Source organism: Parus major, chromosome 7 (assembly GCF_001522545.3).
Source record: "Parus major isolate Abel chromosome 7, Parus_major1.1, whole genome shotgun sequence".
NCBI classification, from domain to species: Eukaryota; Metazoa; Chordata; class Aves; order Passeriformes; family Paridae; genus Parus; species Parus major.
In genome coordinates, this window is record NC_031776.1 from 16,740,168 (window position 1) to 16,812,256 (window position 72,089).

The 72,089-nt window shown below is 39.3% G+C and overlaps 1 protein-coding gene across 3 annotated transcripts; it reads left to right on the plus strand.

The window, feature by feature from the left end:
* Positions 1-20,558: 20,558 nt before the first annotated feature.
* Positions 20,559-54,110, plus strand: SP3 (Sp3 transcription factor). 3 transcript variants are annotated; one of them, XM_033515959.1, is made up of 8 exons: positions 20,560-20,819; positions 21,154-21,278; positions 21,414-21,530; positions 31,733-31,823; positions 31,929-33,098; positions 44,107-44,299; positions 49,960-50,156; positions 52,343-54,110. In XM_033515959.1, exons 1-8 carry the CDS (start codon positions 20,813-20,815, stop codon positions 52,657-52,659), a joined length of 2,217 nt encoding a protein of 738 aa, XP_033371850.1. In that variant the 5' UTR covers positions 20,560-20,812; the 3' UTR covers positions 52,660-54,110. The 3 variants fall into 3 exon arrangements, with proteins under 3 accessions (XP_033371849.1, XP_033371850.1, XP_033371851.1); XM_033515958.1 differs by having other exon boundaries at positions 20,559-20,819; positions 31,733-33,098; XM_033515960.1 differs by lacking the exons at positions 20,560-20,819; positions 21,154-21,278; positions 21,414-21,530 and adding an exon at positions 29,253-29,288 and having other exon boundaries at positions 31,733-33,098.
* Positions 54,111-72,089: the final 17,979 nt, after the last annotated feature.

The window sequence follows — 72,089 nt, forward strand, 5'->3', positions numbered from 1 at the left end:
TTGGGTGGGACCCGAGGGGACAGAGGGGAGTTCGTCCCAGCACCAGCGAGGGTGAAGATGCAGTACCTGGTGTCGGAAACAGCCCAGGCTCTCAGGCAGGGGACGGGGATTTATACGCTGAAACTTGCAACATACAAAACCACAAAAGCAGCTGATGCCAACCAGCATGTGGACATTTGCTTAATTGAGAAATAAGCACATAGTTGTGGGTCAGTGACTATACAGCTGATTGGCTGAGGCTATTTTATTTTGGAATAATTTACAGTTGTTAAATGGATTTGGAAAAGCCTTAATAGTGGTTATTAAACTATTGACTTAGCCTGACGTGTTCAGTGTAGTAATCCGTGTTTGTGTTTGTGGCTGTGACGCGGCTGCTGGAGCTGGGAAAGGTGCTGGAGCGCTGGCGGCCCAGGCAGGGAGCTGCAGGGGCGGGCGGGCAGGGCTCCTCCTGCGCGGACATCAGCAAAGCTCTTCGGATTTTATCTGGGTCAGAAGCTTCCCCATAGTTACAAATTCATTATGTGCATCTCCATCATCACCTATTGAAACTAATTTAATGTCAAAAAACCCTCCTGTACAAAGAGTGACTTTTTTGCACCTGTGCAGAATCAGACTCGTTTTAAACTGTTTGTGCAATGAATAACTTCAAGTGCAGCACTTGTCGAGTTTGCCCTTCTGGCCAGCAGTTCAAACTGTTCACGTTCATTTATACCACGGTGCAGGATACATTTGCTAAGGACTACAGAGCACGTATTTTACGATGCGTGGAAGAAATCCCTTCCAAATGAACTAAATATCTCTCCTACTCATCACGTCTCCTGTCCACGGGTGATTTACAGAGCAATTCTTATTTTCTTTTTATTGTTTTCTTTTGTATGATGGTTTAAAAGGCAGTGGACAGATACTTAAAAGACAGATCCCCTTTTTTTGCTCTGTTTAACCCCTAAAATGTGCACAGTGCTAAATGCTGGTTTTGCCTGAAACAGGGTTCTATGGACTGGCAGCTGTGTGTTAGTGTGGAGGCTTTGCTAGAAGGAATGGAGCTCTTGAGTATTTTACAAAAAGATTTTTTTTTTTCCTCCAAATTGTCAGTTGATGACCAAACTCCACTAGACGTCAGCCAGGAATAAGGAATGCTAAGCAGTCAGATTTAAAACAAAGGGGAAAAAAAAAAAGTTTCCCCTCTGGATTTTGGCTCCCCTGTCTCAAACAATATTATTGTTTCATTAGTTGCCCAGTTAGTCAGAATCCCTTCTGGGAGAGACAGGCCCTACATTTCAAAAGGAAAACAAACAAATAAACCATCCTGTAAAACCTCTCATCCCTGTTAGTTTTCAAAGAAAAATATAATTCAAGACTCTTTTAAAATATTATACAAGGGTGGAGGAGGTCAGAGGCTCTGAGGGTACCTTTGGAGGTCACATCAGAGGGCTGCTGTCTGCAGCTGATGACTGCAATGCTTTTATTTACTCCCCATCCTCTTTTTAAATCTCCACTTTGGAAACATACCTTTGGTGTGACTAACTCACTAGACTGAAAGGGGATTTTGAGGCTGCAGGGGAGCAGACAAGCCCCACCTATTCAGCAGTAATTACAGAAAAGGTGTTAGGCCCGTTACAAGGAGTCCTGGAGAAGTGTGACCATCTCTCCAGTTTGGGCAAACCCTGACCTGCAGTGGGAAATTCCCTGCTGAGGCTCTTTGCTGCCCGGGACTCCTACACCAGCCCGCTTGCCTGGCACACTTGTTGATGTGCCAGAAACCGCGTTATTGCTCTTCCAACCATTTCACAGGCCTAAGGTCAGATGAAAAGGCTCCACTTCTGGCAGCATTCCCAAGTTTTTTATGTGCTTTGCAATGCAAACCAAGGTAACAGCAGTGACAAAACTCCACACGCCCCAGTCTGGCCATTGCACTCAAGCAGCTGCATCTAAATATTTCCTGGTGGTCCAGGAGTTCACTTGCAATGCTCAGCCAGGGGAGAGCTGTTTTGTTTTACTAATTATTATAATTTTTTAACTTACTAATTATTTTTAAATATATCTGGACATATTTTCTTCCTCTTCCCTTATAAATAGTGGTCACTAATATTTCTACTTTAGAAAGACCATGTTCTCATTTCAATTATTCTACAATTGTTCTCTAGTCTTAGCGTTGAGATGTATCCTGTAATAAATATATAATGCATGAGTATACTCAATTCATGCAGTATTTCAAATGAGAGTTGCTACTTTTCCCACATACTTAGTTTATCCAATACTAAAGAGCAACATGAGGATTTTCTATCATGGAATGAAAAGCACACAAAAATTTGGGGGCTCCATGTATTTCAGAACTGTGTGTGTCACTGTATTTATTTTTTTTATTTTCACTCCCAATACTCTGTAAAGTATCCCGTATGAGGGCACTAACCTAGATAGTTTACGTAAGACTGTAGGAATTCAATTCCAGAAATGAACCTTTGTATCTCTAGGAACAGCTGGAGAGGCTCAGGTCTACTCATCCTGCTCAGAATGGACACGAGGAATTTGGATTAGATGCAGATGGAGTGGGGATTTCGTTAATGACAGAAAGAGAGGCAAACATGTTGAGGCATAACTGCCTGAACACAATCACAAAATATCTGTGTACGTATTTCTGACTTTAAACGATGAACACCATAAATATGCTATCATGCAAGAGGCAAAGCATATGTAAATGTAACAATATCCCATTACCTCTCCAGCAAAGAAGAATTTTCATCACTCATTCATCTCCCATTGAATCAGCACAAAGATTCACTGCTGGCTGTTAATTATCCTCTACAAAGACCTGGCTATTGTGTTCAATTTTAGTAAAGGCACAGTTGTTATTGTAGTGTACATAGAGAGAATGGTACCTCAGGGAGCAGGGAGGACAGAAATATGCTTGAGGAGAATTTTAACTAGGAGAGTTCTGTTGCACTGAAGGGATTCATAGAGTAGGATTTTGATATGTGCTTCAGGAAATTAAGCTTTTTCAAGACAAAAAACCTTGCTGTGACTCTCTGAATATGTGATACCACTCAGTATTTGAAAGACATCAGCCACTTAAAAATAGCTTGCTGTTACTTAAAAGAATTTCTAAGACTACTTCGACTGAAGGGTAGACAGGAGGAACTGGTCTGTTCTTCTCTGAAGTCTGTGACCCTCCAGTCACATCAAAAAAGGTGTATGCAAGAGTTCACAAGGGCCATTCATCTCCCCGTGGTTTTTGAGGGGCACTTGGAGGCCACCAGCAAAAGGCAGCAAACTGCTTCCTCCACACCAGCATGGTGGAGGAACTGGGACCTTACACAGGAGCTTTCTTGGCAGGACCCAGTGTCACAGCAGGAGAGCACCAGCTGGAACTGTGCTTGGGCTGGGTGCAATGCTGGGGTCACAAGGATTTGTTGGAATTCAGGAAAAGAAGAGCTGGGAACAACAGCGAGTTATGCCAGGGAGCCATGTGTTTTGTGCACTCAACTGTTGCAAACACTGCAGTTGCTTGGCACTTTAGAGGGTTCAGGAAAGATCCGCTGAAGGTGTTATTTTAGAGGGTGAGTTCTTTCCCATATGCCTTCCACTATCTGAATGTCAGGCAGGAGGAGGCAAAGCCTTGAGACACTTGGGCTGCTGAAGTCACTGCTGTTGGTATGGAGCAGGTAGGTGGCTCTAGGCTCATGTGGGAGGACTAGCCTTGCTCAGAGGCAGCACAGCAGCTGCCATGAAGTCAGCCTTGTTCCCTGTTTCTCATTTCTACTCGATGCTTCTCTCCTCCTTGGCTATGCAGGGATAAGTACAGAGCTCACAGAGCGGCTGTTTGTTCCAAGCGCGCAAGTTGAAAGGACAGGACAAAGCATGTAACTTTGGGTGGAAATACTGAGAAAAATAAGAAAACAAAATAAACAAAGCTGAAGGAAGATAATTAAAGCTTCTATGAATACCAAGAATAGCTAGGGATGAAGGGAACACAAAGAAGATACTAGGTCAGGAAAGTGAAGCAAGAACTTTGGGGTGGGCTCTAAGAAACCACAAGATGTGACAGAATGATCACTGTTGGTCACTGAGACACCGGCCATGGCACAGCCCTGTTGAGGTGCCTGTCCCTGCCACGCCACTTAGATATGACTCTGGTAGTCCTGCTGCTTGACTAGATTCCAGCAGAATGGGACAATTTCTTTTGCAGTCCCTCATGGTTAATCCAGTATAGCAGCTAAGAAATCAGCACCAAAAGGCACACTTCACTTGGGAGATACTTGGATCCTTGCCTTGCGTTGCAAAGGAAAGACCTGTGTAGGCCGTCCCCAGAATCCCACACTTGGGCATATTCTAACAATGAAATAGATTGATTATAACTTCTGCCCATCTGTCAGCACTGTGTTCAGCATCAAATCCTGCCCAGCATGGAGCTGCTACCTTTCTTTGTACCACCATAATGGGAAGACTACTATTGGTTCATGGTCAAGAACTGCCCACTCAGAGTAGCCAGAAACAGTTTATTGATCAAGTGTGGTACGTTGTTTCCTTGGCTTCCTTCAAGTGCTTTGAGAGCCAGGTGGAAAATACACACTGCCATATGGCTAACAAGAGCTGTGGAGTGTCTCTCCTATGATGAGACCTGATATTTAAACCTGATGTTTGCTACTCAGATGATATCTGTGAACAAGCAGGATTCCAATGCATTTCTTCTATTCACAGCTTGGGAAGTGTTGTAAGACCATTTTTGTCTGTATGTCTTCTCGTTACCAGAATTATTTTTTGCATACCCCTGGGTTAGAAGGGAAGACTGTAAATATTTTGGGGCTTCTAATAGTGTTACTACAAACTTTGTAGTATTTTAATAGCTGCTTGTAAAGTTCCTGTTTAATTAGGAGATGCTTGTATCACATCTGTATAATTTTCAATGTTTAATATTAAAACATCTTGAGAGGATTTAAAAGATTTTTTTCCTATTGCTTTTTAGTGATGAGTCAGAAAATAGTTTTGATGCCCCTTCTGCCTCTGATTTTCTTGGCCCCCAGCTGTTGTCCTGCAGCTGGAACAGATGCACACTGTACCTCCCATGTCTCACTGGCAGCACGAGGGGAAAACAGCCCTCAGCAAAATTCTGTGGGAGACACGCTGTGTTCCATGTGTAAAGCTGGTGGAACAAAGATATAAACTAGGGGTATGTGGGGTTTTCTTTTAGTTCCTGCAGGGGGGTAGGCTTGCCTTAACTAGATTTAGATTCTAGGAATGCAAAGTCAGTGTTGGAAGAAGGCTGGGTCTTCTGGTTCCCTTAGTGTTTGGGCTGGTTTTATCGCACTTATAATAAAAGGATACCAAAATTAATGTGCAAAATGTTGGAAGAGAAACAAATCAGCTGGCCAGCATCTAAGGGATGTATTTGTACTCATGCCCTAGAAGGTCAAGTGTGATCAAGTTCAGGTGCTCAGGTGGAGCAACAGAGCAGGTAGATTTCTTGTGCTCTGACCTGATTTACTTTCCCTCCTCCCCTCCGTGTTTTTCCCTTCATTCATCCAAGCAGCCTGACCACCCACTGCTGCAGTGTTTCAGTGCTATTTTGTATCAGGTATTATTAGTAGCTATTTTGCACAAAACCCAAAGCATGGGCTTTTCTAGTATACAAATTGCATTTTCTTATTATGACTATTCTAATCTATCTCTAAAAGTGCTAATTCCAGTAAATGGCTTTCATATTCTTATGGCTCATTTCATACCATAGTTAAACACAATAAAGGAAGGGGACATTTGCTTGTGTAGCCTTCAGTTTTGGCCTGAATATTGTCTTACACAGGGTTACTCTTTGTGCACAAGGTAAAGAAACACCAAGGCAAATGTTGACTGAAAACTGTTGGAGATGAGCTGGGATCTCTGAATGTTCAAGAAAATATGTATCAAAATCCAGAATACTTTATTAGAGTGGTATTTGTGATCTTGCTTTTCACACTCTGTGTTGCAGCAGCAGAGGGAATTCCCTCAAGGTCATTGTTTCCTGGGGGATGCTGTACCTTAATGGCATTCAGGGCAGCACTGTTGTGAAGGAGCAAATGAGCTCAGCTTGGACCACCAGCTTTGAGGGGTTTGGACCCCCTTAGCAAGGCCTGGATCAGCCCAAAACACCTGTCAAGGACACACCTGAAGAGAGAGGAGTCTAAGCTGTGCTGGGCCACAATGTTGGTGACTGCAACTTTGGGTTGGTTTGTGCTACATAAGAGAGCTCATCTGGGACTTCAGCAAGGAAACAAATGTCTGTCAGTTGCACAGGTGAGGGATGGAGTGAGTAATCTCACAAGACAGGTGAGAAAATCACAGAGATGAGATCAGCCACCAGGGAAGTAGACCAGAGGTTGGGTAAAAAATGAAAAAGAAACAAAGGGTGGGGGGAAGAGTTATTCTATCTTCTTTAGAATCATAGAATTATTTAGGCTGAAAAAGTTCTTTAAGATCATCAAGTCCAGCCATTGACCCAGCACTGCCAAGTATACCACCAAACCATGTCCTCAAGCATCACATCTCTCTGGGCAGCCTATTTCAATGCTTGATAACCCTTTCAGTGAAGAGATTTTCCTAATATCCAATTTAAACCTCCCCTGGCACAACTTGAGACTGTTTCCTCCATTTTTCTGGAAACATTCCAGCACCTCAATGTCTTGTAGTGAGGGGCCCAAGACTGAACACAGATTCTGAGATGTAGCCTCACCAGTGCAAAGTACAGATCACTACCCTGGTCCTGCTGGGCACCGTTTTTGGGACTAAAACAACTACCAATTGTAAGCACTGAATCTGAAACATTTTCTATGTGTGAAGGCATCTAGAATGTTCTTTAGAGCAAAAACTGACCCTAAAATGAGTCTGTTTCCTGGGATGGAAAAAGGAAGCATATTCAGCATGAAATGGGTTAAAAAGTAGCAGGAGGGGCTTCATCCTTCTCCTACTCATCCTTTATCTTTTCCTAGGTAAACAACATTTCTTGATTAAAGGATAGGTTAGGTAAACCACGCAAATCGGTTTTTAAAATATCATGATTACACTTCAAATGTAAAAACACACATGTTGCACTGGGCTCTTTCTGGGCTCCTCCATGAGTGAGTGTGTGTGCCTAAGGGAGGTGCTGCTGCCTTACCCACAGCTTTGCAGGGTTGGCACTGCAGGAGCAGCCAGAGAGCAATGGGGCAGAACAAGGGAGCACTGGGTGCCTGGGACTGGAGCCCTGGTGGGAGAGGAGCTGGCAATTTTCTATTTGGCAGAGACCAAATGTTGAGACAAACAATTCTTGTAATGGCCAGGTAAAATGGCAACAGGAGCAGCAACTGTGAAACAGCCAGTGCCTCTGGGCAAGAGAATGTTACACCCTTGATTTGGTTACTTTTAATATCTTCCTGTTATTAACAACATCCTGCTGGATGTCCCTTCCCAGATGCAGGCAGGCTGCTGGAGCGAGGCATGCCTGCGTGATCTGTCCCACAGCCGGCAGAGTGGGAATGCCTCAGCACCCCTGGGTGCATCTCAAATGCCAACCAGGGCAAGTGAAGCGAAGGTCTGTATGGCCACCAGGTCAGCCTGTGGGGGCATTTTGATTTAATCACATCTCATATATGACCAGGGGTATCACTGTATTTTTCAGCTTCACTTTTTCCAACCCTGTTAGATAGCTCATGTGGGGAAAGTAGTATCTCTCAAAGAATACATTCTATATTTGGTAGTGAATGATTTGAGGCATGAATGTATCTGAAGGAGAAAGGCTTTTCAAGCAGCATGCTGCTGGCTCAAAGGATCCCGCAAAAAATCTGCTGGGCCCTGCCTCTGAGTCGTGCTGCCCTCTCACCAGCCTGAGCCTCAAGGAATCAATTTGGGGACTGCTTGAGACTCTGCATGATATTCTTCAATGGTCTCTTTCTACTATGAAAGAAAAATACAGGGAAATGTCAGGGGGAATTAACAACTTAGATGGGCGGGTGGCAAGGCTTGAAAACCATACAGAGATGATTGAGAGAGGAGCACTGTCCAACGAGGAAACAGCTACTAATATTGCACAGGTGATGGGCTTGGAAAAATTAGTTTTGGGGTTTTATTAAGTAGAGCACAACCTTAAATAAAAAGCTGGAAAACAAGATCTAATTTGTCTTCAGCCAGTATACTGGCAGTAGAACTAATTGACAAAATATTGGGAATGGTCTCTATTAACATCCATGCTAGAAATCTCAAGTTGGCTCTAACACCCTGGGGCTGTAAAGAGACACTTCTTACACACAAGGCCATGCAAAATGGTCCACAGCAGAGGGCATGGGCCAGGCAGCAGCAGGATATGTGGGGGCTTTGCAGGATTTCAGACTCAGGCTCTGAGGCACTCAAATGATGATGCTGCTAAATTCAGAGCCTCTCTCACCATTAATGCCTCAAGTTGTTTTCCTTCTGCATAACTGCAGGTGCATGGTACAGGCACAGCCTGGGCTGGTTGAACGTGGGAGCTGCATCTGCAGCTGGTCCACTGCTTCCAGGAAGGCCAACCAGTGCTGTGTGGCAGCACTTTGAAAAATGTGAAGGTATGTGGAAAATCTACAAGAGGAAGGAAAAATGTTTTCCAAAGAACAGAATGGAACACTAGTTAAATTAGATTCTTAGTCAGAAGAGAGGATAAGGAAGGATATTGATCCATTCTTCTTCTTTGAGATAGAAAGATGGTGAAATGCAGGATGGACTGGGATTAAAAAATGGGAATATTTCTCAGTTCTGCCATGAGACATGTAACCTCTAGCAAGGCTCTTGATGCTCTTGCACATCTCACTCATGTCTCTGAAGCAGGGATAATCTCTTCCACGATCTAAAAAGATTTTATGAGAACATCCTCAATGGTTTGAGTCCTCAAGTAGGGAGGTAGAGAGGTATCAGAGGGAGTTCTCTGATTTCCTCCTATTATGGGCACTGCTGAGTTAGAGAAGAAACAAGACAGGATTTCAAACAGTTTTGGAGTTGAACAGTGCTGGAATCCAACAAAGAGTAAATGTTTTTTGTTGAGAGATAAGGATATTTTGTTTCTCACTATGTAAACATAAAAATATTGGTCTTTGTAGATTAGCTGCAGCAATGAAAATACTTTGCATAGTCACTAGTTGGGAGTTCTTGGACTTGGTTAATACATCCTAAGTGGTCTGGTACAGGCTAGAATGGGGAGTTGAATTAAACACAAGATACTGGGCAGGGTGAAGCTTTTTCACTTAGGATAAAGCTAGTTCTGCTCTCTGTGAAGCCTCTGCTTATAACCCTCATACTGATGAGCACACAGCAAATGTGGACAAACCAGTGAGGAAATGGGAGAAAGGACCATCAGCTCACTGTCATGTTGGTTGCCACTGACTTGTGATGAGAGAGTTACTGCCTCTCTGCCCCCATGGGAAACCCTTAACGTACTTTAATTCCTATTGTTTTCTATTTGACAGAAGTTATATCTAATTCACAGTTTAAGGAAGTCAAAATTTGAGGTCCTTTATTCTGATGTTGACCAGCAAGTTTCTTCTCCCCATAGAAATCCTGGGGGCAGATTACAAAGCTTCACAGATAATTTGAAAACCCCTAAAATTGTTGTGGGTTTTTGGTTATGTTTTGTTTTCCTGTGGCCTTTAGAAATTTGCTTCCCAGCCTGCCTCTCCATTGCCTGAAAATCATGAGAATAAGGAAATGCTTGCTGACTTCCAAATGTGAATTACAACAGAACTGTAAGGGTCTGGGTCCCAGAATCCTCCGAAATCAAGTGTGTGTTTAGCTTTGAGTTTCTGCAGGGTCTTACTGCTCTGGGGCCTTGAGTCTTTAGGGAACAATAAATAAGAAAAAGGCAGCTCTCTTCCTCTGGACTATAAATAACTTGCAGATTTAATTGACTTGTTTTATTATTGATGTTTATGCTGAATTGTCCTACTACTGTATAACTCATCCAGGAAACAAAATGACTCCAATGACTAACCTGAGTGTCACATAAAAATATCAGTGAGAAGTGCTAACTTTCTAAGGTTTTATAATACTGTTCCCTTAGACTGTTAAAATTGGAGTCAACCTGTTAAATATTTGCTTATTTAACAAACATACTGTTTTAACTTCCTCCCTATATCCTTAAGTAATGAATGACAGAGTACAAAAAGAAGGCTATTCACCCAGTTTATTTCAGATTAGGAAAAACATGGACTGGCAGGTATAACACACTGAATAGATTGGGTATTTATATTCCCATAAAATTGCAAAATGTAGCTAATTTAGATTACTTTAAGAGTTTAGAGAAGTTAAGAGTGTAGAAGATTTTATTGCTCCAAGCTGTGGAGATTCTTATTGCCTTGCTAGGTCATTATTATTCTCTTAGCAACAAAAGATTTTTAAAAAATTCATAGAAAATCTCAGGGTAAGATCACAAACATGTAGCAGCGAGAATAACAATGCTACACACATACTTTTGTCACCTGGTGACAAGAATGAGCACCTCTGTTTTCCTGGAGTTAACCTTCTTGGGAAGAAGAGGAGAATAGCAGGATTTGGCTGTTGAATCCTTTCATTATCTTTCCTTCTTGTGGGGTATGAAGGTCAGTGAATCAGAGCACTGCTAGATATGGCCACAGGCATCCAAGGCGGCCTAGGTGCATTGATTGCTTCAGCACCTACAAGCAAGACTGCTGAGCTTGAAAGACAAGTTTCCATGTTACACAATATGAAAAATAAAAAGTTCCTGGAATATATTTTTAGAGAAGTGTGCTGAGCAAAGGAGGGTATACTGAGGTATACAGTGCAGAAGAGAGGGATAGATGAAAGCTGAGTTACTGACTAGAACAGGGTATACTGAGGTATACAGTGCAGAAGAGAGGGATAGATGAAAGCTGAGTTACTGACTAGAACATAGAGTCAGGCAGTCATCCATAAGAGATTGTAAATGCTGGAATGCCAGAGTTTGTCTCTGGATGTGTTGCTGACAGGTGATGAACACACAACCCTGGGGTGAAGTAAACAAACCTTGTCAAACACTCCCAACTATGAAGAGGGAGAAATGTGTGAGACAAGCACTGTAGCAGTAAGTGGTTTCTGGAAGATTGCGTGTCCATTGATACATGGTGCAGCACTGGGCTTAGACTCCTCTCACTATCAGTTTCCTTTAGCATCCAGTGAGGCACCAGAAGGTGTGACATGGGCAGAGCTGGGGGCCCTGCATTCCACTGACTGAGTGAGCAGTGCCAAGAACCCTGACTTCCTTCAGCAGTGTCTTCTGCATGGATACCACACCTGTATTGCAGAAAAACCAGGAACATTTAGAGGCCCAAGATGTGTGCCCCTTACTAAACTTTTAAGAATAGTTAGACCCATGGACATCAGTGATGTGACAGATCAGAAAGTGGGATGAGAGGCTTTTTAACAGCCCTGGTTCCTGCTACCTTAAGATCAAACTCCAGGCTGCCAGGTCATGAAGTTTATCTCTAGTCTACCATGAACTGGAAGATGAGGTTTTCTCTTTGTATAGTGTTCTGCGTATGTAGATTCTTGTGAGGGTATCCCATGGGGTCTTTAACAACAAAATCTGGTCCTTCCTTTCATGCTGGGTTTTCAGCTCATTAGGTTTGAGAAATCTGCATGAAAAAAAATATTTTTTCCCTCCAAAGTCAGAAGGCAAAAAATGGAGTATGTCATCATCAAAGCTGGATAGCAGTGGATTAGAAATCCAGCACAGGACAGTAGTCCTGTGAGCTGCAGATCTGATGGGGTTTGATTTCCCTTGGGCAGATCTTGTTTGGATTCTCCCAGGTCTATATAGCTGGAAGCCCTGACTGAAGCTTTTCCTGTGGGTGGGTGTTAATAACATCTTTCATCTTTGTAGCTTTCTTGGTGTTTAATAAAGGTTTAACTCGAACTTCAGTGGGCCTCCTTTTACTTAGCAGCTTGTTCTTATGAAGCATACAGGAATGCAGCATTTTCAGCCTTTTCTTGCTCTGTCAGATGTGGTTAAAACTGGCTACTGTTTGTTCTTGTTCCTTCTCTCTTGCACAACATGCAAGTAAGTACATGCACATCTGTGTGCACACATGCGCACGCACACACAGACTTATTATACATATGAAGAGATAATGATCTCAACCCCATTTTAATTTCTGTAGGAATCCAGGCTAGGAAAAAAAAAAAGTATTGCAATGCTATTTCTTTGGGAGAGGAAAAGGAGAAAAAACTTGTATATTTTTTCTATGCAGGAGACAGATTATTCAATTACCACTTTGCTTAAACATAGTATGTGTTGCTGAAAACCTGGCACTACTATTAAAAAGTAGAAGATGTAGTGGGCTCTGTGTCCTAGAACTGCATCGTTGTGCTTGTGTACGGCACGCACGTTTTGCCTCCAGTGCCAGAGTGGTCCTGCTGAGACTGGAGGAATGCATGGGGAACAGAGCCTTGTCACAACATCCCATCTCCATTATGTCTTTTGGACCTCTGCCACAGAAAAGAAGGAATTTTATCCTTCATTTGTAAGTAATTAAGATGATAGTGGAGTTTGAATTTTCTAACTTTGTGAAAACAAATAGCAATGATCCACTTCAATAACTCAGATACTAATTGACACAAGAGAGAGAAACAATACATTAAAAATTAATTAACTTTTGTTAATTAATTTTTAGGAATAGGAAGAACACCTGCAGCACGTGCGGATGTTTGCAAGTGTCATTAGACTGGGAAGGTTGTGCAATAATCTGGAAATTGAAATAGGTCAAAAGGACCAGGAATGATCTGCAGCATTGTTTGAGAAGTAAAATATGTGATTGCTACTGAGCTGAAATAAAGGTGATGACGATGTGCATTTTTTAAGGATGTTTATCGAAGCCAGAGGTTAATTAGCAGTTAAAAAGCATCCACTGGTGTTTTATGTGAGCACCATGAGTGTGTTAATTATCATTTTCAGCCTCAAATATGCCTCTTCCAGACTTAAACTGAAACAGATTGATGATTCTTTTACTGAGGCATTTCTTAGATAAATTTTAATTAGTAACTTTCCCCCCTCCCCCCAAACAGTTTTTTTCTATGACCAGAACTGGAATTTTATCTCACTCGGCTTTCTCTTCCTTGGTATTTGTGATGCAGTTCGAGTATTACCTGTGGTAAGCAGGAAGTTAAGAGATAAGGGGAATGCATCTATTACCACATCTTGTCCAAATTACACATTTGGACTTCAGAGAAATGTAGACACAGAAAAATGTGAAATAAACTCTAGAACTTTCCACCTCCTTTTTCAGTTAGTGAGTAGAACAGCACAAACCTGATTTGTTCTGTTCCTCTTAATGTTTTTGTCTACTCTAATAAAATGATGTTTCTAGGAAAGTCCAGACTTTCCTATATGCCACTGTGAACATGCCAGAAGTCTCTTCAAAAACTGGGGCTCATCACAGGGAGAGTGGACCAGGCACCTTGTAAGCACTTAAACCCCCACACTGAGATGACATGGGCTGTGTGTAATCCCCTGGCACCAATTAAAACAAAATGCTGAGAACCTCTGTGAGGTCAGGTTGTTCTTTGCATCAGACACCTCTCAGGGAAGGTTCTCATGTCACACAGGCTCCTGCCCAGCCCTCTTCTGTAGGTTGCTACCTACAACTCCTTTTTCAAGGATCCTGTCAGGGATTTCTTTTTTTCCCCCTAAGAAAGAGAAAAGTTCACCTGCAGATATGTAAGAATTCAGAACTTATGTACAGGTTTCCAAATGACCTTACAGGGACATTCATTTAATCTCTCACTGTTCAGCCCACATTATGACCTTCTGGCTGCTGGAACTGAGACTTGCCAGAGAGAGCATGGGATATGGTTTGGACCACAGCCCCAGACTTCCCTCTCCTAGAGGGAGCCATGGAGTCTTGCTTGCTTTTGTTTTGGGAATGGGAATTCAGAGATTCATAAAAGTCACTTCATCCCTCCAGAAGTACTTCCTTTTGGAATTTTTAACTCCTGCTATTAAGTTTTCAATTTTTCAGCCAACATATGTGCACACATCTAATTTGCTAGTCTCTTTCATTTCACTGGCCTACTTTTATATCAGTACTATTAAAAATAAAATGCCAAATTGTGAGGAAGAATTACACTAGACAAGAAATACACTTTTTTTTTTTTTCCATTCAGGTGACTCTATGTATCTATTTAATTACTTCTATTCTCATTTTATGATGGGTTAAGGAAGATCCTCAGATGCTGTATTACTGATGCTGCAAGTTAGAGTTATGTGGCCTCTTCCTCTGAACAATTTTTCTGACCTTACCTAATGGAGCTACGTTTTTTTCCCCCGATTATTTCTATCTGTTGTGATGACCTTGAAGGGCAGGCATTAAGCATAAACAAACAGGATAATGATGGGGCCCAAAGACAGTAAGTAACTTTTAAGAAGCTTGAAAAAAAGACACCTATTTCTCATTTAGGAGAGGTGAAATTAAAGAACAATTAACCTGCTAAACAGCAAGTTTTCAGCTATGTACTGATCTACTTTTTCCTGTTGCCTCTTCCTAAATGGGAGGGAGATTAGATGACTTTGTTTCATCTTCAGAAAGAAATTTTGTTCATGAAAAATATTCTTAGATGGACTGTGCTGCCAGTTGAATAAAAACCACACATATTTTACAAGGAAGATTTAACTAATATACTCTTTATTTATTTCTTTACACAACTAAAACCAGGACAATGAAAGTAATGAGAAAAAAAAAAAATCATTGGGTAATTATACCCAACTTCGTTCCCTATTGTAGTGACATACTTTAACAGAAGAAAGTTTTCTCTAACATTATTAAGAATAGAACATGTTTACCAGTCAAATTCTAGATCTCTCTAGTGAATTTGCAAAATATACAAGAATGCATCAGCTGGGGAGTTACAGCTGTAAGAAACAAAGAAGAATTTCTGATTAAAAAGGAACATGACTTATTTTGTCCCAATTGTTAAAAAAATTGCATAAATACAATGACTAGGTTAAACGCAATGTTCCAGAGATCTGTCCTCACATATTGGTGCATGTAGAGCTTGGACAGACTTTCTGTTGACCCCATTTCTTGCAGATCAGTCATCTGTGCTGGTGAAGAGTCACAGCCTTTAGATTTGTGCACTGGGTTCTTAGGCTACTTATTCACAGTTTCTTCCTCTTACCAGGCAGTGGCTTTCAGACCTCCAGTGAAGTGCACGAAGAGCCTGGAGCTGGCATGTTCCTGCCATGGGTGCCCATAAGTTTGCTAGGCCTGCCTTTATCCCAACAACAGCTTCTATGGATGTGAGCAGACCAGTGGAACTAAATGTCTCCCCTGCCAACAGCTGGATCCAGGTACCACAGATTTCTCTCTGAACCTTCTTTAATGGAGTTGTTTCAAGCAGAGACCAGTAGTTTTAGAATTGCTTCCCCATTTAAAACAGAAAAAATGCTCTCCTAAAATCCAATTTTGCTAAATATTCTTTCATATGATTACACTTGGATACCATCACACTCATGCAGCAGACTATACAAATGCTTATACATATAAAATATATGCTTATACAAATAAAGCATATTTCACATGCTCTCAGCTACCACTTGTGTGCCTCTAAAGGCTTGAAATCCTTGGCTACTGACAAGACACTTCACACAGAACATAGCCAAAAGCAAGTTCCTGTTTGTCCAGCAAGTTTGACACCCTGAATTAATGTACTTGCAGCTGTTGAAGGGAGTCTTGCCTCTCTTCATCTGCTCCCACCCATGGAGCTCTGTTGTTCCCTGTGTCTAGTTTGACTCAATGTAGCTTTGCAAGCGTATTTTTGTAGGATTTATTTTCTTATGGTGATGTCCATGAGCTGTTAGGTTTGCTTAGGTTCTGAGTAGACCACACCCACTGCTAAAGCCCGCTTCCCTCCAGCAAAATTTGTGTTCTTGTGGCCAGAAAAACATGCAGGTGCCTTCTGGAGGATGATGACACAATGCCAGCCAAGACTCTTCTCTAACCACTGCTGATTTTATACCAGGCAAGAGTTCATTTCTCTATTTGATGAACTCAAGGTATTCAACTATCTCAACTACTATGTGCTGACTCACGAGACCTCACAGGTCAACTTCCTGTCAGTCCTGCCTGTGGCACTGTGTCAAGATGACCCAATATTCTTAAGCAAATGGACCCATATGGGATGTAGAAATTAAAGACTGCTGTATCCAGGACTGCTAGCTATCCTCTTGTTCTTGTCTGCTAAGACTTAAACAAATTGCAAAAGCAGGCTGAAATCTAGAATGAAGTTGAATTCTATGATGTTTAAGAGATCTGATTCAAAACCTTGTCATTATCTTGGGTTTTATAGTACCATGTAAATGTTTGGCAGTTAGAAAACACACGTTTCCAGATTCTACTGAAATTTTAAACAGATTATTAGAAGAGAAGAAGGTATCTCAAATTTGAAAAGACACCGCTCCTGAATGGTTAGGTTTTTTGGTGTTCTAGTTATTTTCTGAGGTATGAGATTTACAGATAATCCTGCTTATTGTACCTCCAGTAAAGGACACGTTTTAAGGTAGACTGTTGAACGGAATCCCTATTGATTCTTCACAGGCATTTCAGACCCAGACTTTCAAACTGAAGTGGCCTGAGCCTGAGTTTTCCTGGTGTTACATTCTGTCATGGCAGAATGCATTCCTGTCCATCTTGTCTAGTTGCATTCTAGGCTTCAGAATGGCAAAACCACCACTTGACAGAGAAATGGAGTACACCACAGCTGTGAAAACTGAACTGGACCACATAACAACAAGCCTTCAATAATATATTCCTTTAAAGAAATGCAGGGTTACCCATATCAGGGACCACTAAAGACAGAAGTAACATGTCATAGCTCAGAAATTTCAAAGGACTATAGAGACAGAAAAGCTATTTCCAAGTAGAGCAGATACTGTGCTGGATGTTGTGTTAAGACAGTGTACTTCCTTCTGAATTTGTACTGAAGTGACACTGAGCTCCAAGACTAAAACCAATGAGATATGAGATCTAAGTTACAGTGGGCAAATGCAGCGTTGAGCTGACAACTGAAATACAGGGTAGGTATGAAATTTTAGTGTTCTTTCCAAGTTGCATCTTGTTTCATCTGTCAAAACCTTCTCTCAAGTTTCATCAGAATGTAGTAGACATTGCTTCCTCTTCCATATTACTTTGCTACTTACCCCAAAGGCTGCATCTCAGTTTTGAAACTGCTGCATTTTGGTATGTGGTAGAGGTATTCTTATTATTTTTAGAGCAGTACTACTTTCTCTGTATCTACACAACTCAAATTACAGCACACTGTTTTCAGCAAACTGATGGAGAATTCATCCCAGGACCTGCAGTTAACCAGGAACTGCCTAGAAGCAGGAGACAAGGCTCTTTAAGAATAAACTGATCATGGTTAGTTTATTCAGATTACATATGGATGTGGTACATCTGGTGGGCAAGCTCAAAAAAGAGAAAACAATGGCTCCTCTAGCTGGGCATGGAGCTCAGTCTCTGGGGATATTGCCACAGTGGTCACTCCACAGGAAAACCAGCACCTACAGGAACTCAGATGTCCAGTTCTGATACAGTATCTCCCTCATATAACCACAATTTTTCTAATGAGTGTCTTAATGCTAATATGTTGACAAGCAAAAAAAATTACAATAATGTATTTCTCATTTTCTTTTTAATTTTTTTTTCTTCTCATGTGTTCTTAATCTCTGCTGGGAAGTGGTAAACAGATACATGTGATTTCTATTACCAATCACTTTCTATTTAACAATCCTGAGACTCTTTACACCTCTTTTTCATATGAACATATCTTTTTTTGCAACTTTCTTGTAATTTATCTTGATTTTTGTCTACTTTTTGACTAGTCTATTAATATTCTGACTGAGTTCTTTATCTAAATGTAATATAATATATCAGTGTTCCCCCCAATTTTAGATACTTGACTAGAAAAAGATGGTCCTCTGCTAGTGTTAAGCTTGATTCCATCTGAGTTTTATTGCACTGAAAAACTCTTTATATATAAAACTCAATCCCATTATTGGTATTTCGAATCTTTGTGTCTTAGAGCACTGCAGTTATGTCCCAAGGCTGCAATCAGATCCATGTAGGTAAAGTACTCTATTGACAACATCCCTCTTAAGTCAGACAGCTCTCAACATGCACCCACCCATCTGTAAAAGAATAGCTTTCATATTTAGATAAAGACAACATGATCTTCCTAAAGCAAAATGTTATTGACAATATCTGGCAATACCCTGCTAAACAGCAAGGGCCAGTTTTTCAATGTAATTTTCCTGGTCACAGCATCTTAACAGGAATTATTTCTCTTATGCATCAGTCTTTTTAAATGAACAACTCAGTTACTGAAAGTCTAAAGTAATCAGTAATAGTTCTTGTTCCAGGATGACAGACTCTCACAAGTTTCATTGGCAATTTCTGATATTGCCAAACAAACTCCCAGTTCTATACTAGCTGTAGAAGTCTTTTTTTAAAATGCTGCAATACTGAGGTAATTTTGCATTTTCATTTTTTTTCCTGAAATGTCCTTATGTATGTATGTATATTGATGCATTTTTCAAGGCCGTGTATAATAGGTTTCACTGGGTAAAAACTATTTCTGACACTGTTCCAAAAAAACTAACTTCTGTTCCTACATACAACTTGTGATTAAAATAAAAAATACAAATTGCAAAAAAAACCTTCTTTATGTCTGTGTTATCTACCGTACCAACAACAGATTCTAAAATAGAATTAATTACAAGAGACTATGTAAACCAATACAGACATTTAACAAACAGAAGAAGCTTTTGGTTGGGGTTTTTTTTTAAACTACCTTGGAAAAAATGAATTGTGACAAAAAGATTTACAACTTACTACTAAGACTCCTGAAGGTACTCTCAGCATACTGGCAAAAGTAAATTGGTTAGAAATAACACTCAACATCAGAAGTAAAAACAATCTTCCAATGACAGTGAAACTGCAACCTTTGTCCATCATAACTTCCTGATATTAAATTCCCATTTTCTGAGTGCATTTTTTCCTATTCTGTAATAGTTTCTAAGTTAAGCATGAGCAGTTACTGCAAGGTCATAGTGCTCGAACTGCTTAAAAAGCACGGCTTATTCTCTTCTCAGAAAGCCTGTTGAAAATCCTAACCATACTTCTGGGTTTCCTAGTTACTGATTTTGCCATGGGTTTACCTCAGGAGCCTGGGACTCCACATACACAGCCCAACTGAGACTGTGCTCACAGTATCTCCTAGTTAATCCTCAGCTCTAATTACACTAAAGATTGTAACTGGAAAGTAGGTTTGAAGTTTTTTTGCCTCATTCAAATTACTGTGGAACACCACACTAAGGGTAACCACAAAAAAGTCATTCTTCGGGAGAATTTGCAAGCTAAGGATCAAAATCAGTGCCTCAACCTACACTGTCCTATGACCCTGCACATGCACTCAGATGTGACGGAAGGCCAAGCCCAAATTGTTCCCCTTTGCAGGAACCCATCACAAGCTAAGTGGTGTTACAGAGAAACAGGCCCCACTAATAATCATTCCTGTATCATCATATACTTATGTAACGTTTTATACATATTTCCTGCCTTAGTTTAACAATCCGAGAGCTCCCAGTTTCCTTTGTGTTGCGTAACACGACAGACCAGCAAACTGACGTTGAGGGGAATCTTACTAATTCTCCTCAACACGATGAAAATTAAGCCTGCTAGCACAAACGCTCGATCAGTGCCAAGGCCCGGGTGCCCAGCTCAGGTCAGGTACTCCCGCTAGGAGGACGTGTCGCGCTAAAACCTAACTCGCGGCCTTATCCTGGACGAGTTTTGTTCTGCCTCAGAGACAGTGGAGGTTTTAGGTTCCGCCGCCCGGGTCAGGCAGGTGCGAGCCCGCCACGGCGCTTATGCAACGGCGGCACGGCGGGGTCGGCCCGCTGAAGCGTGCGCTGCTCCCGGGCTGCGGCCGGCGCTGACCCGGGCGCCCGGTGCCGCAGGGGGGCGGCTGGCGGCAGCCTCCGGGCAGCGCCCGCCCGGGCCGACCGGCTCCCCTGGGGACCGCGCGCCGACATCTTAGCGCCGGAGGGACAAAGCGCGGCGGCGCTGTCTGTCGGCCGGGCGTTGCTCGGCCGCCGCCCGGGACCCGCGGCTGTCGCCAGCAGTGAGTGACAGCTCCGGCAGGGAGACTTCGAAAGATCGCAGCCCTGGCCCGGCGCCCCCCGGGCACAACAGCAGCGGGGGCGCGGGGGTGGGGGCTGGAGGGATAGCGCCACCGCCGCGCAGCTGTGCCTGTGCGCTGACCCCTGCGGGCGGGCGGGTCCCGCGGTGTCAGGCGAGCGCGGCGGCGGGTCCCGGGCCGGCGCGGCCCCCGGGCTCCCGGCGGGTCCCGCTCATTGTTCCCCGCACTAGCCCTGGCAAACAGGAAGCCGCCCCGGCATGGGGCGCCCCCCCCGCCCCCGGCGGGTGACTGGCAGCCCGGGCGGCCCGTGCGAGCGGCGGCGGCGGCGCGGCGCAGCCAATGAGAGCGCGCGCGCGCGGGCGTGGGCGGGAGTTCCGGGCTGGCAGGCGGGCGGGCGGGCGGCGGTGTCGGCCGGGCCCCCTCTCCCGCGGCAAGCCCCACCTTTCGGCTTTCCCGCACCGTCAATCAAAATAGGAAAAAAAACCCGGAGTAGGCTCGGGCCGCCGCCGCCGCTTCAGCCCGCCGTGAGCACAATAAGCATGTCCCCGGCGGCAGCCGCCTAGCCCTAGCCAGCAGGGCCTGTGTGCGAGCCAGCCAGCCTGCCTGCCTGCCTCCCGCCCAGCCAGCCAGCCAGCCGGCCGCTCGCACTCACACCATGACCGGTACGTACGCACCGACCGAGCCGCCCCGGGGGCTCCCCGCTCCTGCTCCGGCCCTGCGCGTCCCCGCTCCGGCCCCGGAGCGTCCGTGTGCGAGCGAGGCGAGAGCGGCACTGAGAGCAGCAGCAGGAGGAGCAGGGGGAGGAGGGAGAAGAGGGGCAGGGGCAGCAGCACGGGGAGGAGGAGGAGGAGGAGGAGGAGGGCTCCGTGCGGGAGGGCGGGGGGAGCGCTGGGGTTAGGGGGGGGGAGAGGGAGGGAGGAAGGGAGGGAGGGAGAGGGAGGGGGGTGATCGCTCCCGTCAGTGACTCTCCCCTCCCCCTCCCCGCTGTGCCCGCAGCTCCCGAGAAGCCCGTGAAACAAGAGGAAATGGCTGCCTTAGACGTGGACAGCAGCAGCCACAGCGAGTATCTCCAGCACGGCAACGGCGCCGCCTCGGCCTCCGCCGGGGCGGCCCCCCCCCGGGTGACACGTTGTGAGCGGGTGCGGAGCCGGTGCCGCCGCCGCCGCTTCCTGTGTGCGCGTCTGCGAGGAGCCCGGTCGCTGTCCCGCACTAACCGCCACCCCCCTTCTCTCCCTGAACCCGCCCATTGTGGGTAGGACGCGCAGCCGTCACCGCTCGCTCTGCTGGCGGCCACCTGCAGCAAGATCGGCCCGCCGTCGCCGGAGGAGGATGAGGCCGCCGCCGCCGCCGCTGCCTCTCACTCTGCCGGAGCGGTGAGTGCCCGCCCCGCCGCTCTCGCACGGCCTGCCGGGGGGAGAGACAGCACAGCCAGCCCGCCCGCCCGGGGGGAGGGACGGGACACACGGCACTGCCCGCCCGGGGGGAGGGACGATAGCAGGGCCGACCTGCCAGGAGAGGGGTCCCCGGGCTCCCCTGCCTCTCCAGGAGGAGCCGGGCTCCCGGGAGGAGGAGGGAGCCAAGCTCCCCCCTCCCCCGCCATTGGGAGCGGCGCCTTCATTTACTTTCAAAAACGGGGGGAGGCGGGAAGCCTCCCTCCCCCGACCCTGGCACCGGAACGGCTCGCTCGGAACCCGGAGAGGCTGGGAGGCATCTCACCTCCACCTGAGCGCGCCCCCGGTATCCTCGGCAGGCTGTCAGCCTGGAACCGCGCGGCCAGGCAGGAACACAAAATGAAGGCTGGCTGTAGGGAAGGATGTAGTGAAGTAAAATGGCTGTTTAGAAGCGAGCGCGGTGGTGGAGTGCTGCTTCCTGTATCGCGCTGTTTTTCTAGGGAGAGTTATCATGCGGTTCCTCGTAGCCTTTTCTGTGCTTATCTCTCATGCGCCGTCGCCTCTGAAGGGAGCCTTGATGACCTCGGGACCTGGTGTGATGAGATGGATCTTGCAGACTAGAAACGTATTCTTGCTGAAGCTGTTTTAACAATCCCCATAACAAAAGCCTAATGAAAACTCATATTCCTTAATTGGGCTGGCTAAATCTCGTGTTGACATATGCTCATAAAATTCAAAGAGATTATGCATTTCTAAATAACTGGTACCTAAAAATATTGGTGAATTAAAACAAGAGTTCCAAAATATCTTCTAAAATGACATGATGCAATTTTTTGGCCTTAGCCTTTGGAAAACTGCACATATTCCTCTAATTATTTTTTTTTTTAAAGGAACATCTTTAAAATTAGCAAAAAAAAGTCTTTTTCTTTTTATTCTTTTAAAATAAGTTCTTTTTTAAACTTGCTGTACAACAGCCTTGTATGGTGTTAGAATTTTGCAAGTAGGAGAAAAATTGAAAAGCACTGTACTGTTAGATGGAGTGGCATTGGCAAGCTTTTAGGGAATGTCAAACTACTAGTGGTAGAAGTTTCTAAATACTTGCTAAACTTTAAAATACTTTTCATCTGTAGATTACAGTTTACATAAAGGGAAGCTGAAGCAAAATAGCCATCTGAGGTCATACAGTAGGTTGTAGACTAATGACAGAGCTCGAAAATATATTAAGATTCCGACCCCTTTCAAGCATCCTTTCTGCCAAACCTATTTATTTGCTCAAGCAGTGTGCTTTAAAAAATCTTTCTAGATGTAAAGTGCCTGGTACCTTTAAGATTTGTTTTATAATACTGGATGCATACAGTGCTGAAGGACATAAACATACTGAAAAATATATGACGTTTAAATGATTGCTTGATTTCCTATATCCACCTTTAAGGTTGTTCTTGTTGTACAGCTGGAATTGTGCATCTTGGGGATGGATTGATTGATTAGGATAAGCAGTAGGTCTGACAGGATACTGGAATGCTGGTGCAGGACAAATGGTTCCCGGCAGCTCAAAATGGGCAAAGCAGTTTTGATGTGGTACTTCTTTACTCCTATTAAATTAATATGTTGCTTTGTTAATGTATAAGAGGTTTTTCAGGGGAAAGCAGATGTAATTCAAGAGAAGCAAAATGTTAGTTAAAAACTAAGTGAACATAAGCTCACTCACTACTTTCCTTACATGCAGATAGGCCCTTCCTACATATCTTCCATGAGTTAGGTTATAGCATTCTGGTAATTTTTACACTCCTACAACATAACTCTTGAATGATTCAGAATATTTTGGGTGGAAACTAAATATAAATTGAAGGAGATACCTAACAGTAGCTGAACTAGACACTGGAGTTAATTAAGATGACCTTAATAAAGAGAGGGGAGGGACCAAAGGCCCTGAAATACATTCCTTGTGAAAAACAGAAAAACTAAAGAGATTTAGTGCGATAAAGATTTTTTTTTTTCCCACGACCCTTGTGTTTATTGTATTAGAGGTTGGAAGAAGGAGGAAGAAGCTAAAAAGGCTTAAATTGTAGGTACCTCATAAGTCGTATGGGAAATGAAATCTATGTGCACAGAGAGACATAAATGTCTTCCTGCAGTTTGTGGTGCTCATCCCTTTCCCAGGAGTATAGCTCAGTCAGTTTGAGACCTGTGCATGGGTGATGGTACCTAATGTTGCAGTGGGAGGACAGCTCCTTCCTGTTATAATCTATACCTAGACTGCATTTCTGACTGCTGATCATCTGGTAGAACTCTCAATCCACACAAATGGGTAATAGAAGTCAAACCAGGTATTTCCTCCTAGAAGTCCTTGAAGAGCCTGCACTTAAAGGGGTAGCGGTGCTGTTGTTTCAGGGTTATTTTTTTACTGTTTTACTGACATTTGCTTGGAAGAAACTGGCAGGGCTGGAGCCAGCATGCTGGGCTAGCATACTGCTTTCCTGGCTGAAATGGTATGCTGCAGCTGCTCCCCAAGAGACCAGCAGTATGATTTAAAAGCAACAGCAAAACTCCCATAGGAGTGCGGGGAATATTGCGTGTCTGGGATTTGGGGAAGAGCTGGAGCACATGTGATTGTGTTTGTAATAATCTGTTTGGCCCTGCTTTGAGTCCAGGGGTTGGGCCAGGTGACCTTCAGAAGTCCTTTCCAGCTGAAATTATCCTGTGATTCTCTATCAGTATCGGAGTCCAGGCATACTGTTTGAATGGGCATTGCTGTTACACCACTGAAAGGATTAGTGAGGAAGTAAAAAGACTAATGAAAATGGAAGCTGCTTGTAATAAAAAGCAAATGAAGAAGCCAATGGACAGAACTAAACTCGATCCTCTTCTCCTTTCCATCCTGTCAATGACCTGACAGGCTGTCTTCAGACAGCAAGGAACACAGCAAGGTTTTTGGCTTGGCCAATGATTCTGGTTCGAACTGTATTTCGTTTTGGATGAGAGGCACTAGCAGGCATTACTGCTGATCTGATCTTTGTACATTGATGAAGACCGCTGTCTTTCATCTTTGACACCATGATTTACCCTGCCTAATGATCAACCAACACCAGTATGTTGCCTGATGTTTGATATTAATGTAGATGGCCCTGAATTTGTGGCTTGCTTATCTGAGAATCTTTTACTTGGTTGCCATACTGGTATATCCATGGTTGGTTCAAACACTTGCCATGGGAACTTTGCCTTGAGTATTGCTGCCTGCTGGTCTTTGTGAGAGCCTTGCTGGGATGGTAGGTGCTACTGCCTGATATTGAATGATGGCTCACGTTTTAGCCTCTCAGGATGTCTTTCTCTGTCTTGGGAGTTTAAAATCAGAGAGGTTTTAGGTTGGGACTTTCTTTTGCACTATCTTTGACTAATAATTCTACTTCAAACTCACATTTAGGATTCTTTTTCATTTAAGTGCAAACACTCTCATTCCAATTTAAACATCAGCAAAGATTTTAGCATTAGATGAAAATGTGAAGCAAAGCAGAAGATGGTAAAGTACATAAGGGAGGAAACAAAAGAGCAGACAGATTTAGGTCAAATAGAGCCTTGATGACCAGCTGTATGGCTGTAGCATGATCAGATGATTGTTTAAGAAGCTAGAAAGCTGAGATGATAACCACTTGTTTATGTTCTTTTACTTCATTGTAATGCAAAGCTAAAGTCTGTCTTGGAACTCTCATGCTCCCGAGGGCCATTCTTATGGTTGTGCTGGGTGGGACTGGATAGGTGAGGATGCAGTGCAAGACTGATGGGAGGTTGTGTGGGAGGTCTGGAGGGCAGGTGAATTGGGAAGAGTGGTGGGCTGGCTGAAAAAACTTGGCTCTGACAGCTGCCAAGGAATGGGAGCTATCAGAGACAACTGCCCCATCTGAGGTGTGTAGCTGCAACTTTGTGAAATGGGCTGCACTGATTTGCTAGTCTTGAACAAAAAGGTTGGGAGGAATGGTTTATATGATGTATTTGTGTTGTTGCTTAACAAGAAGATGTGGAAAACGTTTGGACAGATTAATAAGTAGCATATCTGGGGAAGATGAGTATCATTTCTCTGCTGTAAACAAAGCATTTCTGTGTATCTTTTGCAAGTAGAGGTTGGAGTGTTTTAAGACTGCTTTGGCATATCTTGAGCTTTAGAATTGAGTTCACAGAACTTTAAGTGAAAGTCTGGAATTCTAGTTGGTTTATGCCTCAGAAGATTAACCATCTGAGATGCACCTAGTTTAAACTCAGTATAGGAGGAAATAGGAATAGTGCTGACAGGATGGAGAAAGAGGAAGGCAGTTTAAATTTCATGTTTTCCACTAGGTAAAAACATGCATGAATGCCACGTGTCAGAGTTAACCATACTACTTGGTTTTCTGGCCTATATGATCATTTTGAGGAAGTTCAGAATTATTCTGACATCCATTTTTGCTTTTGATAAGATAGCTTCCTGATGCTAGGTTTTTGGATGCAAACAGATGCACTTGAACATGCTCAGCCACTATAGAAAAGTATTTGGAACTGTCTTGCTTCTCTCTGTTCTCTACTTTTGCAAAACAAAGGAGTTTCACTAGAATGTGATGGCTAACTATGTTTGTCCTGCTGGTGTCCAGAAGCTCGCATTTTAAAATGTTATTTGGTGTTTGTATTCCAATTATGTCTTTCTAATGCTGGATCAGAACCAAGTCCTGAAGTTCTTTTAGAAGAAGGTGCTTTAGGGATGTTCTTAAAAATTTTTGTTTTATTTTTCCTAGTAGTTTTGGAGAAAGTAAGAGAATGTATGGTTTAAAACATTTCCATATTTAAAAACTGCATAGACAAAAAGTTCTCTAATATTAAACATTAGTAAGAAGTCTAAGATTTCACAGAAAGCTGAGGCTGGTAAGGATGTCTGGAGAATGTCTGGTCTGCCCTTCCTTGCTCACAGTAGAATCAGTGAGAGGAAGTTGTTCAGTGCTGTGTCCAGTGGCTTTGAACACATCCAAGGATAGAGACTCCACTATCTGGGCAGCGTGTTCCAGTGTTTGATAACCCATATGATACAAAAAAAAGAGGCTTTTTCTTATATTATGGAGGACAGCGTCAAAAGCCTGACTGATGTAGTGATAAATAGTATGCCTTGGCTAACCCTATCTACCAAGCTAGTTTTTTCATCACAGGGCATTGTGAAGTTAGTGATTTCAGCATTATTTCCCCCTCCTTCCCCTTCAGCTGGTTACTGCTGAACAGTACTCCTTTTTTCCTTCAAGGTTATTTGAAGGTTAATTTTTTTCAAGGTTATTTTCAAGGTTATTTGCTCCATTGCTTTCCCGAAGATCAAGTTGAGGCCGACTGCTCTCAGGTCCTCTTTCTTGTTCTCTTCATGATTTGATAGACCCTTCAGCACCTGAGTGGAAAGCAGGAAAAAAACAAACCATTCCACAGAATGGTAGTTTGGCATGTAGTTATATTGAGATTCATATACATAATAGATTTAATAATTAATAAACAAAAGAAGTTACCTGTGATCTAGTTAAAAATATCTCCTTGTTTTGCCATGTATTGTTTCTTAGTACTTCAGCTTCCTTGTTTCTGCTAAGGTCAGGGATATTGTATTGGCTTAATTCAGACAAGTTCTGAACTTCTGCTGATTGATAACAAACTGTTCGAAGTTTTGGCTCCAGTTGTCCATTTCAAGCAAAAGGATGTAGATATTCTTTAATTGAGATACAGATATATTTCAGCAGATTGAAGTATCTTTTAAAATAGGACTTTAAGCAGCCCCAGAATACTTCTTTTTTCCTGAAGTGCTCTTTGTTTTTCCAAACATTTGATTTGGGCAAAAGTATTTCTTTAAATTGAGTGACTTCATTGGCTCAAACATGCAACAGAATTAATTTGCCTTAACAAACAGCTTTATGTCAGCTGAACCACAGTGACTGATGTTGAACACGTTTTTAACCTATGGCAAATACCAGGTAGAATGTATTAGCTCATACTTTAATGAAAGAGTTGAAGCAAGTACATTTTATCTTGTATTTGTAATGACCTAAGAATGCACATGTAGTTTACTGTAGCTGGGTAAACATATGGTATTATTAAATCCATGCATTTGAACCCTAACTCTTTCATAAAACAACAATTTGGATGAGGCAGTGTCCAATCTTCTTCATTAGGTGTGTGATTTTTAAATGTTTAGGAGCTCATGACTCATTATCTGTCCACCTCTGGTTGTTTGGCTGATGCTTTTGCTCCAGGACTAAATGGTGCAAAAATGACTTTTTGAAAAGTGCAGTAAAAAGCAGTTCACCAGCACAGGTAAATGTTTGGTAGACTTTAGTGATAAAATACTGATGGCTAATGACATGTGCCCATTTGACATGTTGAGATCCAGGTGTCTACAACAGATACCAGTTTTTTCAGGGGTGTTTCTCCTCTTTCCTCCTCTCCATTTTACTTTGGTGAAGCATATTTTATTTTTTTAAAGTCCTATCATTCAGTATGGTTTCGATCACTTCTGAAAGGTATTTTATCTTCTTTCTCTTATCTCCTTCCACATTTGACTTAATGTTGCTGTAATTTTATCTAAATATATTGAACAAGACAATTACTATATTTTTATTTATCATGGCTCATGATTCTTCAGCGATGAGACTTCTCTCAGAGACATATCTTTATTTTACCTACTGGAAATTATACAAGGCCTGTTAAAGAATCAAAAGACAGGCTGAACAGTGGTTGTTGCTTTCACTCTGTTGGTACTTGACCTTTCTTTAGGTGGACATATCATTTGATTTTAATTCATCATATGCCTTGTGTCAGCTACTCTCTTTGCTCTGTTCCTGTCTCTTTTTCTTGTTTCCTGATGCTGCTTCCAGTGAATTCCCTGTTGCTTCCTGTTCTCTCCTCCTTGGCTGAGTAGTGCTGAACTTCCGTCAGATCTTTGTCCCTTCCTCTTGAAACAGTCTTTGGATTGAAAGAGCCCAGCCTTCTTTTAAAGGAACAGCTGCCAAATAACTGCTGCCTGAGTATCAGTTGATAAGGAAACTGTTGCATTGTCTCTACCCTCTAAATAATTTCCATGGATGGATGAGACAGCAAACAAACCGGTGTATTTTGAATATAAAGCTCAGTAAGCTATTGGGCTGCAGATGTTGCTGCTCATATATCAGTGGCAGAACTTTTGAGTTACTACAAAAGTGCTTAATTGCCTAAGGACATAAAGAAAGCTTATTACTCTTTAGTTAGTAGGAAAAGAAGTCCAAGAAATATCTTGTCTCAACAGACTTTGTGAAATGGCATAACAGTCAATCTTGTTATGACAGGCTGATGATGACCATTTGAGATTAGAGATCACCCTCAAATACTCTTTACCATACGTTGTTTTTTTTTTATGCTTCAATGCTAGTAATTTTGATGGCTGCCAGAGAGCTTCTTGAAAGCCTCATCCTCTTTTTGCTCCTCCCTCCACATGATTCAGCTGGTGGTGTCTGATATAGCTAGCTGTAAGAGTAATATGAATAACAGGCATTTCATGTTGTATGTGTAGCATAGCTTCAAATCCTCATGCATGGCTGCCCTGAATTTCTCCATGGACTGACAAGTGCATCTACTAAAAGAGTGGCTCTATTGTGCTAAAATCATTACAGAGCAGGATTTGAAGGAAGATTTCACTAGATCATGAAAACGTGAGATGTGTGCCCAACATGAAAATGCCAATATCGAAATCAACATATGTTTTGGAAGAAGAATAAAGTAGGTCATTTCCATATCATGAAGGAGCACAAAGGAGACAGGTTCCCTTTGAAGTATTTCTGTGGAGAATATTACATATGAGTAGACATGTTACTGCGAATTAGATCAGTCCAGTTTAACCTAAGCTTTCAACATTTGTTTGTACATAGTTTTCAATCAGTGAGAAATTAGACTTGCAATGGTTTACTTTTCCTTTCTCTTTTGTTCTAACAGCTATCAGCTCATTATATTATACATTTATTTTATAATGACACACTTTAAACATAACAATAATATTTTTGCTTTTGGTATTTTCTGACTGATGTTTACCCATGACTTCTATAGGTCTTTTGATATTTTGTGAAGCCTTCAGTTAATAGGTATTTATATGCTTGTGAATTGAGTAGTTATGAATTTTCGTAGTAGCATTTCAGCAATTGGTATCTATGTGTATACAATATTAAACACAAGTGTATAAAGCTAATGTGGTAGCAGAAGAAAATAGAACTTGCCTTCTTCTAAGTAAGATATGATATGGAATATTACATGTTTTTTATTCTAGTATCATAAGTTATGAATTTGAAAGAATAAAAAATTTAAATACGTTTTTTAAATGAAAGGTTGATCAGTATAAGAGGAAAAGAAAATAATAAAAGACAATTATTATTCTCCTTTTTCGGTTTCTTTTCCTTTGAAGCATTAAGGCCATGAAATTAGTTTTGTTTTGGTGATGCTGAATCTATTTACTAATATACTACCTGAAAAATTATGTATCACTTATGAAACACATTATTTTGAGCTGGAAAGGATCCCCAGGGATCACTGAGTCCAACTTTTAATAAGAGTCAATGGTCTGTGTCTTTGAGAGCTGAAGGAGTCTAGCATTTTTTTGGTTTTTTGCACAATAATGATTTTTACAGTTATTGAGAAGAATTTAAAACCATGATATGTGATTCCTTATTGAAAATGAAGCTTGGTTAGCACAGTAAAACGTCTTTTAATAAGTACTCAGACTTAAATATGTTATTTTTCCTTAACATGGAAGCATTATAGTGTTATGGGCTGGAATAAGATAAGAATGTGAAGCTAGCAAAGTCCCATCTAACGCTGTGGACTAAATTCACTCAGGTGCATACTGCAGGATTCTTTCAGACTGCTAGGTCTTAGTGCTATGTTAGGAAAGAATTAGATGTGTGCTGTATTTTGCATGTCCTGGTTTTGTTCTAAAAGGAGTCAGAATGCAGCAACAGAAAAAAGTTGCAATATGTTCTGGTAACTTCCCTCCTAGGAGTGATCACAAGATGAGTGCAGGACAAACCAGGGCTTTTCTTCCTATGTCCTCTGGACTCTGCCAGAGAGACAGTTTTGTTTCACGGGGCTGAATTGGTTGTAAGACAAGTGAGTTACATGTCGCTAATACTAAGTTACTCCACTGGTTTACTGTAGTATGATAGAACAGGTAAGGAGAAACTTTACTTCATCTTTTTTAGATTAATGGTTATTTACAATACCAAGCTGGTTTACTATACAAATCTGTGCTAAGCATTGCAAGATGTTAAATCTAATTCTTAATACTCTATTCTGAAAAAGCTTGCTTTGGTAAAGAAAGGTAAGTGCAATTTACCTTTTCTTTACTGAATTAAAACCAAATACATAATAGATTCTTTAAGCATCTGGGGTCTGCTCTGAAACATTGGCCTTTTCTGTTGTACCAACTTAATGAAGATAATTTTTTCCCCCTCCTAACTGATGCATATGACTAATACAAAAATTTTTTCAGTGTAAAAGTTCTTAGTCTAGAAGTCTTTTTCCTTAGTGAAACTAACTCCTACAAGCTTATAAATACTAGAGCTTTGTGTTATGTGTAACAAACTGAGGTTGTCCTATCTTCCAACTGTGTGACTACATCACTTCTTAATATTCTCTGTACTGCTGGGAGTATACTGCAGCATGCACAAATATAAAACAGAGTTGAAAGGCAGTGGAGCTCCAGGAGATATAGGCAACACTGGCTTCACGGCGACTGCTCCACTTGTCTGCAGTAGGTGCCTAGCTGGGCAAAGAGTGTTTCTGAGTCCCAGGGTAAGTTGGTGATGAGAACTCCAGCAGCCCCTGCCAGCTCCCTCCTTCCCACAGCCAGGGGTTTGGATTACCCAACAGCCCTGCCACCAGAATAACCCTGCTGCTGGTCACCTGACATAGCCATGACATAGGAGCTGCATTTGACATGTTCGCGAACAGTGTGCAGCTCATGACCCACAGGCTGCCTACCCTGACTTACGCACTAGATCGCTTCTAAAGTCTGTATTTCATAGTTTTGGTCCAATTGCTGATGGTTGTATGAGCTATACTGCATGTTTTCCAGTAGTGTATCAATATCTAGTGTTGAATTGCATGACTGGTCTAGCACATAATCTGTACGACATTTGTTTTAATTTTTTGTTTTCTTTTTTCTTTTTATTCAGACAGGGGATTTGGCTTCTGTGCAATTAGCTGGAGCTCCAAACAGATGGGAGGTCTTGTCTGCAGCTCCTACCACTATAAAGGATGAAGCTGGTAATATAGTACAGATTCCAGGTGCTGCCACAGTAACTTCAAGTGGGCAGTATGTCCTTCCTATTCAGAGTTTGCAAAATCAACAAATCTTTTCTGTTGCACCAGGATCAGATTCGTCGAATGGTACAGTGTCTAACGTACAATACCAAGTAATACCCCAGATCCAGACAGCGGATGGTCAGCAGGTTCAACTTGGCTTTGCAGCCTCTTCTGATAATAGCAGTATAAATCAAGAAACCGGTCAAATTCAGATCATTCCTGGCTCAAATCAAACCATCATTGCCTCTGGAACATCTTCAGCTAATATTCAGAATATCTTATCTGGTCAGTCTGGTCAAGTCCAGGTTCAGGGAGTTGCAATTGGTGGTTCGTCTTACCCTGGCCAAGCACAAGTGGTTGCTAACGTCCCTCTTGGACTGCCAGGAAATATTACTTTTGTACCCATTAATAGTGTTGATCTAGATTCTCTGGGACTCGGCAGTGGTTCTCAAACCATGACAGCAGGCATTAATGCAGATGGGCACTTGATAAATACCGGACAGGCCATGGATAGTTCAGATACTTCTGAAAGGACTGGTGAGCAAGTTTCTCCTGAAATTACAGAAACTGCCACTGATAATGACTTATTTGTGCCAACGTCATCTTCATCACAATTGCCCGTTACCATAGACAGTTCAAGTATATTGGAACAAAATGCAAATGACTTGACCACAACTAGCGGTCAAGTTCATGGTTCTGATCTTCAGGGAAATTACATCCAGACGTCAGTCTCTGATGACACACAGGCTCAGAATATTCAGGTCTCCACAGCACAGCCAATTGTACAACACATACAGCTACAAGAGTCGCAGCAGCCAACCAGTCAAGCCCAGATTGTACAAGGTATTGCGCAACAGACAATCCATGGTGTTCAAGCAAGTCAAAGTATATCTCAACAGGCTCTTCAAAATCTTCAACTGCAGCTGAATCCTGGAACTTTCTTAATTCAGGCACAAACAGTGACCCCTTCTGGGCAGATAACCTGGCAGACATTTCAAGTGCAAGGAGTTCAGAACTTGCAGAACTTGCAAATTCAGAATGCACCTGGTCAACAAATAACTCTGACCCCTGTGCAGACTCTCACTCTCGGTCAAGTTGCAGCAGGTGGTGCGTTGACATCAACTCCAGTTAGTCTAAGCACTGCTCAATTGCCAAATCTACAGACAGTAACAGTAAACTCCATAGATTCTGCTGGTATTCAGCTGCATCAAGGAGAAAATGCTGGCAGTCCTGCAGGTATTTATTTTACTCTTTTTGCAAAAGATTTTTTTTTTTATTACTGCATGTTGTTGGTTTAAATGGTGATAATCAGAACATCATTGTCTTGCTATTGAAGCCTACAAAACACAGTGGGTTAAACATGGTGATGATAGATTTTATTTCAAACTGCTGTTCCATTAGAAACTGTAATTGTAGAACGTAGTCCTACCTCACTCTTTTTATTATGAGCTCATGTAGCTCCCAAGTAGTCCTATTAGTTAACAGCACTTCAGTGTTTGTGCTTAAAGGTCTTAACCTGGAGAAGATCTGTATACTAAATTGAAAAGGGGGAAATCAGCTGCCTCTCGTCTAAGGCATCAGTATCATTGACATACCCATTCTTTCTAGTCCTGAATAGATGAAGTTTCTTTGGAAAATCGCAATATTTCTGTTTATACAACTTTTTTCCCCTTCAAATTTTCAGACCCCCTGAGGTGCTGTTATTCATCTGCTCTTTTGTTAAATTAATTTCCTACTGATTTACTATCAGTATTACTATGATGTAGGAAACTCGTGTAAGCAGCAGTGAAACGAGCATGCAAATATCAAAATGGAGTATGTGCTTAAGAATATGCGTGAATTTTCAGTACTGCTTACTTGCATTATGTTTTAAAGTACAATCATTAGTTATAAATATCACAGTTTTATTTCAGTGGAGAAGAAATATTTTCTTAAAACAGGTGTTTTTTAATGTGAGAAAAAATAAACATGCCTGTTTTTTTTTGGTTAAATTTGGTATAGTACATTCCAAATTTCAGGGCATACTACCTAAACAAAAAGATTGAGAGGTGAATGTGGTTTAGGAGATTTTGCTGTACCAGAAGCCATTTAAACACATTATTGGGTTGTGCCCAGGCTAGTTATGAGGGGCAGAATGAGCAGTAGAGATCATTTGTGAGGGAATTCTTGCACAAAATAGCTTGTGAATCACTGTTTTACTATTTCCATGTGATCCAGCCCTCTGGTTCATCAAGATACTGAATAATAAATATTTAAACAAAACATGCATGTATTTTATTGTATGTCTATTTAAGATTGTGAGAAGAATGCAATGTTAAGTGAAACATGCCTAGAAGACTTGCTGAATTTTGTTTCAAAAGGCTACTAATTATAATACCTATATAGTTACTGATACTGCTGTATTCTATGTCAAGAAACTTGCTTTTCCATTTGAAATCTAAAATTTGAATTGAAAATAGTATGCTGGGATTTTTTTTGTTAATTTTTTTTGGAGTTGGTATTATGAATTTACCATCAGGTAATGTTATTCAGACCTAGATAAGCCTACTCTTGGCTAGAAGGCAACAGCACCAAAGGAATGTGCTCTGCTCACAATATTTGCTCCTCTGTCTGATCTTGATTCTTACTGTTTACAGTGACAACAGGAAGTCTTGGTTTGCCTCCATGACATATTGTTACCTATGAGAGTATAGACATCAGTAACAAAAAGCATATATTCTGCATGTTAATACAGCTCAACTCAAATGTCAGAATCTAAAGAGCCCTTTACTAATTATTATTATTAGCTCTCTGGCTAATAAAAGGAGGATTATTTCTGAGATTTATATTTGGTATAGGATGTTGTAGCTAATGGTATTGCTTGTGGAGTAATGTAGCAGAAACTTGAGGAGAAGGATAGAAAGGAAAAAGGAGAAAGAAAACAAAAAAACCCCAAACAAGCTAGGCACATAAGAAGTTGAGTCCGATCTGTGCTATGTATCATTTTGCCTATTGATTGTTCTCAAGAATGTTTCAGTGGTGGTTTATAATAAAATGTAAAGGAGTTCCATCAAGAATTCTTTAACTGTATTCTCCTATAAGGAATTTCACATGCGAAGGTAAGAGACTAAATGGGATATATGAAATGTGATTTAGTAGGCAGAAGTACTAGATGAATAGTAGAAACTATTGCCTGAAGTGCACTGCTATAAACACCTGGCTATATTAAAGATAAGATGGAGATTTATAGTGACATTTTTCCTACTTGTCTAGGAATAATAAATGGATTGAAAGGTATTAAAGCTGCCGTTCCCTAAGTTTGGGGGAGAATGTAATTGGTCCTTCCTTTATGTTAGGAGAAACTCACTTTTCCACAGTAATGATTAGTGTGACACTACTTCTGACAGAATCAGACTGAATTATTTTGATTGACTTCCAGTGTCTTTTCCATATGCATCTGCTATTTTGTCTGAGAGAATCTTTTTCAGAGGTGTTTCTTGTTTCTCCCCTCCTTATTTATAACCCCTCACAACCTTTCTTCAGGTTAGAGAATAAATACGCAATTAAAAGAAGATTATGAAATCATAGGGGTTTTTTTTTCAGTCAAAAGCATATTGTTGTTTTGCAAATAAGGAAAAACAGTTTAATTTTAAACGGAAAGAAGGTAAGTGGAAGTGGCAGAAGAATGAGAGAAGTTAAATGGTGTGAAGGCACTTGATTCCTTTTTTTTGCCATCTACCAACAAACTTTGAAGCAAGATATAAGAAGGGTTTCCCTGTATTTTCTCCCCCAAGCTGAATAATGCACTCCTTTCATACTGAATCAGGCTGTATTTTCTGTTTTCATTTAAGAAAATTTGTCTACCTGAGACAAAAATAGAAAGAATATATTCCTAGTTTTTTGTCAGAGATGGCTGGTAATTATCTGAAGTTCAAATAGTGTACTTTGTTCTGTTAGCAGTGTAGCTGCGAAAACAGTTATGTTTTGGATTTTCATTGTTACAGCCCATTGTATGAGAGATGTTCTTCCAAGGCTCACTCCCCAGGTAGGCAGCAGAGGACATCTTTACTGTGCTTGTTGAGTGTGTGAGAGGAAAAAATGTATTTACTTAGGTCCTACATTTTGTTTACATAATGGAAAGCCATTGAAACCCTAATACAAAACTAATTGCTTTGTCCAGTAAATGTACAGTTTCCTTTGAAAGATGTCCAGTAATTACGCTTCTACCAAAATGTCCATTCTACCCGGCATACATGTGCATAGACCTACATTGCAGTGAATTTGTTCTGAAAAGTCTTGGCCAAGCTTGTTTTGTCTTAGGATGTTTATTAAAGCTCATATTTCTCATTGTGCTTAGTGTTGTGGTGACCAAGGGAAGGGTATTGGTTTGTCACAGCTGAAACACCTCAACATTGCTTTTCTAGCAAAAAGCTGTATCAAATAGTATGTATATATTAAGCATTGGCAGAGAGATAACTTTCTCACCTGTGTTTTGGCTTCAGTCTTCTGGTCTTGAAAGGAAATTAAACCTGAGAAGGCTCTCTAGTAGTCTAGTTCTTTTGTTGGCAGTTTGTAATAAAATACTGCATTGTGTGTAACAAAAAGAGCCATTACATGCACAGTTCACATTACTCTTTAGTGTCTTGCCTGGTCAAGTAAGGTGGAGTTTTTTATTAGCTGTTTATATAGATTTCTTCTTCAATGTAGTGTTTATTTTGGAAAACTGTCAGGAACGGAAATGTATGAACTTGGCCTTCATGTTTCTGATCCTCTAAGTTTTGTCAGCTTGGAAGAATTTTTTAAGTTACTGGATTTTCCTCCTGCCCCCAAGCCATTGTCCAGTTGAAGGAAACTTAATGAGTTAATCAAATTCTAATTGTAATAGTGTCTCAGGTAATTTATTAATGAGCTGAATCAGTTTGGGACTGGTTATTTTCTGGAAAAAAATGGCAATTTTACCAGGTCTCATATAGGTTGCACAACTTGTTATAGGATGCTGGATAATTTTTTTTATATACTTCTTTTGACCATTGCAGTAGCACCTGAAGACACTAGCAAATGACCAGAAAGAAAGTAGCATTGGCTTGAGAATGGATTTTGCTTCTTATCAACTCAGACACACTCAGCAGGAATATTCATTTATTTAAATAGGAAAAAAAAAAATTCCTACCCAAAAAACAGTTTTCCAGGTTGGTCTACAGCTGGAATCAAGTCAAAGGGATTCCTTTCAAGAGTTGATGGAACTGTCACTCCAAAACTGAGGTCTTCACTTCTGCATCTTTCTTCCCAGCTCCTCTTCTGCAGGAGTGTACACAGCTACTTCAGGACTCATCTGCCTGCTGCCATTGACTTTAGAGTCAGGCCTGTTGCTAACTTATAACCAGTTGATAGTGAGTGGGAGTGGTTGGCTGTTTGTGGTGGCAACTTCATTCCAATCCTGCCGGAATCTGACGTCTTTGTCATGCCGGAGTAATTTAGCCACTCTAAATTTGACCAAAACATTGGCTGACAATTTTCAAGGTAAATAGTTGTCAAAGTGACAATTTCTCTTTCATCTGCTGGTATCTTGTGAGGCTTTGGTCTAATATATTTCCTAAAACAGTCTAAATGCTGAAACAAAGAAAAATTTTAAATTAAGTATTCACAGTTTTATTTGCTGGTATGGTTGTTTCAATGTTTTAGTGCTTCTGATGAGGTAGTGCAGAATGCTACTTAAAGCTTAGCTGTCTTCTGGCATCTAGAACTTTTAAAAAAGTTTTGGCTGGTTTTCAGTGTTGCACAACTTAATTGTTTCTCTTCAAGTTTCAGTTTTTAACCTTATTAATTTTAATTATGCAGTTTTTACTTTAAAGGCATTCTTTATAACGACTTTGAGACAAGGCCATGGTATCATTATGAAACAGAATCTGAATTAAAAAATAAAAAAGTCTTATGCATAAAGTAAACTGAAGCAATGATGTTAAGTAAATATTTTCATCTGACAACATCTGTCTACGGCTATCCAGTTTTCATTTGAGGCATTTAGTTTGCATGTTATAAAATCAAAACAGTTAAAAACAATTCTCCCCACTGCTTTTTTAATATGAAAATTAAATTGGAAACTGATGAATTTAAGTTAGTGCAGGAATTAGAGCTATTTATGTACCAATCTTGTGTAAATAGTTTGCTGTCAGCATGCTTAAATTACATTCCTTATTTTAGCATCATTTTCAAAGGAAATTAATAAATTGAGGACGAATTAGATGATCATGCTCATATGTGTTTCACAGTCATGCTTATAACAGCACATAGTAAATTATCTCACTTAAAGTTTGCGGAACTTCAGTTAGTCTGGTTAAATTTTAGTGCAGTATCTATTGTTGTGGAATAGATTCACTTTCTTAAAAATACGGAATTGTTGGATCCTTCCTCTGCATTAGTACTTTCTGGGTGTTTCTGCTCTTTGTTCCACAAGAGCTTATTAGTGAATTTTCTTACAGCTGGTGGTGGTGAGGTGAAAGTTTGTTGCATCTATGTTACTCCTAAGTAAATACATGTGTCTGCTGGGTGTCTGTGGATGCAATATAGATTCTTAAGGTTAAGGAAGTTAGCTTGAGTTACCTTAGTCTCAGGTATCCTCAGGATGTTCACAAAAGTATATATTACCCAGTTTCAGGTACACATTCCTTTTGCATTTTTCAAATACCCTTTTTATAAGATATTCCTGAGACAAAATGAAAACTCTCATACACCTGTGGGGATGTATGGCAAGGGTCCACGGAGTGAAAGAGGGAAGGGATTTTATGTCCAGTACTGCTACAACTTAAGGAGAAGGCTGGAAACTTGTCTTCTGTCTTTGCAGTCTTAGCATATTAGGGCCATTGTTTCAGGTTCTGTTCAGTTTTCTTGCCTTTTGGACCTTCTGGCAGGAGGTCTCAGAGATCAGAACCAAACTTGTCAGTGCATCTGGGTCATAGAAAGTATCTGAAGTTTCTATCAAGGGCAATGGCAGTCTTTTTATAATGCCAGGAGCACTCACCAGGACACTAGTTGTGATTGCCCTCTTGAAGATCAGGCTGGGTTGTAGGTGGGTTGTCTTTTACTGCTTGTAGAAGACTCATATTTTTTCAAAAGGCAGTAATTTCAAGAGATAAAGGAGATAAAAATACACATTGTCAAGGACATCATCATAATTTATCATAGAGAAATGGTAATTCTCAGCCTGCATCTAAAATTCATGCCAGTATTTAATTCATATTTTCCAAGTATGTTTTGTACTTCATTTAATCAAAGTGTTTTCCTGTATCCTAGTAAGACACTTGCTGTGCAGAACTCTCAAGTATATTATATCAACAACAGTGTCATCATTGATTTAAATTAAAAAAATAGGTTTTAATCTACTTGTTCACATAATCGCATTTTGAGTGCACTAATTCTGTCCCTACTTCTTTGAGTCTTTGTTTACTCTTTTTCAGTACTATCACAGTATTAGCTTTTTTATAACCCACTGGAGCATTCACATGGCCAAAGGCTTGCAGCATTAAAACTGCAGAGAGATCTTCAGCCTTCTCTTAAACATTTAAAATTATTCTAATCTGTTGATTTTTTAAGTGTTTGCTTTGGTTTTTACATCTTCCTGACTTACTGTCAGGGGGAAGCTTTTCATTGTCGTCTAGTAGTAGAGACAATTACTTGGCTTTTACCTAAATACAGGATAGAAACACTTACTTAACAGTTCTGTCTTCTGAATTACTGCTGACAATTCTGTTGTCTGACCCTAGTAGCAGTCTGATATTTTTCTATGTAGAAATACTTAGCCTTGCTGGTCAGAGAATTCTCTGTGTCCTCTTGCTTTCCTTACATATTTCTGGAGTTTGTGGCTTCTTCAGTGTTTAGCATGATCGACTCTTCTTCCCCTTATTTAGTTAGAACCTCTTAGATTCTCAACTGTGAGAACAGAAAAAGTAAGCGTATGCTACAGCAGGCATTACTGTCTATAAAAATCCAGAATGTTGAATCTGTAAGAGAGCACATCTCAAGGGAATTCAGTTACTGTAGGGCAAGTGACTGTTCCTTGAATGCATAGTGTGTTCCTTGTGGTAGCACTGGCTAAAGTACTTTCATGATTTAAATACTTCAATGTTTGCTTTAGAATAATTATAGGATCACTTGGAGATACACTATGTTGCATTTCTTGCAAGGAAATAAATCTGTTGCTGTATTTTTAATCATTTTGCTGGTATGGCTTGGGTACTGCATTTTCCTCAGAAACTTAAAATCTAATTTAGAGCTATTGAAACTAGATGACAGTCTTCTGAGTTGAGGTTCACTGGTATTTCAAGATGATGCTTTGTGGTGTGCCTTATGTTGCTTTGTAATTTATTGTGTAATAAAAATGTCTAAATTCAGATTTAGATTTGGGGGCCAAATCAGAGTACAAATCATTAATTCTGTTGAGTTTCCTGTCTGAAAGACTTCAACAGCTGGTCATCTAGTAGAAGGAGTTTAGTTTAGATAGTTCAGTTTAGATGGGAAAAAACAAGAACAGTGCCTTAAGAAATTTAAATGTCTTTATTAAAAGCTTCCTCTCATCTTGAGATTAAAGCAAGATGAGTCAAGATTCCAAGGGAATGTGGGTTGAACTGTAGAGAAAACAGAAAACAACAGAAGATGGAAAGGAAGTGGAAATTATCATCTCTTTTCATGGTAAAGGTAGAGAGGAGAGGGAAGCTTCTATTTGGAAAAATAAACTATAAGAAACAATCAAAATGGCAATCAAATTGTGATTCTGTGAGGAAATAGGTGGGAAGGTATGTGCAATGCTGGTGCAAATCTGTTTTTAGTTCAAAGACCATATTTCTGCTTCTCAGTTCAAGACCTTGTAAAGCTTGGCTGAGTAAAAGGGCAGGGTGGCTTTCAGTATCTAGGAAAACTAAGAACTAGAAGCTTGCAGTTTGCAGACTGTTATAATGTAAAACTGTACTAGTATGCCTTTGTGACATTCTGCAAAGGCAGATACATTAAAAAAATCTACATCCTCTTCCCTTCTCAGTTTATCCCTGTTTCTGTGGCTCTTGGGCAAACTAATAATTTTTTTCATAGATCAAGAAAAATAATGTATTCCTAAGTCCTGGTTGAAACACACCAAGACATTAAATGAAGCTTAATTGATGCATTCATCTGATACCTGGAGAAGCAGGTAAATGACCTGGGTATATCAGTAGGCAACAGTGTTTCCACACTAGATTTTATTATAGTTCACATGTACTCAAGAATAAACTGTATTTCCATCTGCATTGTTTCATCCTAATTTAATTATTTTTCTCTGAAACACTAAACCAATCTTTTACTTACTGTTTTTATATGCCAAATACACTCAATTTTGTTCCATATTGTAGCCAGCTCTGGGCTTTCTATGACTATGAAGTACTACCTTTGGAACAAAATTGTTCACCAAGATCCCAGTTTCCACCTTGGAATAGCCAAACCTAAACCAAATCTAGCACACCAGACAGGAAGCAGAACTTGAACACAATATATGTTTTTTCAGAATCTGTTGGCAGTTTGAAACAATATCTTTGTCAAAAGTTTTGACATGCTTACCTAGAACTAAGTCTTAAACTTTAAAAGTAAGGGCATATAGAAATTTGAAAGCATGGAAATAAAAGAGTAATGAAGAAAATGTAACCTTTATTTAGCCCGTGACAGAACAGAGAAGTTGCCATTGGTAGAACACAGAAGTTGCATTAAGTTAGCTAGTGTTTGCATCAGCTTGTCATGACTTCAGGGGTTATATAAATTATTTTAGGCCTATTTCTTTGCAGAGTTGATATCAATTCTCTCATCTGAGGCTGAATTAGAATGGAACACATCTAGAAGAACACCAGGGAGAAACGTAGTATCTGGTATCTACATGAATTTCATAATCTCAAATTCCATTGGTTTGGACAGCACTTACTCTGTAGCTCTTCTCCATGGTTTGCCCTTTCAGAATCTTCATGAGTGGCACTCCTCCTCCTTCAAAGAGTAGTGGTGGAATTTTAACCTTATCTCTTGCAATAATGTAAAACCTACCTGGAGAGCAACAGACTCATTGGTTCTGAGGTCCTCATTTAAGGCAATCACATTCACTGTGGGTTTTGATGCAGTCCACTCTCTGCTATACTACATCCTGGAGAAGCTATATAAACACTTTATCTATTGATACTTCTTTTAATTGTGTTTTGTTTAAAGTATAATTTACATAGATAAGTATTAAAAAGTCCAGTCTGTAAATTGCCAGTTTCTGTTGTACTTTTCTGTGTGCCAGGAGTAGAAGATAACCCTTCTGATTAATAACTAAAGCAATAGCTACACTTTCTGCCTTACCAAGATAACCAGAAAGCACAGCACAAAATTAAAAATACAGTACTACTTTATCTTCATTTCACTTTTGCATTTATTAGAATAATGCTATAAGCTATTGTATATCTATGCAAATTGTTGTCTTCTCCAGTGTCCTCAACTGTTAGGAATGTTTTGTGTGTTCTACTTTTTATTATTATTATTTATTTTTTTTTCCCCAATAAATTTCCCAATTATGTATCTATCATTATAAAACTATTCTAAGTCTCTGTGCTGCTGCAGCAATGGGTAATGGTGGTGATTGGAAGAAACTGGGAATAGAGAGATACTAATGAAAAAATGGAAGGAACTCATGACAGAATTTTGTGAAGTGGAACAGACATTGCATAGAATGTCATGGATACTGACATGCAGTAATGAACTTTTTAGACATGCTTCTACTCTTAGGTGTATCTCATTAGAGTGTGACTTCAGGAGGTCAGTGTAATAGGAGAAATCATATGGAATGTTTTACCTCAGTAGTGGAGTTGGATGTTGGGAGCACAGATCCATACCCTAATTTGTTCCATTCATCTTTGTATGTCTCTTTTGAAATACGTGTATGCAGTCTTAACTGGATTCAGCTACTGACTTTGCAGGCACACTATATGCCACTGTCTAATGTTAGTGAGATCATACTGAAATTACCTTCTTAAAACAGTGTGTTATTTTATTTACAGTACTTTAATTCTTATTTTAAATAAAACCAGAATTTATACAGTGTACATTTTGTGCTACATTTGATTGGTAAAAGAATTTTGAGTATAGTGTGTAATGTGTAGTCCTAAAAAACTGGTTGGAGGCTTGGACTGGCCTGTGCTGGCAGCCTTGCTGCCTTGCTGTATTTAAATTCCTATTATGTGCCCTTTTGTGCAAGATTAATCAGGTTTTTGCTTTTTTCTAGAGTTTCCCTAAATGAATGTATTAGTATACTTAGTAGTTATTTGAAAGGTAATTCTATAAATAGTGGTTTAATGTTTGCTTATATAAAATTAATTTTATGTATGGCATACAGATAATGAAGTTATTTTTCAGCTGAGTCTCAGAAAATAGCTTAATTTGTTAGGAAAGATAGTTTGGTGGCTCATGCAGAAGACCCAAAGTCGTCACAGGTTTTCTACATCTTTACATGAAAGATATTTATTATGGTGCTGTCTGAAATTGTGAACTTGTGATAGTAACAGTGAAGCTCAGTGTGCAGGTGACTTTAGGCAAGCTTATCACAGTAGGTACCACGTGTGTAAAAAATCAGCAGATGTGAGTATGCTTGCTCCTGGATTCCCACAGCTCAGAGCCTGTCATTGATGCAAAATTAATTTCTAACACTGACTTTTGCAGCCAAACCAGATAAACATTCTAGACTTCCCTGGTTTTGACCTGGAATTCTCTTCCCAATGCAGTGATTTCCTAGAGAATTACTTTAACTGTAGTTACATCAGTGATGTAGGTTACAGGACAGTCCTGCATGTTGTTACATGCGTGCAAAGAAGAGGCAGACTTGGTGACACTAATTCAGAAATGCTGTGGAAACAGAAATGGCTACTCAGGATCATTTGAAACATGTGTTTACATTTTCTTCAACCTCTGTCCAACCTCTTGTTCCTCAGTTTTTCCCAAGTTTCAAGCAAGCAGTATTCTCCTGGTGAGAGCATTCCTCACCAAGAAGAGTTCAAACTTAATCTATGATATTTTGTTATAGCTTATCTTCAACTTGAAAATGTATAGCAAGATAAACTTCTTAAATACAGGTTGCAAGGGCACAGAAGCAATGTCAGAATGCACTTAAGAATGTTGACTTTTGACTGACATAGTGCTCTCAAGAATAAAAAGATTTGATTGTTATGGTTTCCTTTCTGTCTGTTTAATGGGCTACTTACGGATCTGTGTTTGTTCTTTTTCTCAGATATTAGGATTAAAGAAGAGGATCCTGATCCAGAAGAGTGGCAGCTCAGTGGTGATTCTACATTGAATACTAATGATCTGACACATTTGAGAGTACAGGTCGTAGATGAGGAAGGGGACCAACCACATCAGGAAGGAAAGAGACTGCGACGAGTAGCATGTACATGTCCCAACTGCAAAGAAGGTGGTGGAAGGTATGTAAAGTTCAGTGTCATATCACACATATAATGATGAAAAATTAATAATGGGCAAGAAAATAAATGAGCTTTTGTTAGCAGCAGTTGTCTGCAGTGAGAGGAAACTAGAGGCTTATGCAAAGGAGTTTATGCCATAAAGGACTACCACTTTAATTTTGGGGTTTGCAGATGAAAAAGCAGATTATTCCATCCTTTCTGGGTTACTTCTTTGAGATTAGTTGAAAAAATGTGGAGTTAGATGTCACCTCGTACAAGTGAGTGGGATAGAACATTGCCCTAAAAATATGAAAATGAAATATTTTGGAATATCCACATCTGTGATTGGCTTCCTCTCATATGTCAAGGACTTGATTAAATCCTATGTTCCTGCATTTCCTCAGTGATTGAGCATTTTTTTTCCACAGTTCAATTGCTTTAGAGTGTTACAAAAATACAGTTTTCCTGGTTTTCTTATTCACTGGTTTCCTAGGAAAAGCAAGGTTTGTGTAATATAACAAGGTTTGTATAATAACTCGAAATAACAAATTTCAAACTGTTTTCAGTCAAAGTTAGTGAGATTTGATTAAGAAAGAGGTGCTAAGTTCCAGTTCATTACATTTCAGTGTTGCATTGGAACCTATGCTTTGTTATTGTGCATTTCATTAAAACATTGCTATTTTTTTTATTCTGAAAATTTTATTATACTTCCAAACACTTAATTTTAAATGTCTTGATTGTGGATATGGAAAGGGAAAGGTAATAAGCTGCCTTTTACAAGTGCAAACATTTAGTTGTGTTTGTGCTTGAGAGAATTGTGCAGGGGCTTCTTTCCAATACACTAAAATTGGTCCATTTTGATAATAGTTTCTTCACTCTTGAATCTTGAAATCTTTATTTATTTGGGAGCTATAGTGTAAATCAGTAAAATGTCTTTAAAGAACCTGTCCGTGTCCAGTGGCACTAAGAGATCTAATAGCACTGGCTGAGTTATGTCTCTTGTCAGTTCTTGCTGCATATTCTAGATACCTGCCTTGCATACACAGGGAAGTAATATCTCAGGCAGCCATGCCTGGTAAGTATTAAGTGTGTTTAAGAGAAGAAGACTCTGATACATTTACATCACCAGCAAAGCTGGGGATAATATCTGCAGGTTATACAGCAAATATTCATCCATCAGATTCCCCTTGTTAAATTTTTATGTGTAGTTCACTGCAACATGGTACAGACCTTTCTAAGTTCTTGGTGAACTCTGGCTCTGCTGTGAAAATCTGCCCAAAATACACCTTGGGTTGACATGTATGTCATTTCAGGAGAAAACTCTGAAAATGTGATTTGCACTGCCTGTACTCTTAGGAAACAGAGATTCCAGGTGTTGAATCTTCCTCGTGCACTATTCCAAACTGCAGTGGCTTTAATTTAGAAATCTGTACTGTAAAATCCTCTTTCTTCTGAGTGGAGTTGCTATAAAATGAAATTTTAAAGTTTCAGCCCAAGAAAGATTCTTTTTGAGAGATGGTTTGGGAAGTCTGGAGAAGGGTGTAGTCTGACTGAAAACTCAGATATGTGATTTTTGGGAAAGAGTTGAGATGAGAGCTACAACAGAGTTTAGATAGATGAGAATCTGAAATCCACTGTAAAGGAAGGCCTGGACACATCTAACATACAAAGTAACTAGGAAAAGTAGGACAAGAAGTCAGGATGTGAGAAGAATTAGAACTGGAAGAGAAGCAGGATAATGAAGGAGACAATGGTAGGGAAACAGAAAAGAGTGAAAGTGTTTACAGTTGCTAAAGCAACTTTCCCACCAGAATGTAGAATTCCTTCAGAGTTGAGGAGAAAGCAATAAGCCCACTTGAAAGAATATTTGAGTGTTGATAATATTCCATAGCTGCTAGAGTTACCTGTTTATCCCTTGAGTTTTGATTTGTCTTTCCACTCTACTGATGATTTGCATAGTTTCAAATAGTAAGACATTTGCTTTTGTAAATTCTTTCAGATAGCTGTAATAATTCTTAAAATGGTGTTAAAGTTGCAAAATTTAAAATTGAACAAATGCTTAGTTAAGATAACTGGACAACTTTAATTCCTTGTGCATATACATTATCACTTGGTTTCTAATTACTTGACTGTGTACTATTTTTTTCCTCTGGCGTCAGTGCCATTTGGTGGATGGGGTGGCTGATACACAGGGAATGAATCAGGGCTGTGTAAGGATTGTCACCTGCTTCACTTATTGCAGAAATTGGGAATTGTTTAGGGAATGAGACACAGGACTGCAGCAACAGGGCTCTGAAATTTTGGAGATGTAGATCTATATACCTCACTTTTTCCACTGAAGTACTGAGTTCATTCCTGTGAAGAAGTTAATTGAGCAGATGGTGAATGTCTACAGTACTCTTGGGAAAATATGCTTTACTACATTAACCTTGACACCTCAGGTTGGTGGGTGTTTGATAATTTTGGCCGTAATCTCTTCCAACCTCATAGTTGGATGTACAAAGTGAATGTACTAGTTCAGGTTCACCATACCAAAACATTTAGATGATAAAGCCATTACTGTTTGTGAACTGCTTAGAGACTGTGAGTGAGTGTTGTCAGTACCCATGATGAGGAAAAAAAAACCCCGGAGAAATGATTAATTCTGTATTTAACGTAGTATAGAAATAATCTGTATCTAGTTAAACAAGAAAAGTACTATAAACTAGTGTGAAGAAGCTGAATAGTGTTTCACTCAATTAATCCTGTTGTTCTATGCTCTGAATGGAGAAGAAAAATGGCTTCACATATTCAGACTTCATCATAATTTCATCTATTGTATAGTGTTGGTTTTCATATTTCTTGTATTTTCTATTTTCTGGATTAAGAAGCGAGTTGAGAAGTTTTCTGTTTTTTGTTGTTGGCTTTTGAAATTGAACTGCATTGCAGTCTTCGGATTTGTGCCAGTTTTGTGAAGTGGGAAGCCACAATTATTCTTGCCTTACTTGGTGGGAGGGAAAGTAGGAAAGGAAGAAGATGATGTATTAGATTTGTAAATTAACACCTTTTAGCCCCAAGCTTATATAATAAATGGGAAATAAGCAAGTGGACAGAGAGACACACATGCTTCAAAGGATGACTGTTTCCAGAGAATCAATCTATTAGGCTTCTAGTTAAGGTGTCTGAAGTTAAGTAGAAAGTTTAGTCTCCTCTGAGTTACATCTAGTTACATCCGTTCACCCTCCTAACAATTACATCTGGAATTACATTGATATATAACTACTATTGTCTGATATATAGAGGAGCTGTGCTTCTGAGTACCACTGCAGGTATGTAACTCTAAAACCACATTCTTAAAATAATTAATAAGTTTGTGTTTTACCCTTGAAATACTTTGTTATTGCTGGAAATACTAGTGAATATAAAGTCCAGTTTCTCAGTGGATGAAGGCGTTTCCTGCTGAAACTGTGGCAGTCTGCCTGGTTATTGAGAAACGTTGTTTCCAATCTTTGTAAAGCTAAAATGTATTATGGAAATACTTCAATATTAATTGTTTTTAAGACTCCACTCAAGGATTAGGTTGGAGTTATACACATCTGTTCAGTTATGATGCCTACTGGCAGTGCAGCAAGAAAGGCCTTTTAGCATGATGTGTTAGGGCACAGTGCCAGACTGTCACAGCTGCAGAGTGTCCAGATAGAATTTGGCTTGTGTCCTGTCAGTTTAGAGCACACATGAAGCAAACATGCAGATGTCCATATGAAGTTGTATAGAATAAATACACTTAGTTGCTAATTCACAGTAGTCTCATGGGTTTCATTCTGTGGATTCTTAACTTCACCCTCACTTGGACCTTTGGAGTTTGCTAAGCAACTCTGTCACCAGTTAGGTGAGGTGCTTAGAATTACATGTTCTATACCACCTATGCACAGTAATGACCATGAGTTGAACCTTGGTTTCCTTCAGTCTAGACTAAAAGTGCAGTGAAGCAATTTCAAATGATTGACATAGGAATATTAACATTATTCTAAGGGAATTTTGTTGTACAAATTTTTTTTCATTTTTATAGTACAATTTGTGTACTATATCATGCCAAGTTACAAATTATTTGTACTAATTATTGTGGAAGGGAAGACACTAGAGTTTATTTGGAGAAGGTGTGAGGTGTCAAATAATCATCCTGCTCCAATAGGATCAAAAGCCTTCTGGACTCTTCTTCTGCTGCCATTGAAATTGTTCTGAAATCAAAAATTGTATTTGTCATGACAAGTAATTAGTAGGTACAAATGATGTTTTTATCTTCTGAGACAAAATGACTAATGAAGCACTATGAAGATTGCTCTATATTGAGAATTCTTAGAAACATCTTCTAGGACTTAATGGGATTTTATCTCCTTACTTTTCTGGACTGTCTGTAATGTTTTAGGTACACATATGTGATTAGGCTGGAATCCCCTTTAGACACTGTGAGATTTTAGAGTGAGTTCACTTTTGTGCATGTTCAGAAATGCTTGAGGCAGTTGCTAGCTCCTTGAAGCGTGTATGCACTTAAGCCTGAACCTTCGTTAGATGTAAACCAGAAGCTAAAGCACCCAGTTTAAAGAAAAAAATTGCCCTGGGGAGGCAGCTGAAAATTGTATAATTAGTCATGGAGGATGGATCACCCAAGACTGTGATTTCAGAATCCACTTAAAGTGTTCTAAGTTAACATTGCTGATGAATAAGGTGGCCTGATGCCTGGCTGCATTTTCCAATTTCCTCCCTTGTACCAGCATTTACCATTCACATAGCTGTGCTGTCAGCCACACCTATTCCCTCAAGTGCCCCTTTCAGCAGTAGCAAACACGTAAATTGGCTAAAATCAGTCATGATGCACTGCACTGGCCAGACTGATCTTGTTCTCTGATTTGATTTAAAAAAAAATAAATCATGATTTGATTTTTAAAAAAATAAAAAAATTAGGCTGTTGTACCAGATGCTTCCCCTGATCACCTGCCATTTCAGTGAGACATCATCTTAAAATAAGCATCAAACTTACTCTGGATTGTATGAACTGTGAATTCTGTCTTCATTGTGATGGATTTCTTTTTTTTAACTGAAAAACTAAGGAATTCATTTAAATGTCAGCAAGATCAGCTTCCACCTCTTTTAGTGAAAGCATTCAGGTTAGTATGCTTGTCTTCAAAACCCAAACTGATTCTCAGGTTTCCCCAAGATGCCAAAAGTCCCATCTGTTCTCTACCCAGTTGCCAAAATCCCCAGTGTCCATTTTGGCAGTTGCAGTAATTCATGTTTTTCTTTGCCAAAATTATCTTTGATATGGTAAAAACCTGAAACTTGGAGAAATGTAAAATATGGGCACTTCAGCATCAAAGTGGTACAAACTGCTGTGATAACTGTATTTTCAACTTCATATACATGAATGCTTCTTAAAGATTATGCTTCTATACATACATTTCACACACAGCTGAATTTATCATTTTCTGTGGAGTTGGGATAGCATTATTGAATTTATTTCCAGCTTCTTATGGAGTGTACTGGAATCTATTTTTTTTATTTGAAACAAAAACATGAAGCTGCTTGGATTGGTTTGCAGCTCCATTGTGATATGTGTAGCCTCATGTATGTACATGACCAGTATTTAGGAGGAATGTATTAGAATGAATAATCTCTGTGTCTCTCTCTCTTTTTTTTTTAAACAGAGGCTCCAACTTGGGAAAAAAGAAGCAACACATTTGTCACATACCAGGATGTGGCAAAGTGTATGGGAAAACTTCACATTTGAGAGCTCATCTCCGCTGGCATTCTGGAGAGCGTCCATTTGTTTGTAATTGGATGTTCTGTGGCAAAAGGTTCACTCGCAGTGATGAGCTCCAGCGACACCGAAGAACGCACACAGGTTTCCAGTCTTTGATTCTGGTGTATTTAACTAAAGGAGTGCTATGGACTGAGCTTGGATAAATAACTTTTAAGAGGAGAACATATCTTTGAATTGGATTGATTTTAATGCAGTGTGATCTTTCCAAAATCAGCTAAATCTTATTGATACTTACACACTTTGGAATCGTTGGTAGGTCTGAAGAGATAAAACAGCTACCTCTTCATTTAGAACTGACATTTAAGCTAATGTTTAATGTAGCTTAATCAGAATACTTTGATTCAGGCTCAGCAGTACATTTCATTTGTTTGAACCAGTTTTTCAACTCTTTTTCTATCTTAAAACCTAAATAAGAAAAAAAAGAGGATGAGGTGGCCTGGGGATTAGATATCATTCCTAGAATCAAAGAAGAACATGTGATAGTGCATCAGTTTGCATCTTTTAGTTTCATGGTTAGACCAGCGATTAGGAACTTCAGGTTCACATTTCTCCTTCTGTCTAATACAAAGAAAATAAGTGAATGTAGATATTCCACCTTATCAAGGAGCAGTTAGTTTGTTGTCTGTTTTATCTGTTTTATTACAAACTAAATCCACATTTGCATTCAACAGGATGCCTTTTAAAATCATAGTATTTGAAAAACCCATAGTTAATAATTTTTTGTGCTTATGAGCATTTACATTGGGTAGAAAAATATCTTTGGATGTCTGTTAAAAATAGTCCATGTTGTTCTTAATGGTGTGCTTTTGTGTAGACATTTTGGATGCTAAATCCAAGCTGGGATGTTACAGATTGGCTGGATGGACAGATTGATGGTTTTTTATAAAAGCTGAATTGAATGATCCAGTTCAGAGGGTGTTTAATAGCTCCTGGTGTATCTATCTACCAGTAAAAAGTAGAGAACTGCAGGGATCTATCCTCTGACCTCTTTTAAAATCTTTATCATTGACCCGGAGGAATTAACAGAGTTCTTCTGTTAACCTTCTTAGGTTTGTGGATGACCCCAAACTGGGGTGACCAGTCAATGCACTTGATGGCAAGGCTGCCATTAAAAGGAATGGAATCTGAAGGAATGGATTAACAGGAATCCTAGGAAATTCATCAAGTATAGTCACAAAGTAATGCACCTGGGATGGAATTAACACTTAGGGTAACACAGGCTAAGCATGGAGAGGTTGGAAACATCTCTACTGAAAAGTACCCAGGAGTCTTGATAGACAAGTAGAATGTGATCAAGGGCCAGCAGCAGGGATGCTCAGAGTTGTATCAATAGTAGCAAAAGCCCTGGTCACAAGGATTATTCCCCTCTTCTGGCTAGACTGCATCTAGAATGTGACATTTGGTTTTCAGCACCCAATATAAGAAAGACATTGATGACAGGATTGAGTTTACTAATGAGTGACCTAGATGATTCAGGATGATCTGGAACATTTGCCTTTTGAGGAAAGGCTGTAGGATTCAGATGCACAAAGAGAGCAGTAATGGCAGGGGGGAACTTAGTAGTAATTCTCTAGTTAGAAGAGAGGGTGCAAATAATGCACCCTCAAGAAAGCATTTACTTTCCCTGATGGTGTATTGGTTGAAGAATAATAGACAGCAGATGTATGTTGAAATAAGAAGGCTTCAGAAGAGCTATAAATAAAAACTTTTTAACTGTGGGAATAGCCAGGCACTGGAAGAGGATGTACATAGAGTTCCTGTGGCCTCCAACCTTAAAAGTTTCCAAGAAAACTAGATAAATTCCTCAGATCTGATCTCATAGGTGGCTGCTTAGAAAGAGCTCAGAACACAGACATTCAGAGGTCCTTTCAAACTTGAATTACCCTATGATCTAGTGTGTCAGTCTCAAGTGTGATTCTGCTCTAGGTGATGCAGTCTTCCCTGTCCATCATTTGGTAGGTTTTGTTCTCCTCCTAGAAGTTATTTATTGGTAATAATTGCAGTGAAACTTAGCAGCCTGAGGATATGAGCTGGTTATATTCTTTAGCATGCCTGAAAGATCTCCCCAAACTCAGTGACACACAGAAAATGAAAATGGTTCTTATAGAAAGGATTTGTATGGGTGTCAAGAAATATAAAACACAAGTTTATAATGTTGGATCACTTTCTTCCTCTGTATAATTCTTGTTAGAATTCTGTCTCTAAAAAGCAGTAAGTTTCATTTTAATTTTTAGTGTTCTTGAATATTTTTTTTTCCTCTTTAACAGGTGAGAAGAAATTTGTCTGTCCAGAATGTTCAAAACGCTTTATGAGAAGTGACCATCTTGCCAAACACATTAAAACACATCAGAATAAAAAAGGTATTCACTCTAGCAGTACAGTGCTGGCATCAGTAGAAGCAACATCTGATGATACTTTGATTACTGCAGGAGGAACAACACTTATCCTTGCAAATATTCAACAAGGTTCTGTTTCAGGAATAGGAACTGTTAATACATCTGGCACCAGCAATCAGGATATTCTTACCAACACTGAAATACCTTTACAGCTTGTCACAGTTTCGGGAAACGAGACAATGGAGTAAATATTACACAAGATACCTATTAATTGTGGTTATTTTTATACAGTAGTGAGAAGAATATTGTTCCTAAGTTCTTAGATATCTTTTTATTGATGTGCAAAAATTTTTGGATTGACAGTAACTTGGTTATACATGACACTGAAATGCCTTACTTTGTATGATATTCCATAGTATATTAAAATGGTAAAATTGCATGGGTTTTGTAGGTACTTTTGGAATCTAGAAGAGAAGAAATTTTACCAAGTTATATTAAAAAAAAAAAAAAAAGAATTTAACGATGGAAATGGTAGTCTAACCAAATGCATCAATCCTGTGTGGTTTAGTGTAAAAAAAATGAGAACATGTTGGTATTTATCTATTGTAAGATAAAAGAAGTTGATGGGTGAAAAGAAATCACATTATGATAAAAGAAATTTTGTAATTTTCTTGATGACTGGAATTTTTATTATGCATAACTGACAAATCAAGTTTCCAAGCAAATGTTACATAGTGTAGGCTTTACTTAGCTCATCAACTTGTCATTTTGAAGCTAATTATTTTAATTAGGTTAACTATGTACAATATTTTAAGCATTACTCTTGTAAGATTTTGCAAACTACATTTTAACATGGAACTCTAGGGATAGTCACCTTTTAAATCCTATTGAAAAGCCATGTTTAAGATTTAATTTGCCAAAATGATGTCTTGTTAATATTCTTTCAATAACCAAGGTGGGCAATATAACCAATGTTTAAAAAGCTTAAAATGTTAAGAAAAATAAATATGTATAGGTTGAAGCATTTGGGTGGTAAGGCAGATGTTATAGTGAAGTATATCCCTTCTTTTGAACATTGGAGGACCAAAAATAAGGTGTATTGCGTCTCAGCAGTGATTTTTATCAAATCTTTTTCCAAAAAAAACCATCTGTATGCCAGGGCCTTAAAAAGCCATCATGTAAATTACCAGTAAAATATAACATATGCAAATACAAAACAAAAATCACTTCCATATTGACAATACTCCCAAACATATGGATATAGTCATAGTGAACTAGGGGGGGTTATGAGGTTTTTGTTTGTTGTTTAGTTTTTGGTTAGTCAATCTGCATTTAAATATCAGCCATCTTTCCTTTTTTGCTTCTTCCCTTAAAAATTGTATGTATCCAGTACATTTAACTGATAAACATATATGTTTTTTATTATGCTGAATTTTCTTTTTATTTTTTAATTACTGTTTATATTTTCAATTATAGAAAATGTACAAAATGAAGTTATATAGCCAGTCTGTAAGTGCTATACCATTTTCAAAAAATGTACAACAATAATTACTGCAGTTCACCTATTTACAAACATTTGGAAATCTGTTCATTTGTTATTCTTAAAACCACCTCAAATTTAAAGGCTACCTTATTGTACGTTTAAAGTGTATTATAACAGTGTGGTAGTTAATAAAACACTATTTTTTTTTTCTTTTGACTTGAGTTTACTGTGTTTCTTGTTAACTAACAAGGTGTAATTTCATAGTATGTCTTGATAGCCTGAGATGTTTTATTATTTTGCAGTAGGTGGTGGGAAGCAGAGGCAGTGTTTTCTTTCCCTATGGACACAGAGTTGGTAATTTTCCACCTCCACAAATACACCCCATCTGTATGTGCATGGACATGAATGTGCCCTGTTGGTGTAGTGGGGATGTTTTGCTCTCATGCTGAGCAGGGCATGGAGAATATGTAGGCCCCATCCTATAGGTCGTGTTTAAGTCCTCTGACACATTCACAATACATGGAGTATTAATAAGGAGCTGTGACTAAGTGAGAACTATGAGATTAAAGGGAGTAATGGTTGTATATAATGCTGTAATGAAAGTGAAATGCTTCTATTTGTGAAGTCTAAACTTTTAGAGTATCAAATGACAGAGGAGAGACCAGGATAATTTAGGCTAAACCAGGCTAAGTTCAGCCTAGAAAAATGAGAACTGGAAGTCACATAGGAAAGATTTTCTGAGTTTGCAGTTAGGTGGAAAAAATATTAATGCAAATCTTTTAGAGATTCAGAGCAAAAGGAATTGATAGGTACAGAGAAGAGGGAGTTAATTCACCACCAGTTTAATCATCTGTTTAATAAAATGAAAGGATGAAATTGGTTGGGGTGAGAGCTGCAGCTTGAGGGAAGACAGTTCTGCTTAGACTTGCAGTGTTCCATGGATGTTGTCAATACATTAACGTACTCTAAATCCTCTTTCTTTAGGCAGGTGGATGGGCTTGGTTTTCAGAAGTTGTTTTAATATGCAGAGCATATTAGTATATTTCTAATACTCAGGATCTATTTCTCATCACTTAGCCACCAGTAGCTGTATTAGTGCATTATTTTAAGCAGGAGGGAGGAAAGGGCTATTTCTTTATTCAAACTGCTTTTCACAAGTTTTATGGAGTGACACTTTCACTGATGTTCCTCTGTGGATGAAGGTGTTTTGGTGTCAAGGGTTTTGATGTCTCATTGGTGAAGATGAGAATACTTTATTTGTCAGAGCTTTTATGCTCACTACATCAAGTGGTTACTTTAATTAGTGTTTAGGTAGCACATTTTATAAAAAGATATGTTGTTAAGCTTCAGAAGGTAGGTGTTTTGGAAGAAAGTAACCCTGGAAGTCTCATGGAAAGCCTGCAGCCTTAAGGGCTGTCTGCCTAATGGCTCACAGCCATAGTGTTTGTGCTGTGGGACAGTAATTTCTGAAAGCTCCCTGCTCACCTCCAGGGCAAAGATTCACAAGATCTTCATGGTGTATCTAGGATTGTTGCTACCTCATGGCCTCTTTTCTGGTCCTGTGGGCATTCATGTGATACCAAGACAAAATTGTAAAATGCTTTCCTGTTCTTCATGGGTTCCTGACAACACTTGCCTGAAGTGCTTCTTGCTTCTTACTGGTACAGTCTGTATCATTTTACATACTTATTTTTGTACCAAGCTTCTCTCTTGTGTGGTTTCTTGGTATGGTAGTCTTTAGATCCCTGGCTGGTTTTTATCTCTTGCAGTCTTTTGTAAGGTAAGAAGACCTTAAAACTAGGTCTGCAAGACAGCATGAGTTTGAGAGCATCCTGTGTTACCAATTTCAGTGGTTCAACTTTTATTAAGTACAAGGGTTGTACATACCTTTGCTGTAATCTCAGTATTGTGTTCATCCCTGAACAAACTAATGGTTTGATCCTTGCAAGTTGCAAACTGACACTGATTCTTGCAGAGAACAAGACCTTTTAATCATTGTTACTTAGCAGGTCAAGGAGCAATATGTCTAAGGACAATATCATCACTTAAAGAGGAGCTGGATTTCTGGTCTGATAGAGATTTTCCTCTGGCAAGGGACTCTGCAGAGCACTTTTTGGATCTGGTCTGAAAAAGAAATACCAGGCCTTGGTTTTAGGCATTTTTAGCAGCTGGCATCAGTAAGGCAAGTCTTGCCAATGGCTTCAGGAAAGCTCTGCTGCATTCTGTCACAAGTTGTTCTGGGTGTTGGGGAACAAAGGAATATGGAGCTAATAGTCACGTGTCAAGAGTGGTTTGTGGCATCTTTAAGTGAAGAATTAATGAGCAGCTGGCTGCCTTTCCTCCAGATTTTTACACTAGCATTAACACCAGGTGTGTAGAGCATGAACTGTGAAAAAGGGCAGAAGATGATGTGGCTGACTTAGCTAGACAGGAATAGTAGCCATTTTCCACAACAGTGGGGTACTAGTGGTTGTCAGCAGGTTGTTCTGTGCTCTAGTTTTTAAAAGATTGTATCAAAAGGAAGCATTTTTTACAAGCCATTTTACATACAATTCCTTCTTTCATCTTGGAACTAAAGGAAAAAAAAGCTATTTCTGACTCAAAACAGAGTCTCTAATTCCAGAGTTCATTTTGGCATCTTGACACTGTACAAGCCTCTGTTTGGACAAGTTGGTACCCTTCTCAAGCCTTATTATTGCTGAGTTGGCAGAAGAATGCTATGAAAATTACCTGCTAGGAAAAAAACTTCTTTCCCCAGCCGTGCATTCTCTTCTGTCAGAAGGCTCAGTTACACAGATTTTGAGCTCAACATGAAATGGACACCACCAGGAAAAGGTTCCAAAGCAAGATTTAGAACTGTTTGTTGCTTGAACACTGCTTTTCTTACAGCCTCCAAAAGTTCAAATCTTGACCATGCTCCTGGCGTGCCTACAGATATAACAAAATTTATTTCTGTATCTATCTTGCAACATAGCTGCATTTTCCACAAAGCTTGTTGAAGAATGATACCTTTACAAGGATTATGGGCTGGTGGATCACCATAGCAAATAATTTTCAAACAGCAAAAATTAGTTGATAAGTGGTATCACATAATCCAACACATCTTTCTCTGTAAAGATCTTTCAGGTAAGAATCTTGTGGCCCCTTGACAAGAAAGGAACCATCAGAGAGTTGGGTACCAGGCATGGGCAAAATATTGAAATTTTACATTATCTAATGGAGTCCCTAACTTTCACATATGCTGGGTAACCCACCTACCAACCCTCAAGTTCTCCCTCCTGTTTCTATGGAACCGACTCTGTGTGAGGTACTCACAGGATTTTATTTATCGTTTACGCATGAACACTACAAATGGCTGCTTCATCACAATTGCTTCCTAAATGGATGTTTTTCTTCCATTGGGACATATTTGATTTGACAGACAAACACCAGAGAATGTAACTGTCTAGTTACATTATGTTGTTATCTGAAGAAATCTATTATCTACACTATTATGTTGCTATCTGAAGAAAAGACATTGGGTTTGTAGGGAAAATCAATGGGATTCTGTGCATGTGATTACCCTGTGGTGGAAACATCATGATGATATTAGATGGGACTGTTCTACATTTACTACTTAAATTTATTATTGATTTCTGTCCTCTGCCTAGGCCATTGCATGAATCATTATCAGTACATTGAGAGAGTAGTAGAATACAAAGAGATCTTACTGCTTCTGCCATTGTGGTTTTGGAGACTTATTCTGTCAGCCATTCTTCACTCTAGAAGAAGGTACTAGACTCTGATTCTAGTACTGCGAATGGTACTGCTGGAAGGTTTAGTGGTGAAAATGACGGCTCCTTAAAGAGTAGTAGCCATGTCTTATATTGTTAGCTTGGCTGAAACCTGCACTGGGACCTTCTACTTTTCTGAGCTCCTGCTGTTTCTGATTGTAGTCTTTGCCTGTTTCAGAGGTGTTGAGCACAAGCTAATCTGGCACAGCTGTATCCCTTTGTATATAAACATTGGCTCCCTGTTGGGACCTCAGCTATAGACTTGCATAAAGAAACATGTAATGTTCAAGTGTGGTTGGAACAGATACACACAGGGCTGTATGGCAGCACTTTGCCATACTTTTCAAAAGCAGCGTGGGGGAGTGAATAAGAAGACCTGAGGTACGTGACTTGGTGAAGACCAGCTTGTACCAGACACCAAACAAACAGGTAAGTAAAGAGTGCTCTTGTGGGCTAATGGGAAGACTTGCGAAAATGAGGACAAAGTGAGGATGGTAGGAAAGAGGTAGGAACAGATGGGTTGGACAAGTGATTTGGAGTAGGGTTGCAGAACACTGTGGAGACACACAATAGTAAGAGGCAACATAGATTATGGATCCTAATTCCTGGTGTTCCTTCTGGAAACCTTCTGGAATATTGGTCCCAGACAAGTGTTAGTGCAGCCATTTGGGGGATCTGTTGATGAGTCAGACAAGTTGCAATAAGACAAGGAAAGGGGACTAAAAAAAAATAAATTGAGAGCTGCATAAAGCTTTTTGACATTCATGATGCTTTCATAGCAGTCCTTACTGCCTTTTGGTTCTTTAGTAACCTGTACACCTCTCTATCTTGTAATTTTCCTAACTATATAGGTCATATATAGCAGAAGCCCACATGCTAGACTGAGATCTGCCATAATATGCACTATTGCTTGAGGACTAATGAAACTCATATCTGGAAATGTGCATTATTGTAGCTGATTTATGCTGGAGAAAAACAGATATGCATTGAAGCTTGAACTGTGCTGCTTAAGCCGCTTTTTGGCCGAATCCTTTCAACTGAAGTACAAGGATATTGTGTCTATCTTAGGAACTAAGTACAGGAGAATGGATTGGTCCTGCAGCAGAGTCAGGCTTGCTCGCGTCTTCACTTCTGCAGCTCTTTTGCACGTTTAGTTTATTTACTGTCTGAGGAAAAGGGTATTTCTCAGTTGCCAGCCCCACAGGCCCCGTTTCCGTGCTGTGGTGAGGGCCGCTCTCCTCTTGCGGCCGCCGTGTGACGGTGCAGGCCCCGCAGGAGCTGGTGGTGGGTGTGGGGCCCACAGACCCCCACGGCTCCGCAGCTGCCGCAGGCCTGACACGCACACAGAGCACAATTCGAGTAATATTATTGCTTTTGGGGACCATCCCTAAGGGCTGCCCACGTCCTGCTGAGAAGGAAAAGAGCAAGCAGGTAGCAGGCACGGGCACAACCATGTGGTGATGGCAGCCTTTGTAAGTGATGTTTGGCCAGCGTGCTGCCGTGCCACAGAGCCGTGAGGCAGTGTCAGAGGTGTCACCATAGCCTTGTGTTCCTGACTTAAATCCAGAGTTCTGCCTGGGGTTATTTGTGCCAAAGCTGCCGTCTGAGATAATGGGATTTAATCATAATTTTTTCCATGTACATTTGTAGCTGTTTTTACTACATGTAATGTATCCTAAACACATAATTGTTTAACAGCTTGAAATGCTTCCAAAGGAGCTATTCAAGTATTTTCTGTAAATAACACACCTTTAAAAACTCTATTAATTCTTAATAATTTTGTGTCTTTTCTTACATTTCCTTAAAATAAAAAATTACCTCCCCAGTCAGTGTTTACCTGAAGAATTAAAATAGTTCTATTTTCAGTTGTGCTAATTAGGTTTTTATGTGACCAATTTTGTATTTGCTCATCTGAGATTTGAAGTGAGGGGTGTTTTCCAACTTCCCTGAAAGTCTTAAGAATCCTCAGAGGAAGAAGTAGCTATAAAAAAATATTTCAAATGCAGAAGGATCGAGGGACCTGGCAAATTTTACAGTTTTCTCATTCAGTGCATGAACAATACTGAACACTAGTGAGTGGGAATAATCATGAAGAACTCAAGGAGCAGAGTAAGGGAACTGTCACTTTCTAGTGTTAATCCCTTCTCTGCCTTGATTTTCAGCCTCCCTTAATAGTTGTCTCTTCTGCAGCTCTCCAAATTTCTTAGAAGCCTCTTTGTTCCTCCTGCCTCTTCAAGCAAGAGCAACAGATGTTTCCTGTCTGTTTCTGGACGCCAGAGAGCTCTGGGGTAGAAATGGTCAAAACTTTGTTCTGTCGTGCTTATGAGCGAGACAGTGTGTGAAAAAACAAACTGAGGACCCTGTTCTTGAATGCTGAACACATAAAAAGGGGGCAGAATTAACTGGCCTAATGTCACTTCAAGGGATCTTTACATCTGGGAATGTTAAGGTAAAAAAAGCTATTTGTGAATCTCTCTTGTCCAGTCATTGCATAGGTTTCAGAATTATTCAAGTTGGCAATATCCCATCTATATAATTTCATGCAATGAAGACTATACAAGTACAGAAAAGTCTCACTTCTATGAATATATATATTTAAGTTTACAAATGCATTAATAATTTATAGTTTACACACAAGTTATATTATTTTGTTTTGGTAAGTTTTATGACAAAAGTCATTAAAGCTCAGTTCAATGTTATGCCACAAAAAGTAAGTCAGCTGAAACACTTTTATTATTTTGAGTAAGGGTTCTAAATTTTCTCTCAATGTTCATGACTTTTCTCATACTTTAGAAACAGATTAGTTTTAAAATAGAGCACCAAATACTGTAAGAAGATTGTAGATTTCAGAACCAGAACATGTAAACAGCTGTGAATGATTACAACAATTTTTTAAAAAAATTAATAGTTATCTAAGTTATTAAAAAATTAACACCAACCCTTTTCCCCCCCACTTGGCATGTCAAATATAAACAGTTTGCAATCTGAATGTTTAAAGACTGGTGTGTGCATGCAAAATGTGATTTGTTTTTCAAGTGCAGTGTTCAGTACATACTAGTGATCTCTGCAATTTAAACTGACATTTCTCTTTGAGTATATTTTAACCTGTGGTTAATCTGAGGAACACTTGAAGTAGCATAACTGGAAAATGCCACAGAGGCAAAATGTTTCTACTTTTTTCTCATTTAGTTTCTGTTTGACGGCACACTTTTTGATATGTCCATTTAGTGTGTGCAGATGACTTGTGTGTAGCAGGCAAGTGAAATACGAGTTTACAATCCCAAGACTTCAAAACCAGGTTGAGAAACAGGAACTGTATTTGAGGATTGTGAGGTAATGTGGGGCTTTGTTGTTTATCACTGCTTGTTCACTTAGATTCCTGTTTCTTGAAGCCTGGAAGTTTGTATGTGCCAAGGAAGAAAAATGTAAAGGTCCAAGATAAGCTAAAAACAAGTACCTGAGCTAGGAGTACATACTTTTCTGTCTTCAGCCAGATAAGCATAAATACTTGCATGAAACTGTTAAACTTTTTAGTTCCATTCTCTCTCATTCTTTTCATTTCCAAAAGACTACAGAAGTCATGCTAGTGGCAGTCCTGAACATCTATACCGTTACTTCATTTTATCTCAAGGATTGTGATGGAATCTTGTCCCCCTAGATGTTTAGGAGATGCAGAGTTTCATTCAACGTGTTTGTTAATTTGAGAATGGAAGCATCTGCCACACTTGGATCAGAAGCACACTGTTTCTGACAGTCATCTCTCTATCTTAATATTTTATTTCTTTCTCTCTTCCCTATTATTTATTTAGTCTTAACTTTTATCTCTCTAGAGTCCTGTCTTTTCTCTCTCCCTGTTGTAGAAAGTATAAAGAGGATATTGTTTCAGCCTTTCTGAGCAATTTTTAGTTCTTACACATAAATAACGTTGTACAGTGCATTATTGACTTTTGATAGATTCATTTTGATAAAATTTCTGCTGTTACTATCCAGAATTTCACAAAATTCTGGAGCAGTTGTCTCTTCCATTTTAAAGGACTTTTGAACATCAGAATATGACGTGAATATGTGACCATATTTGAGAATGTCATGGTTCAAAATTTGGGGTTTGCTCTCAAATTTTGAGTGTCATCTGTGAAAAATAAGAATCCATCTCAGGCCAAGCTTGGCTTTCTGAGCATTCAGCTGTATAAAATGGCCATTTATTTGAAAGTTGTGCCCACCTGTGGAAAAGGAGATGGCTTTGACTGCTACAAACCTTATGGCTGGAAATCTGTTAAATAAATAAAGCTGCATAGAGGAGCAGGGGAGTACTGCCTACAAAGACAACCCAAAAACTGTGAGCTACCATCTTAGAGATCTACTGTTGCAGAATGGGACTGTTTCTGAAACTATAAAGCACAATTAGAGGTATAGCAAGAAAAAAATAGATTCAGTACTCTTTTTGGAAATAGAATATTGCTGAAGTGGAGGCTTCTATATCCACACAGAAGAGAATGAAAAATCAAGAAAATACAGAAGGATACCAAAACTCTTAGTGCAGTTTGAAGGAAATTGTACAAGAATCCTAGGCTTTCCTGATAGAAAGAATGAAAAAGTTTCAAGAATGTTATGTGGTTATTAAGAAAGAGAAAGAAATTACTTTTGTCTATAATTTTGAATTAGTTATATAATAGGGTTTTTTGATTTTCTACTTTTTCATCCTGTCTCTATCTTAGAATCAATTATATTCAGACTTCCTCATACTCCGTTTGGCCTTGCTGGAAAGAAGTTAAATGGCATGGTCAATGCACACATCTATTACAGAGATTCACTTAGACTGGAATAGAAGCAAATAGAAAAAAACTCTTCTGACTAGACCTTTTTTTAGGACAAAACATAATGGACTTTGAAAGAAAAGGTGGAGCTACCTAAAAAATGGTGTTTCTTCCAAGAACACTGATAGAGGGGAATGCATACCTTATGAGAGGAAAAAATGCAGCAGCTTTGGCAGCAAAAATGGGGAAAAGAGATTGATAGAAACAAATTGCTAGATGAAATAAAAAATATTTGGCAAAGAAGCAGAGGAACACAGATTCTGAAAGAACCCTCAAACAGCTTACTATCCTTGGAGGCCAATTAAACCTGAATCAGTCAGGAAAGACAGAAAGAGCCCTCTGCAAGCTTAATGAAAATTTATACCAGGCAAAATAAAGCCCTGAGATTGTTGTCATATAAGGTGTAGAATGCTAAGAGAAACAAGCTAGATTGGCTGTTAATGATACCAGAGTGGTATTTACATTTAAAACAAAATATATTTGTAAGGCCTTTGAAGGTTTTCTGTGTCCATCTTTATGTTAACAAAAAAATCAGCTCCAGCTGACAAAATATTATATGTAATGAAGCAAATATGCCCCCAGGTTCCAGCTGCCCAAATCACCATTTGAAACTGAGTAAGAAAAAAAATTAGAAAATATCTTCAGAAAATTGCCAGCTAGGCTAGAGATTGTGTCTTTTAAATACTTCTAAACACCTTACTTAGCAACTTGTGAAGACCGGCTGGCTTTTGCTTTTGATAGTTGATACATTGCTTAGCAAGATCTGGCTAAAGCATCTCTGTTAAATGTCATTGTTGTACGTTATATTAGAAGGATATAATCACCCACATAGACACAGGTTCAAGTAAGGTCACAGTTACTCAAAAAAACAGGCAAAGTTATGTCTCTTGCTCTGTGTCCCCGTATCTTGGACCTCCGGCAGTCATTTAAAGGTCTGGCAGTTGAAGGCTATTTTACTGGCATACCAGTAGAAGAAGTTTAAGTAGTAAGTTCATGTTTTCATTTTCTCTCTAGGTCTCCCTAAAGATTAAAATACAAAAATTAATTGGAGAGATTTGTAACTCAGAGTTAAAGTCAATGCTTCTCAAATTTCCACTCTTCAGACATAAAATTTTAGCATCTTCAAATGAAGCATGTAGCAAACCTCTTGTGACTGTCATTTTAGCTGTCTCGAAAGTCAGTGTCATTCTAGGCTGATAGACACTACTGGCTCTCTTCTTTCACAGGGTGCTCGTGTCATAGTGAAAAGTTTCAGATGGACTCTCAGTTTAGAAAACTTGAGAGGCAAGATCTAAACCCCGCAAATTACAAAAGGCAAAAGGAACCAATGAGTAATTTATATTTGATCTGGAAATAAACATCCAAGTTATATTCCGTATCTCATTGTTTAGCTTTCTTAAGGGCAGGAGAAAACCTCTGGGTATAGACTCAGTAGAGAAGATTAGTTCTTATCCACAGGTTTTTTTTTTTGTTGTTGTTGTTTTCATAGGATTACAGATATTTGCCTTCAGAATTCAGCTCCAAAATTTGGAAACATTTCTGAACCAATTTGTGCATCCTTTAGGGTAATCTATTTTATTCTTCCTTCTCTATATCTGTCTGGTGAAGTATGTGCTATGGATATACAATGCTATAATTGTTTTTCATGTAGTACAGTTTCTGATTCCCTTACAAGTAATGTATAATTAAAAAATATTTTTAAAGATTGAAAATGTAGATATCTATCATTGTATACAAGTAAAAAAAAAGTTAGAATTGAAATGTTTTATTTATTATTTATTTATTATATGGGTTGCTTTATTTCTCTGTAGTATAAATTGTTATTCCAATAATTTTTACTTTATTGGTTGATAAAGACTCTCAACTACATGGAAGTTCAGATGTAGGCTCAGGTGCACTTTAGCCTCCTGTTAGGATGTGTGATGACCACCAAAACCTTGTTGATCCTATTAAATGAGGCTGTTTCTCAAAATGTCTTAATCCTTAAAGAGAGCACTGAATCAGCTTTCTCCTTTTAACAGCTGGCTTGCCTTATGTAAATATCTCCAATAAGATGCAAGTCAATGCTATCCCTCATGGATATTTTTACTGCAGCCCCAGGTGTTTCTTTCCATGTGTAAGCATTTGAGAGTCCCTTGGTCCTGTAATGAGGTGTATCAGCTCGTGACTTTGTCACATGTCCTGTCACAGAGCAGACACAACATGGAGACTATGAATTGATTTTTCATATGTGAACAGCTGGAGTGCAAGGTGGGCTTAAATTCATGCTACCATGTTATCCTCATTTCTGTGCAGTCATTGTAGACCTTCTATGCTGGGAGGTTTCTTTCAGAAGTGCGTTTTACCCTCATCATCTCCCAGATTCACATTTTAGTACCTAAATTATGTCCCTGCATTTGACTTACTAACAGATTCCATTTGAACTGAAACAATTACAATGGCTGGCCACACACAGTACCTGAGGATGTGAAAATACATTTTGAAAAGCAGAAAAGTAAAGCAACCTTCTTGAAGAATTAATGGCAGCAAAAACTTATTTACCCTTCCCCTAATAGGACAAACCACAGATGGAGCTGAAGAACAAGTACTCATTCTTGATACTGTGTCTGGTTATGAGAATGACAAGAAGACACATGTGAAATTCTTACAATACTTTTTTGTTTAGTTTAGTGAAATTAAAATAAGGCTTTATTTTGTTTTTATAAAGAAACTGTAGGGTTTTTTCCCTGATTTTGTTCTTGTGATGACCAGTACTAAAGCTGTATTTGCTTTTTGTACATTTACCAAAGGCAGCAATTTTCCTATAGAACTAGTATAAGACCATTTATATCCATACATATATGAAAAGTATGGATAGAGTATATATATAAAACTTGGGTGGCAAGGAATCATTTTGTTCCTGAGATATAAATTTGAAAGGGAAATTCTTAAGGCCTGTTTATCATTTATGTTCTCATTAGAATTAAAATACCAAGTGATTGCAGAATATTCAGATCCAGAAGAGATTGTTATTTTTATCTTATTCACCCCTCCAGAATTCCCATGCTTGAATTCAAAGGAAGAAGATCCCATTTTGGGGCTTATTTATTTGTTTATTTTACTCTGCAATCTAAACAGTTCACCTTTCCTTTTAGGCCTCATCACAGAGTTACATATAGACCATGACACGAAATTCCTTTGGAAAAACGAAGATGCAGAGGAAGACAGTGAGTTATTTAGCAAGGGGAAGCAAGGGTTAAGGCCTGTCATGCAGAACAGCTGGAATATGTTAGTTTTACAGGAAGTCAGCCTGGAGAGGGAGTGTGAACTGCCAGCAGGTGGCTGGGAATGGCTGGATAACACAGTGGTGGGACTGGAAGAGAGCTCTGCCTCTTACTGAGATGACTCGGCCAATTTCAGCCTGTTTTTCTTTGTTTCAGGGGACTTTTTTAAAGTTCATAACAGTAAATTTAGCACGTCTTTTAAATATGATAGATTCTGGATCTAACCCTGCTTGTTTTGACAGTTTTTATTTGCTCTGCTTCTTAAAGCTTTACCTTGTTTCTTTCTCAGATGAGGAAGAAAGAGCTGGTTGGTTGCTAGACAAGCTTCAAAGGATGAGACACTGATGTGTCCCTTGGAGAAACTGCCTCCAAGTCAAGCAGACACAGTTTTGTTTAGAGAAGCTGCAGCAGACAAGTGTGGGAAGAAGAGTCTGATGGGGTTTCTCTCCCTTCTGCAGCAAGGAAAGTTATGCTGACAGAGACAGCTGCTCTTACCACAGTGACGCTTTGCTGCGGTTTGCAGTGCTGGTCGATGTCCTCCAGAAGTCCTAGTCATAAAATGGGCTTTGCTGTGGGTGGCACTGTACAAACACAAGAAGCTGGCCCTGCTCCAAAGACCTTGCAGTGTAGGTGTAACCAGGAAGCAGAACACCCAATGGAAGTGCAGGTCTGGGAGCATAGCACAGCAGTTAACTGTCACAGTGGTTAAAAAAAAAACCAAAACAAACACAATTTGAAGGAAGGATTTGAAGACAACATGATCCTACACAATTATTTCTGAAAATCTCTTCCCTAGCATGAAGAGCAGTGTAGCTAAGACATGTATGTTACTATTTGACCGTCCAACAGGATGGCATTTGGCAGAATTTGAAGAAACCAAGATGGTAGGAGCTTGGAGAAGGCTTTTAACTATATGGATGGTTGGGGAAAACTTCACTTCGTGCAGTAAGCAGCAAGACTGTAATTATTGTACATAGCTGTTAGAGGAGGACCTATAGAGAAGTCTAAGTTGAAGATACCTGAATTACATGTTTGTGGAATCAGCAGGATGGCCATATCAGCACAGGAGGCCTTGTGCAAGGTTAACTTGGAGAGAGAGAAGGATGAGGACAGTAACAGCTCTGTTTCAGCCACAATGATATTCAGCTAGTGATCCAGAGAGAGCTGTCAGAGAAAGGCTGGGAATGTATGTACTGAAAGACACAGGTATTAGGGAACTGAAGTTCTTTGTGTTGGCATGTGCACACTAGAGGGATTTATTTTTGAAGTTGAAAGAGGTAATATCTGGGGCTGGGGGAAACACTAACCAAAGACAGAGTCCCAAAGAAGTGGCAGTGTAGGTGTAAGGTGAGAGACTTCAGATGCAGAGGAGCACAAGGAAACAAAATGCTTGACAGAAAGCTGGCAAACTGGAGGGCATAATCACAGGAATTTATCCGTATAGTCCCTGCAAAGGCAGATATTAGAAATAAAAGAAAATGTTAAATCCCAGTCAAGAAAGACCAGCGCATCAAGAAGAGTGTTGCTGATTGTTGACGTCAACTCAGATGGTGTACCTCAGAAAAAATTCAGACAGAAGAGATGGAACCAAGTTTAAAAAGTACATGCAATCATCATACAAAGGTGAATATATTGAGGGGTGGTGGTGGTTGGGAAAATGTTCTACAGAGAACATAAGAAGGCTTTTTAAAGACAGAATATCTTAACATTTGAAGGAATAAAATGCAGCCAGAAATCCAATTCCCTCATAAATGAAATACTAATCACTAAAGTAGTCTTCTGTATATTGTTACATGGCCATTCCTTGTTTGTAAATTTTGTCATGCCTTTGTTACTTTTCCAGAGTAGTATGTAAAACATTCAGATTTTTGCCGAGACTCAGCACTTATTAATCTTGGTGTTTTGCTAATAATAAATCCACTTTTTGCCAGCTTCTATTATTATAAGTGGAGAAAAGCGATTACTTCTGAGAATTTACAGGGGTGTTAAATAGAAAATATTGTTGAGAATTAATAGTTGTTTTCATTACAACTAGCCACAATTTTTATTCCAAGATATGTTTAACTGAAACAATAGCACTGTACTCCAATGAACTGTACTAATCCAGTAGAGGAATTGGCTGTCTAATATTTTAAGAAAACATTCAATACAGATTGCTTTCTAAGAGAAAAAACCCAGTGACCTATTACAAAATAATTTTGGCAAATACAAAATGATAAACTGCTTGGCACTTCTGATCAGGCAAACTACTGCTTTAAACTCATGTATGGATAATGAAGTGGCACTCTGCATAGGAGCTTTCATGACAGTAAGATAATAAATACTGACATGGATAAATTGTCATGAGTTGAACAAAAAAATCCCTGTCAAATTATCATTTTGATGAGGATGGTGCATTTGATTATAATGAAAACAAATGTGCTGGTGGCTCCTTGCAGCAGTAATTTTGCTGTCCAAGATGACAGAGTTAGTTCTGAGAAACTTTTTAATTGTTTTATCCACATAATGGCATACTGAACACTTTTATGTCACTGGGCAAGGAAATAATCTTGACAACAAAAGCTAGATTTCATACCAGAGGTACCACTTCTATATTTACTTCTTTATTTGTGGCAGCACAAATGAAAATAGTTGTATAGCATGATGACTGGCACAGTGTGATCCGCATTGTCCACGTCTTTGAGCTGGATAGGAGCAGTACAGAGAGTATGTACAGGTACATGACTTGTGTTTAATACAAAAATGTTTGCAGGACCCCTAATAGTGTAGGTATCGAAAATATTTTCCATGAACTGCTCAGAGTGTCTGCAAACAATAAATGGTTTCACTATAGCTCACCAGGATTGCCCCCAGTGTCTCAGCATGTGCTTGTTCCATTCGTCACTGACACCTGTCTCCATGACCACTACACATGCAGTTGTAGTACCAGAGCTTCATTCCCAAATTATCAGCCTTCCAGAGTTACTCAAGTGGGGAGTAAAAGTGACTGGATGATGGTACTACATCAACATTTTGTGTGTTGTTTGAAACAGAAGTATATCTGCTTGAATATTTGTTCAATAGTGTAATTAGACCTGGTTAAATCTTTACTTGGGGGTTGCACTGGGCATCTCTAAGCTCAGTGCATGAAACATGAAAGCAGATCGCGTCTGTCTTGGGTTTTCGTGAGCAGCACTACATCAAATAAAAAGCAGTGGCTCGGAGAGTGTAGCCTATTGATCATACACCTGAACTAAATCTGTCATGTTTTTATCAAATTTATTAATTTTAAATTTATTGGTGGTCATGCAGTTCTTAAAAATTATAAGAATCAAATTACCCTAGTTTCAAAAACTAATGTTAAAAATTAAGGTAGCTAAGTGGCATGGTTTATTTTATACACTGCATACTACTTGTAAAACACAAGAATATATTTTGGATTACATATATAGAGAAAATTTACTGTTTGATACCTTATTTCACTGAATGTTTCACATAATTTTCTCAAAACTACAGATGACTATATTTATTTGTTTGTATATTTATATTTATATTTAATTTAGAAAAATATGTTTTGCTTATGCTATACTTTTGTTTGGTTTTAGTAATATCAGAAGATGAAGAGACTGACCAATTTATTTGTTGCCTAGCACATTAGATTGCTACTGAAACTTTTCAACACTGAACATTTCACTGATTCCCTTTTCTCTGCCATCTGTGTGATCTGGCCTCTTTCCAAATAATGCTGCTTTCCCAGTGGATGTGGTTGTCCTGGTACAAGAGTTTTCAGTCAGGGTAAGGAAAACTCACATTATGTTCAGTTGCTTCTTTGATAGTGCTTATAAATATTGAAAGACCATATACACTTACAGTTTGTAGATTCTAAGATGCCCACTAAAAATACCTGTTTGTCACGAACTCTGACTTGTGCCCTGTTTTATTGAAAAGATGACACTGTCTGTTAAAAATATTTGGTTTTCTGACATTATGTTCTGTGTAAGTTTGTTTATTTTGACAATTAATTTATTACCATACCTGAATAATGGATGTTTTGAAGTTTGGTTGTCTGGTTAAAAAAATGTAAAGTTCCAGATTGTACCCAGCATTTTAGAAATGTTAATTCAGCATTTTGGAAATAGTTATCTTAGAAGTTCAACATGAAATGTCCTGGGAAAGATAGTGTATTTTAGAAGTTGAGCACTTAAGCATGTGCCATTTAATGGATTATAAAGTTGGGCACAAAATCACAAATCTCTTCCTGACCAATATCCTAAGAAGTCTAGATTTTTAAAAATTATATATTGTGGATGTATGTTGCTTTAGGTATTGCATCATATCCAAGGACATCAACAGAGAAATTGCAACCCACAGATCTAAGAAAATGCAATGCATCATTAAAAATGCATTTGAGAAAGCACTGTATTTTTATGTGCAGAGAAGGCAGAGAGGTCTCATTTCACCTTCTTCCTTTATGATAGAATTGCTTTCATGTTAGTAATTAAATAGTGTGTTTTATCATGAGCAATTGCAATAAAAACCTAACAGATACTGACAACTTCTTTTAGGAGGAGCATATTACATTATATTCTGAACCATGTGGATCATCTTTGAACAGTGTTAGAATTTCCTGTTGAACAATTAACTCTGGGTATCCCAGAATATATTTCACAAGCTTCACTTTTTCTTTAAGAGAGAGAAATGTCTTAGGTTACCTGTAGTCCTGGTTTCAAGAGGGGTTTTTCATCCATTCAACTGAAAGAGTGAACCTTTGGCTTTCAGGATCTATTTCTGTGTCAGAGTCACTTCCAGCTCTTGACTAGGATCTTGAAACAGCTGTCTTCTCAGGCAGTGAGCTCGAGGGTTAGCAATAAACCCTGTGCGTATTGGGACAAGACCTTGGGAGTTCAGTCCATGGTTTGAGAATACACGTGGAGGGTAGCTGAAAGGTGTCGGTATTATTTAAGTTTCCCCATGGCCATAAATTGAAGACTTGCATTTCATTTATATAAAGGCCCTTTTTCAGTGCCCTGGCAGTATAAATGTTGCATTCCCTTAGCCTGTTCTGAAATGAGTTCTGAGTGAGTGTGGGAGTCAGGAATGTAAGCAAATCTTCATCTTTTGACCTGTGCTGATACACTGAAAGAATGACTGGTACCTGGCAAAAGGAGAGTCAGGAGTGGCTGAAATCAAGGTACCCAAGGATAGCAATTTCACTCCAAAGGCAGATAAAATTGATAAAACAGGCATGTTAAAAAGCTTCCTACTGAGTTTCTACCTTGATAATTCAAAAAGTATCCCAGGAAAAATAGAAAACATTCATTTCCTGGGTTTCATCTGGCATTTCAGGAAGTACTTTCTACCTCATTGTAGGTTTCTATAACAAGAAAGCTCTTTCTCATCTTTTGGGGGCAACCAAGTTCAGCACATAAAGCAATTGTTTCTTAATTTATTTTTAAGTTTATAATTTTTCTAGTGTTGCTATGAGTTTTTATTACACTGTTTGAAATATTTCATTTTCCCCACAGTGACCAGCATTCAACATAACCGTCTGGAATTGTATCTGGATTCCATTTTGTGCATTTATGATATTGGTTTACTATGTTTTCTTTACTAAGCACTCACTCGGCATCTAACTCATAGTGCAGGGTGTAGCTTTACAGCCAGATGATAGTTATTACTCTGGTAAGGTATTTGAAAAAATAATACTTTAGCTTGCATGAAAATGCACATATTCTCATGTAAATTCCTGAAGAGGAAACTGGCAGATTAATAAGTATGAAAACAAGGAGTTTGCTCTCTTCACCAAGGTTTGCCCAAAGACTGGGAAGCAGCTGAATTACTGGATAGTATTAATACCTCATTTTTACTGTGAAACAGATATATGTTGCCAGATCTTTTTCTTGTGGGGAAAAAAAGAACACAAACTGACAACTCACTGACCTTCTCCACACCCCAAACTTAGTGTGTTATGTATGCTAGCTATAGAGTGTGATTGTTTTCAAACTGCAGCCAGCAAATTTGCCATCAGTTGTTGTGAGATAAGAATCAGCCCTTGTATTTAATGAAAGATTGACTGTCATTTAATTATATGAATGTTGTCAGAAAACAGTGTTTCTGACCAGAACATAGAAATAGGCTTGTGATGTTAAATATATTGTTTTGTTGCAAGTAGTGGTTTTTGGATTAACGCTGATTGACCCTGAGCCCTGTTTTTCTAGACTTGGTTGCTAAAAATAGACTTATGCATGGAACTTGTTTAAAAATGTTTTGGATTATTTTAAGAGATAGAGGTGTTTGGAGAGGGCAAAGTCTGGATCATAGTACTTGTAACAAATGAAAAATGTTTACTAATGCTTGTTGCTTTTG

What these genes read in the sequence shown, in the direction of transcription:
- SP3 (XM_033515958.1), top strand. An exon ending in CCGGGGCGGCCCCCCCCCGG is followed by an intron (nt 21,279 to 21,413) that starts GTGACACGTTGT and finishes CATTGTGGGTAG; the next exon opens with GACGCGCAGCCGTCACCGCT. An exon ending in CCTCTCACTCTGCCGGAGCG is followed by an intron (nt 21,531 to 31,732) that starts GTGAGTGCCCGC and finishes CTTTTTATTCAG; the next exon opens with ACAGGGGATTTGGCTTCTGT.